Source organism: Bidens hawaiensis, unplaced genomic scaffold, assembly GCF_021521415.1.
Source record: "Bidens hawaiensis isolate Kalapana, Puna unplaced genomic scaffold, B.hawaiensis_p1.1 tig00012279_1, whole genome shotgun sequence".
In the NCBI taxonomy this organism is placed as follows: domain Eukaryota; kingdom Viridiplantae; phylum Streptophyta; class Magnoliopsida; order Asterales; family Asteraceae; genus Bidens; species Bidens hawaiensis.
The window spans coordinates 651,918-724,006 of NW_027491998.1; the positions used below are offsets into that span (position 1 = coordinate 651,918).

The 72,089-nt window shown below is 34.8% G+C and overlaps 2 protein-coding genes and 1 non-coding gene across 3 annotated transcripts in view; 1 reads left to right on the forward strand and 2 right to left on the reverse strand.

Moving 5' to 3' along the window:
- LOC143540566 (formin-like protein 18) overlaps window positions 1–2,582 on the forward strand; it is a 5,719-nt gene extending 3,137 nt beyond the window's left edge. The window contains exons 7-17 of the mRNA XM_077033591.1: window positions 68–166; window positions 321–362; window positions 443–523; window positions 612–662; window positions 761–842; window positions 1,413–1,507; window positions 1,590–1,661; window positions 1,753–1,869; window positions 1,974–2,042; window positions 2,108–2,174; window positions 2,270–2,582. Coding sequence (XP_076889706.1) covers window positions 68–166; window positions 321–362; window positions 443–523; window positions 612–662; window positions 761–842; window positions 1,413–1,507; window positions 1,590–1,661; window positions 1,753–1,869; window positions 1,974–2,042; window positions 2,108–2,174; window positions 2,270–2,460 — 966 coding nt within the window. The 3' untranslated portion in view covers window positions 2,461–2,582. The remainder of the gene's footprint in view (window positions 1–67; window positions 167–320; window positions 363–442; window positions 524–611; window positions 663–760; window positions 843–1,412; window positions 1,508–1,589; window positions 1,662–1,752; window positions 1,870–1,973; window positions 2,043–2,107; window positions 2,175–2,269) is intronic.
- A 23,914-nt stretch (window positions 2,583–26,496) lies between these two features.
- LOC143540573 (U6 spliceosomal RNA) lies at window positions 26,497–26,603 on the reverse strand. Its single transcript, XR_013136614.1, has one exon. It is a non-coding gene; the product is annotated as a U6 spliceosomal RNA (small nuclear RNA).
- A 3,235-nt stretch (window positions 26,604–29,838) lies between these two features.
- Window positions 29,839–33,844, reverse strand: LOC143540564 (bHLH transcription factor RHL1-like). The gene is made up of 6 exons (XM_077033589.1): window positions 33,481–33,844; window positions 32,742–32,975; window positions 32,564–32,629; window positions 32,087–32,152; window positions 31,945–32,007; window positions 29,839–30,198 (listed from the first exon to the last, which is right to left on the reverse strand). Exons 1-6 carry the CDS (start codon window positions 33,817–33,819, stop codon window positions 29,851–29,853), a joined length of 1,116 nt encoding a protein of 371 aa, XP_076889704.1. The 5' UTR covers window positions 33,820–33,844; the 3' UTR covers window positions 29,839–29,850.
- Window positions 33,845–72,089: the final 38,245 nt, after the last annotated feature.

Here is a 72,089-nt window from a genome sequence, read left to right on the forward strand (position 1 = left end):
TTTGCATCTTAATATATTCATTTGTCTAATAAATTGCTTTTAATGCTTTAGTTGCAAATTTTAACAGGATCATGTCCTTGCTTTGGATGATTCAATGATGGATCTTGAAATGGTGGATAACCTTACAAAGTTTTGTCCTACCAAGGAGGAGATGGAACAAATTAAGGTGTAATGTTACTTAAGCTATTCAATTAACTTGTTTAAAATGAGGTTATAATTATATGTGACTGATATTAAGCTAGTTTTTATCTCTATTATTCTGCATTTCTTTTGAAGTTTATGGCTTTTATTTGCAATAAGTAGAGTGTTTTTATGTTTAGGCATTTAAAGGAGATAAGGATAGCTTGGGAAAATGTGAATTGGTACGCTATTATCATTCTGCCCTTAAATCATCTAGAAATTGAATCCGTTCAAATGGATTTACTTTTTTTTCTTGTAACAGTTCTTCATGGAGTTAATGAAAGTTCCACGCGCAGAAGCTAAACTCAGAGTTTTCTCTTATAAGTTACAGTTTAGCGTACTGGTAAGAAGAGATTATCATTACACGCGCTTTCCTGCTTATTATAAGTACTAGATTTTAAGTTTAACTTGGTGTTATTTTTGCAATTTAGGTTTCTGACCTTAGTGAGAACCTAAACATTGTATATTTGTCGGTAGAACAGGCAAGTTTTATCTTTTACTTTAATATAATAGTTAGCCAGTCATACTTTAATTGAATAAAACATTACTTTTTCATGTATGTTGATGGTGTTTATATCAGATCAGAAGTTCTGTCAAGTTGAGAAGAATCATGCAGACAATTCTTTCTCTTGGAAATGCTTTAAATCAGGGGACTTCAAGAGGTGAGTTATTAGTTGACCTTTTTTGTTTGTTGACCTATTCACTGATAAATCGATAATAATATTAGGGTGCGAATGGGTCGGTTTTGGGCTCAAACTGGAAATCCGCTTTTTGGGTTTTTGAAAACCATTTGGTTTTCGATATTTACAATGGGTTTGGTTCGGTTTCGGTTTCATGTGGGCTTAAACTTAAAATTTTTAGCTGAAAAAAATAGCCCAAAGTAATGATATTGGGTCTCAAAGTTTTAGGCCTAAAGTTTTTTGCTGATTAATAGTTAACTGATTATTACACATTTTGACGTGAATTGTTTGGGGTACACCATTTTTTTAGTTTTTTTTTATAATTTATTTAAAATCATTTTTTTCGGTTTTGGTTTGTTACATTTTTTTGGTTGATAGGATAACTGAACTGAACCGAAAAATTGGTAATGTAGAAAAAATACAACCAGATCATTGGTTTTTTGTTCGGTTATGTAATTTCAATTTAGTTATTTTTGTTTTGTGCATACAAGTAAATAATATTATTTACGTATCTGTAAAAATTAAATATTTCAATAACTTGGTTTGTTTAAGGTGCTGCTGTCGGGTTCAGATTGGATAGCATCCTTAAACTTAACGAAACACGTGCGAGGACCAACAAGATGACTCTGCTGCATTATCTTTGTAAGGTGAAACTTCTTATTTGATTGTATCCTTTCAATATAAATATTTATTTTATAAATCAGATAAATCATTGTTTACATATACTAGGTGCTTGCGGATAACCTACCAGAACTCCTGGATTTCTCCAAGGAACTTGGCAGTTTAGAAGCCGCAACAAAGGTTATCTTAATACAATTCACATATTATTTAATGTGCTTTATTTCAGTTTCGTTTTTGTTGATTGTATTTATTATTTATTATTTCATTTCAGATACAACTAAAGGCATTAGCAGAAGAAATGCAATCCATTACCAAAGGACTAGAGAAAGTAATTCAAGAAAAGAGAATGTGTAAAAAAGATGGACATGTGTCTAAACGTTTTCGGAAGGTAGACACTAATATACAGAATCTTGTTATAATTATTATAGCAACTGATATATTTTCATTTATACTTTATACTTGCACATAATCAAATTATTCTTATTATAATAGCAACTAAAGAAATTTCTAACCTCTGCGGAAGGTGAAGTAAAGTCCCTAGCTGCACTGTACTCTGGGGTGGTATGTCCCAAAATTTTATTAGTTAATTTTTAGTATCTTTGAAGAGAATTAATGCATTAATACAGGGTAAAAGTGTGGATGCTTTGATTCATTACTTTGGAGAAGATCCCGCTCGTTGTCCATATGAACAAGGTAATATATAGTAAAAATATTGAAGTCTTGATTTTGTTGGTGTTCTCAATTCTGTAATAAGTTGGCATCTGATGATGTTATTATATGATTTTCAGTTGTTACAACGTTGCTTACGTTTGTGCAAATGTTTAATCAAGCGAATGATGAAAACTGCAAGCAAATAGAGGCAGAAAAGAAGGCGGCGCAGAAGGAAGCTGAACAAGAAAAGTTAAAACAACAAAATCATACCAAAAAGGAGTCAGAATCTACACAAAAATCCAATAATGAGTCGAAAACTGCTAAATAATAATAATATTAAAAATAAACATAGGGAAAAGTAATAATAGTTATTATTATTTTCCCTCTTCATTGAATTCGAATGGTGGTGATATTAACGAGCACTGCATATAAGCGGGTGCATATGTTGTAGCTAACAAATATGATTATCTGAAAGGTAAAGGTGTATAATAACGTTGCAACTGGCCCGTCATTCGATTGAAGGTATGTCTTGGTTAACTAAGTTTTTCGAACGAGTTGAAGGTTTCATATAGGTTTATTTGAATATTCCAATGTGTTTTTGCAGTGAAGACAAATTTGCCTCGGTTGGTAGCTTGTAAATATCTAGGAATCTTTCAGATAAAATGGTAAGATGGTTGAAACTGCAGGTAGATGTTTGGGTCCAGTTTTGTAGGTTTTAGTGAGATAGACCAAGAATTTATGTAGATAAATCTATCTGTATTAGATCTGTTGTTTTAACATGAGATGAGATTTTAGATGTTAAATGAAATGTGTTTGTGATATAGTCTTTTTTTTCTAGATGTGTTTGATCGTTACTTGAAAACAACGGCGCGGGATGGTTTGATGTAGAGTAGGCCACACATTATACGATTATTGCATCGTTAGAACTTAGATGTTAAAAGATACCTATTGTGCTAATGTGCGGAATTATAAACATGTATGTCCTCTTTATAACACTTAATAATCAAAATTCGAATTATGATTCCCACTTGTAGTATAGTATTAAGACTAGGACCTTGTCTAAAAAAATTACAAGAATGATCATCTATAAATCAAAATTCGAATTATGATTCTCAACTTGTAGTATATTATTAAGACTAGCACCTTGTCTAGAAAAATAACAAAAAAATGATCTAGCCAATCTTAACCTTTTTAAAATCAGAAAGTAAAAAACTACTTTTGTATGGACACGTATCTAAAAGATTTAAAGTATCTAAGCTGTAGCACTTGTACATTGTAAAAGCTTTATGATAAAGGCTATGGTGCTGTTTGTTTTTTCAGAGGTAAAACGTCTGCACTCTGCGAACTACATCTGCAGACATCTGTAGCAGAAGAGGTGGACCAAACCTCTGTAGTCCGCGACAAGAAGACTGTTTGTTTTTTAATATCTGCAGACTGCTAAAATAAACTGAAATTTAAATAAAAATGTCTTCAACATCCAAATTTATATAACAGTAAACAACACTGAAATAATTTTCATAATACCACAAACATTTTTTAAATCAATCCAACCAACTCAATTAGACAACACTACATACATATAATATACATATAGACCTGCAAATAAACCGAACATTCATTGACCCACTTGTTTACATCCCGGGCTCTAACTTAAACAATTACATAACATTAGGGGTCTAGATTCAACCCCTCTATAACATCTTCAGTCCACTCCAAATTATTTTCATTGTTGCAAATTTATAAACCTGCAGTGTTGGTTGTTTGTAGTCACACCTCCTAATGACAACCTACCATTTCTTGTAGACTCTTCTAAATATCACCATCACCATCACCCTCTACAATCATCAATAAACAATTCCAACCCATTATTACAAACATCTGTCTGTCTATGATACAAACAATGAGATTATAAGAACATATACCCAACAACAACAGATTACCGATTGTTCAGCGGAAATCGTTTAAGAGAGAGAGAGAGAGAGGTTTGGATCGTTGACGGCGGCGACGGAGATAGCCTGCGGCGGTGGAGGAGGCGGCGAGGGTGGAAGCTAGGGTTGGGGTGGAGAAGCTAGGAGGAGGGTGGAGCTGCAGGTTTTGATTATCTTTGTTGTTGATAATGAAAAAAAGAAAAGAAGGGAGGAAGAGGTGGGAAGTGATATGGGCAACACTTCTAGGAGAAGAGGACGCGCAGACGTTTTTAAATGAAACGTCTTCTAAAAAACAAACACACTGCAGAGCCCAACGTCTGGCGTGGTCTGCGCGGCGCAGACAAAAGAGGTGGAGAAGTGCTTTTAGTGAAAAACAAACAACACCTATGTGTTGGGAGTTGGGAGGGGTGAGAATATCAAGGTGAAAACGGAAAATCCGACATGTAATGACGAGTTGGCAAAGAGGATTTCACCTTTCACACTCACTAGAGAGTGTTATGAAGGTGTGAGTGAAATAGGCAAAATAATAATTGGGTGAAGTAAGTTGGAGATGTGTTATTGTTTGATAATTAAGACAAAGTTAAACATAAGAAAATAATAAATAAATAAATAAATAAAAGGAACCGCGAAAAGAGGGGTAGCGTTCGTAACTCCTTTTTAACACAAGCAAAACTTTCTAAAAAAACAAGTGAGCATAGTCCAAAAGGAAAATATCACAACATCTCACAAAAAGAAAATATCATTTATTGTTACCAGACCACAAAGCGAACGACCCAAGAGAAAATACCAGATTACAATATTTTGTGTTAAAGATAAAATGCAACACTTCTACATTTCATATTAACGGTTTGATAATAAAGTCTCATTCATGATTAATTTGGAACAAAGTATTTTAGATACATTTGCATATACCTAAGTTAAGCCTAATACTTAGAAATACTAATATTGTGATTAGTTGCCCTCGCAGGTTCATCCGGGTGGTCCATTTGTTTTGTCATAAGGCTTCAAAGCGGTTTTGTCATGTTTGAATCTAACAAATGCATGTCATTTCAAAGGGGAGAACACCACTCTTTTAGGATCGAACTTGGGTAAGGAGAGATTGGTAAATGTTATGACCTTTTGGAGAAACATTGTTGCCACCAAACTAATGTCGTTGAAAAACAATTATGATTATTTTGTTGAAAAACAATTATATATGGATGGTTAAGGTGAGAAGTCATTTTAGTGCGAGAAATGATTTTTAACCCTTGATTAAGATTGATCTATGACCTACATTGATTATGACAGTTTTGTAATTGTTGGAATGTATTTTTAACTGAGTTTTAATGAAAAAAGGGTAGACTTGTAATTTCATTATTATAACAAACATGAAAACCCACAAATGTCAAAGAAAATCCAATTTTTCACTCCTCCAGTCATACCAAAATTCTCTAAATTAAACACACGACAGCATAATCTTCACAAATTGGATAACGATTCCTTCAATATCCGTTTTGTTTTTGAAGAATAATCATTAATCATCAGTTTTATATAAAAGGGGTGCTCCTTGCTTGAACCCTAAGTTGTGTTCAGAATCGGAGGAGTAGGAGGCCAAGAATGAGAATTGTAGATCATTAGATGATTTAACTGAATACGTAACCCCAATTAGATATCTGGATGCCAATTTAAGTTGATTCTGGAATTAGAAATCATGATGCTAGTGAAAACCTAATTTGATGATTCTGAATGCATGTGTTTTTGTGGTTAAAAAGTATCGTTTTGGTGTTGTGTGTGGTGATTAAGCTGTTTATCTTAGTATAGTTGTTTGATTTAGTTCATGTGTAGTGGTTAGAATATTTAGTGGAGGATTCAATATGTATTGTGTAGGTGTTGACGTATTGCAATAGTTCATGTTCAGTTTTGTTGATGTATTGAATACCTCGTGGACTATTGAGTTGTCTATATTTTGTTTTGTTTTGTTGATGTATCTTCGTAACGAATACGTATTGTGTAGGCGTTGATGTTTGGTTTAGCTCATGTTTTTGCTTGAGCTTGTGTGTAGGTGTTGATGTATTACAATAAGTGAAGAAACATTGTGTTGAAGAGTTGGTTATGTAGTGCCATTAGCAGATGACAAACCTACAAAGTTGCAATTTGTGGCTACACTATCATGAGTATCCCTACACTGATATGAAAAATCCTACATAGGATACACATAATGCTAATGTTTTGTTATATGAAAACATGTAAACATGATGGAATAACCTACGTTAATTGTTGAATCTACATAGTTGTTGTGTGTTCCTACACTGTTATGATTACCCTACACTTCAATGTCCTACATAGAATACATATGTTGTTTGTTCCTACACTGATAAGATAAACATACACCGCATTGATAAACCTACATAGATGCATTAGTTGTTTATCCTTACATTGTTATAATAAACCTATACTATAATGATAAACCAAAGTATAATACATTAGTTTATTATTATTATTATTATTATTATTATTATTATTATTATTATTATGGCATGTTATGTTTGAAAATTTCATTATGTCTTAGTGTAGTATGCGTGGTTATAGTGTTTTTGGGCATGTTATACATTAGTAATTAAGTTTGTTTCTCATGTTGTTAATAAACAGTCGCAAGGAGATGCGGGATTTTCTACGAAGATGCAGGAATATTTCATATGTAGGAATATGGAGACCCACATATGCAACTAAAAGTGGGATTGCGGGCTTAGTGAGGACCCTAAAAACCATAATCATAAGCTTTAGGGTTAGATATGTTACGGATATTTTTCTTTCAGACATGAACCTGAAAGAAATCGTAGTTTGATTGTTTTAAGATGTGGAGTTTTCCTATGTTCGTGTAAATGTGTATGCCGTATGTTAGGTTGTGTAATCTATTTAGTTATTTTTTTTGTAGTTAATTTGTGTTGATTTTTTTATCATTGTTATTTTAATATCTTTGCATTTTTTTGAATGTAAAAGTGTAGCATATAATGGCTATATTTAGGAGGGCATGGATTTTGCTATGATTTGTGTATAATCGTATGTTGTGGAGGTTAGTGTAGGGTAATGTTACGCTACTTTTTTTTGTAGGTTGTGAAGGGTAAGATAATGTAGCTTTTTTTGTAGGTTGTGGAGGTTAGTGTAGGGTAATGTTATGCAACTTTTTTTTTGTAGATTGTGGAGGTTAGTGTAGAGTAATGTTATGCGTCTTTTTTTAAACGTAGGAATTACTAATAGCACTTATAACTAAATCATGGTTCATCATTATATGATTCATCTATATATAACTATAAAACTGAAAATAATGACAACACAAACTTGAAATTCAGATTTACTAACTGAACCTAATAAGTTTTGAATAATCCAAAAATATATTGAAATTGGTAAAACACACTTTTGATGAATATTGAATACACAAAGTGTGATATGTTCACCTGAATTATTTCTTTTATTTTGGTCAATCTTTTATTTGAATGGGTTGTGCGTTGATTTGTGATGGATGTTTTAAATAAAGATTTGAGTGGAGTTTTGTTATATATACTTGACGATGATATTTTATGATGAATATTGAATACACATAGTGTGATTGCTCAATCAATAGTTTTCATATAAACTATATAGGAAGTTTTACCATTTTACCCATGTATTTAACTAAAAGAGAAAAATAAAAGAAAAAATCTGATTGGCTGCATTGATTTCTCACAATTCTCGCAATAACTTGACTTTTCTCTTGAATTTAACCCAAACTAAAATATACATAAAGATATAGTAAATTCACATGTGTTTGCTGGGGAACAAAGAAGTTTCGCATTTGAGATCACTTCATGAAACGATGTCATAAGTGGACCTCGAAAACGATTACACATGACACCTTAAACCTAAAAAAATATTCAAACTTGGATGTGAAAAGTGTTGTGACTTAATGTGGTTTAACTATGTTCTTTAGCTAGAGTTATATGAGCCCATACCAAGTATCACATGAGTCATATCAGAAACATAAGTAATTGTTGTAATATACATATATATTTATGGGTTAACTATCAAGTATCAAAGTCGATTAACTAATCCACTTAAGGTTCTTTTGAGTTATAGTAATTAATCTCAATAAAACGTCTACTTTATCTTTGTATATGGTGTCGTTATTAATAACTTATGGATAGTTTACAAACACCCGATAATTCTTTTCTTTAAACATATTCATAGGGATTGGTGAACTTGATCTTTCGTCCTTAACTTTGTATCTTAAGAGAGAGTATCGACGTGCCTTTGTTGATACCACCTTATACATTAATAATATAAAAATGATATGAAAATAATTAAGACATACATGTAAATCGGTTGTTATTGGCTTGTCATATTTCTTTATTCAAACATTTAAGATGGTGATATTTGATGTATCATTGACTCATGATTCTTTTATGTATTTTTTTTAATCGTCTCATCTTGAATATACTATTTAAATTTTGTTTTCTAATTAAAGTTACGTAAAAGGAAAAGGAAGGTGTTGGTCTTTTGGTGGTTCAACTTCTCTTACCAAAACATCCACCACTAATACCCTTTGCTTCTTAGTTGCCACCCACTCTTCATTGTCTACTCTCAACACACTTTTATTTATTTTGTTATACTCATTACTGTTCATTGCTGTTCATTGCTGTTTAAAAGGGGGTTGCGGCGCAGCTTGTTGCCCGTTTGCCTGCCACTTTATTGTAATCGTTTTATAGTAAATTATATAATAATAATAATAAAATTATACTCATTACTATATTCTCTTCACCTAACAAAATTATATTCTAGGATCATCGTACGCGAATACATATCGTTACGTTACTATCCCTCCTCCACATCAATCTAACACGCGAATACATATCGTTACATTACTTTCCCTCCTCCATATCAATCTAACACGGGAATGCATATCGTTACGTTACTTTCCCTCCTCCACATCAATCATCCGTATGAATGAAAACGACGAACATACACCCTCTCTTTTCTTCTATTCTCTTCTTACAATTTTCATTTCAGACGTCCCCTCGTCCCCGTCCCCATCCTCTCTCTCACTCTCTCACTCACTCTCTCTCTCTCACACAACACACACGGGCCACATGTTTCTTACAAACATGGTGTTCGGCATGCTTTGAAAATATTATTAAACTTTCTTATCAACTAAACCAATATAAAAATAATGTAACTAGAGAGCAAATAATCACAACCTGTTAATTATGAGATGCTATAAATTCATTTAAAATTAACTTGTTAAAAATTAGAACTAAGTCGAACTTAGAAATTCAAGTCAAGATAAGTGCATTCAGAAAAGAACTTAAGCCCAAGTTTTATACATAAAGTTTAATAAGGCTCTGCAAAATTAACCAAGCTTAAATTATAAGAATTGAACTAATGGAACAAAATTCAAAGAAAACATGTCAAAATATATCATTTTCTACTAAGCTCTTTCTATGAATTTGTAATACAAAAATAAAATCACGACAAAACCTTATGCTCTTGTGGTGGCACAATGGTTGTCAAATGATAGTTGGCGGTATGGTTTCCCAGGAAAGCCACTCTAAAACTAATGTGGGTTAAGTTAAGACAACATAATCTAACCAGAGTGGGGCATCGGGACTCTTCAAATTTGAAGAGTGCGGTATCCTAAATACAAAAAATTCGTCTTTCTATAAAAATTGATGGAACATAAATGAAATATCAAATAAGTAGAATTTATTAGATGTTTACTAAAGTTGTATACTTTATAATATATATATATATATATATATCTTTTTTAACAATATTTGTTTATTTTTGTTTCTAAAACATGAATTTTTATATGTTACTTAGATTTTGTACTTCTCAAGAAAAAACCAAAAACCATGTATTTTTGTTCCCAACAAAAAGATGCTTTGCAATAAATTACACAAAACTTGTTTTTCAAGGAAATGAAGAAGACATGAACACAACGTTAAAAGTGGTTATCGTTTTCAAAACGTAACCACTATATCCTAATAAAATGGGATGGTGATATTTTATAGGACAAACGTTGGACATATATTAAATTAATAAAAATGGAGAATTCAGTAGTTATATATTTTACTTTTTTGGCTTGACAAAAGTGTGTGCATCCACGATTGGAACCGTTGGGTCAAACTTAATGAGCTAAATTAACAGAATTATTTGTCTTTTAAAGATGACGCCTAGTGGTCAACCCATCAATTTTCTTGATTTATTTTAGTCATTTTTGGCTAACCTAATACTAAAGATACAAATGAATACAAACGAGTTTGTTTGTGTTCTTTAGCAAAACAAATAAAATGGACACAAATAGTAAACGAACACATGGGTATGTTGATGGTTGGAGGTGAGTCGAACACAAAAAGCCAAGCCAAGCTGACTTAGACGAACTGTTAATTTAGATATGTAGTCGACCCATCACCCCTTGCACAACAACAAAAACAAACCCCTAAAAATTCAATGAGTTGTGACACCCTAAATACAAGAAGCATTTATAGTATATATCTAGCATTCAATCAAATGTTGGTATGCCTGCAAGTTAAATACTTCAATATCGATCATGTTTAATATATGGCCCAGCTCATTTGAGTTGAGTGTTCTAATATGTTTTAAGTTTGTGACATCATTATATTTGAGCTATGGTAATTCATTTAAAGTTTAACAAATTGAACATAAATGAACAACACTACTTTTTTTAGGGAAAATTCTCAAAATATCTAATTTTTAGAGAGATTTCAAATATGTCACTTCAAAATTCAAATTCTTCATTTGTCAATTTACTAACTCGTCTTCGACTCTACGTTAGAAAATCGAGACGGCATGTTTCTTCACTCGCCGCCTCCCCTCCATATTAACTCATAACCCGTCGCCTCCCCGCCATGTTAACTCAAAACTCATCGTCTCCCCTCCATTTTAGTTCGAAACCCGTCATCTCCACACAGTGTTAGCAAAAAAATTAAATCTAATAAATCTTGTTATTTAAAAAATTATATCTAAGCAATGTACACATAAAATAATTTGATGGTATGCATGAGTTTTCTAAATCATATTATTATCCAAAACCCAATATACAAGAACTTAAAAACAAAAAAATTAAAATTATTCAAATATTTTTTAATTAAGTTTTGAATCTGTGTTTTTGGTAAAGATAAGGTAGAATTTTTTTTTCCCGCTAGCATAGTGGGGAGACGACGAGTTTTGAGCTAACATGGGGGAGACGATGGGTTTTGAGCTAACATTACGGTGAGACGACGATTTATGAGGTAATATGGAGGGGAGGCGGCGAGTTAAGAAACATGTTGTCTCGATTTTCTAACGTAGAGCCGAAGACTAGTTAGTAAAGGAACAAAAAAGGAATATGAATTTTGAAGGGACATATTTATAATCTTTAAATAGAATATTTTGGTGGTTTTCCTTTTTCCTAACAGAAAAAATCTTATTTAAATTAACTAATTTTACTTTAACGAACTTCTTACCAAAACTATTTAGAAATTGTTTGTGGAAGGTTAGGTTATATTATAGCCCTACCCAATACACTAGCTAGATGACATAGGCTCATTACTGTCGTAGGATTGGTGACCCAGTTGTATAGACAAAGTATATTTAAACATCTAAAGGTCCTAATTTAAGTACCATAAATTATAAAGAAATTTTTGTGGAAAAAAAACTATACGTTAGTTTGGTCAAGTTATCATGATTCATATACTCATTTCTTTTTATTAGATTACAATTATGTTAAAAATGCCGTTGAATATTAATTCACTAGGTTATTAACATGTGCACGATACAGATAAAAATATAGAAATTATAAGCTAAATATATATTTAAGATGATAAAAGTTTGTTTCATATGTTTAATGGAAGAATCATTTGATATAATTGCAATTCATATTCCTATGTAAACAAAGTATTTAAAAACATAAACTCACTAAAAAAGAAAATTCATAATACATGGTTTAAAACTTTAAAAATCAAAAATTCATAACTGCTAAATATTTCTCTATAAACCATATTTGTTATCTTGTTTGTAACTTTACCTTGCTTATCCAATAAATGCATTTTAATACAATCTCTACTCTTCACTCTTGATAAAGCAACACATAGTTGACCATAAGTAAAACGGATCTTTCACATATATTCCAATTCTTGCTAGAGATCTGATTTGAAGTAAAAACGAGTCTCTCACCAATATCACTAACGATTAACGCTGCAACATTAGAAGTTTTTGGCAGGTTGAAAGTCCTTGCATCCTTTAGTCTTGTTCCGATAATGCACCACTTTAAATTCATACCGGGATCGTTTATAAAAGAATCACTTACCATCCGGTATCCTTGAACCAAAGGATTTTGAGAATCCAACGCTGTCTTCAAGTATTCATTATACACCCCGACCAAAGGCGGCGGAACATGCCGGGGTGCAACGTGATTGGACAAATACACAAGACACTATTTAAAGTGACAATATATAATAAACTCATTTTATTTCATAAATCAATAAACAGCACATCTCGTTCATACAAACAAATAGAATACAAGCAAACAATTATATTGTTCGTTTTACTAATATCCTAATAGTCTTGGTAACGTTTTTCGTCAAGTCCTCGAGTCAACAAAAGTCAAACCTGTAACATTTCATAAAATAAAGTTTGTCAACACAAAGGTTGGTGAGCAATTCATAAGTTTGAGCATATAAGTATATAGTAATAAAAAGTCACAAAACTTGTATACGAAACAATAAATAAAAGCAATAACTTGGATAAATAGATGTGACATTCGTCAAATTTAAGTCTTGAGTGGTACTCTTTTTGTAAACTTTTATTATGTAAGCCCTACTTAACATCCAAAAACCTTATTTAATTATTATATAATATCATTTTAGACCTCGACCTTAAATAAATCGATGTTGGTCATAATATAGTGTTGTTAAGAAAAACTTAAGGGGTTCAAACTGAGTTTTGTAAAGTTATTAGAAGCTTGGAAACATTTAAACTCATTTTAAACCATTACTAGAACTTGAGGGGCCAAAATGTAACATTTATACACTACATATAAATAGTTAAATACCCTAACCCTAACTTATCTCACCCAGCCGCCACCCTCTTTCTCTCTTGCGTTTTCCGGCGGCCGCGAATCTCCGGCGAGAGTCCGGCGATGCGAATTCCGGCCACCGAACCCCCTCCTTCCCCACCTCCGACACACCACCACCACTACCTACCTCCCTCTGGTCCGAAACCCCAGCCACCCGCTCCCTCTTTCTCCTTCGGTTTCGTTTTCAGGCGACCGGAAAACCGACTGCCGCCTACCCGGCATTGCAGCTCCGCCACTCTCTCTCTCCCTCCGTATCTCACTCTCGCGTCTCTCTCTCTCTCTACGGTTCTCTCTCTCTCTCTCTCTCTCTCTTCTCGTCATCTCCCTCCGACGACCCTGTTTCGGCTCGGTTCCTTTTCGATATAGAGCCACGACTCGTGAACATATAATAGGTAAATTTAATTTGGGTTTTGGTATTGTTAGTTTTATATATCGATTGTCAGTTTTAAATTGTTAATAACCGGTTCTATTTTTAGTTATATACTTGAATCGGGTGGAGTGGATATGAAGTTGTTTTGATTTGGGAAAAGATGAACACCCGGGTTACTAACAACTTTAAATCGGTCTTGGATTAATACATAAAAATTTAAATAAATATATATGAATGTTATATTATTATTTTAGATTTAAATTCATATTATTACTATTATATATTACTATCACTATTATTATTATTATCATTTGATATATATATATATATACAATATAAAAGACTTATTTTTAAAGCTATTAATACTATTTTATTATTATTATTACTATTATTATTATCATTATTATTAGTATTAGTATTAGTATTAGTGTTAATGTTACTATTATTATAAATATTAAAGTTGTTATTAATATTATAAAAAATCATATTATTATTATCTATCAAAATCATATTTTATCATTAATTACTAGCAATAGTATTAATATGGTTATTTTGTGAACTCGTTTAGAAATCGAACCAAATGATATCATTTTTACTATCAATATTACTTATTATTATTATTATTACTATTTTTATCAACATCACTTTAAATTTGTATCAAAGATTTTTATTCCTTAACTATTAATATTAGTGTTATTAACAATAATTATTGTTATAATTATTATACTATATTAGTATTGTTAGAAATAGTTGTTGTTATCATCATTATCTTACATATCTATATATATATATATATATATATATATATATATATATATATAAACACACATATATATATAACATATCTCTTTAGAATTATTATTATCATTTTCTATCATTATTATTAATAATATTATTATAAGCTTTAATATCAATTCATTCTTATAAAACCGAACTCTTGATTTAAAACCCGTCTTGTCTCTTTTAATATTGGTTTAGCTATTTAAAAGAACAATAAGATAATATTACTTTATTTTAATTATTAATTAAGTACGAGTCCCCAATCATTAACAAACTAACCGGTAACCCGATTAACAACCGAACCTTCTCGTCCAATGTTTCCAATATAGTTTCATTATGGCTTCAAGTTCATTAATATATATTACATTATTTATTTTAGCAAAGGTGTTTATCGTTTCAAGTCGGATCTGTTCGTTTAACGTTCGAGCTTCATTTATTTATCTATTTATTTCTCGGTTCATCAATCGAGGTGAGTACTTTCATACCCCTTTTTACCATCTTTCGTTTTGGGGTGACATTTCATACTTATCAAACTAAATGCTTTAATTACTTGAATCTTTAAACCCACAAACGTGACTGTATACTTTACTTGAATAATTGCTTGATTTTGTGTTCTATGCTTATATGCTATGTGCCTATGTGTTTATCGCTTTCAGTCATGGGGAAGTCTATAAATCCGTGATCTATCTGGTATTCTCTTATAGCACGGTGTCGTTAACGTAATGCAATTAACGATATTCTATTAAATCCTAGACTACTTGGCAACCCCTTGTAGCTAGGTGGCGCTAACGTAATTCTATTAGCGATTGTCAATTTATCCAAGTTTATAGCTATTATTTATGGTTTTGTATACTAGTTTTGTGGCTTTTCATACTAAATATCTATTGTTCAAACTTATGAATTGCTCACCAACCTTTGTGTTGACAAACTTTATTTTATGAAATGTTACAGGTTTGACTTTTGTTGACTCGAGGACTTGACGAATACGTTACGAAGACCTTTAGGATATTAGTAAAACGAACAATATAAATGTTACTTTTATTCAATTTGTTTGTGTGAACGAGATGTGTTGATTATTGGTTTATGAAATAAATAAGTTGATTAAATATTGTCACTTTAAATAGTGTCTTGTGTATTTGTCCAATCACGTTGCACCCCGGCATGTTCCGCCGCCTTTGGTCGGGGTGTGACAATAGATATCGCTAATAGATTTACGTTAGCGACACCTAGCTATAAGGGGATGCCAAATAGTCTAGGATTTTATAGTTATCGTTAATTGCATTACGTTAACGACACCTTGCTATAAGGGGATGCCAAATAGTCTAGGATTTATAGATCAACCAACCAAAAGCGATAAACACATAGGCATATAATCATAGAACACCAAATCGAGCATTTATTTAAGTAAAGTATACAATAACGTTTGTGGTTTAAGATTCAAGTATAAAGCATTTGGTTTGAATAAGTATGAAATGTCACCCCAAAACGAAAGATGGAAAACGAGATATGAAAGTACTCACGTTCAAGTAATAAACTTGAAAGATGATAATCTGGAAATTTGCCGGAACGACGAGTTCAACGAATAATGACTAAAAGGAAAGAAGTTTTGGATTTAGAAAGGTTGTCTTGAAGATCTTTAAATAAAATAATTGTTGCGAAAAGTAAACAATTAAAGTTCAATGTTTAAAATGTAACTATTTAAGAGTTTATAATAATAACCCTTTAAAAATGTAAGTTTGCTCGAAACCGAGTTAAAGTATCTAACCTTAATATTTACCTAACCTATGTTAAGTAATAAGGTGGGAGAAATACAAAAATGCAAATTCCTTAGGGATAAAGATACTAAAATGGGTCTTAACGAGTGTTTCGGATTGTTGGTTCGGGTCTTGATAATTGGTCAAAACCAAAGTCAACTTTCCAAAATAGTGAATGTTATGAGGTAACTCAATAAAACTTATTAAGACTTAACCAAGTATGTAGTTATATTGTTTTAGAACTAACAACGCATGTTAAGCGAGTGTTCGGTTTGTCGGTCCAAACTATGTTATGAGATCAAGTTGGATCCAACGTTTCCAAGTACTTAAGAAAATAATTAAAATTAGTTTGTAAACTATTTTTAGAGAAATATACAAGTCTTGATAGCTAAAAACACACTTGTGCGTCTTAAGCGAGTAAAAATCGGATTGGTTCGGTTTCCATCTCACAATACGTTCCTTGATGGTCTCCACATGCCCAAATAACCAAGAACTTGTACAAATGAATTTAGAAACTTAAATATAACATGAAGCATGTTTAAAACAATTATTTAACAAAACTAGTAATAAGTTCGGTTCACGGTTTGGACTATTTACGGTTAAACCGAGGTTAGTCTCTACAAACCCCTACCATGGAACTTCATAAATATGGCAAACAAACTAAAAAGAGCATAAGTTAAACAAGATTAATATGTGCGACAAGTTATGTGTGTGTATATATATCAAGAACACGAAGTACTCTATGAAGCCTTGCCTTACGAGGTCCGAAACTTAGCCAACCGGAGTCGGAGAACTAACTACCAAAGGTAACAAGGGGTGTGTATTATATATATGTTGTACCCCCATAAACAAGTATAAATAAGACTACATAAGTTAATTAGAATGAAAGATTAAACTTAGTTTGACATTTGGAAGTCAAACCTTCAAGAACACATAAATAAACAACCTTAGATCTATGGAGAATTTGGAGATGTAGCAAGTGTAAAAATTAAGGAGATGGGTGTGTATATATAGCGTAAGGGTCAAAGTTTCTTTGCAAGGTTCTCTTTTATGTTTACATACAAATAGGTTGGTTAAACAAACAAGCAAAGCACAAACAACAAGAAAAATGAATATATGCAGACCTGAGGTCGCCACCGTAACCCCCTGCCCCTTGGTAGCCGCGCGGCGTGGCGCCCTCTTGGGGCGGGGCTGGTCAGCTCGTCTTGCGTTGCTCGTTACGCGTCCGGAAGTTCGTTTTTAATGTATTTTAGTCGTTTTAAAGCCGTTTTCGAATCCGTAAAAAGGGTTTTTCAAATTGAACAAGTGAGAATGATTTAGTAACATAAAATCCAATATTTTATATATTTGGAATGTTCGGGATATAAATCGGGTCGGTTTACGTGATAAATGAATATAAATAGAACTCGAAATTGACGAATGTAACAATTATTTCTTTATCTAACATTTCCAAACTTGATTATGAGTCGTTGCATAAGAAAATTGATATGTGATAAAAATAATTTAATTAAATTACTCATAATTTAGAATGTTCATAAAAAATATTAAAAATAATAAATGATGTTTAAAGATCCAGCTTGGGTCATGACAATTATGATATAATTTATAAATTAAGTTATTTCATATAATAATCTTTATTGATGATTTTTTAATAAATTTTTGATATATTTATGTACTATAAATTTAAAGTGGCAAACCAAAATTTAGTGTGATTTATTTTAAAAATAAAACATTCATAACGATATTATTATATTACATTTTGTGTGTATAAAAATGATGCTTAAAAAAATGTTGTTACGGATTTACAATATAAATTTAGAAAGACTAAGTTTTGGTTGTAAAAAAGTAAATTATTTTAAAATAAAAAGAGAAATATTCAACACGAGTTAGTACATCAAATAATCGTTTACCATACATGTGTAAAATATATAATGTGTCATATATATGTATATGTTATACACTATAATGAATTGTAAAATGTTGTATTTCTAAAAGAAATATAATTCTATATGAATTAGTATGTATTTATAAGAGTAAAATTACAAGTTCAATCATCTTTATAACTTAAAACATGAACAAAAAAATACATTAAGAAAAACATGCAAAATATATTTAATTCATATGTTACATGCCCAAAAACTTTGTAACATTAAGAAAAACGTTCGAAAATATATGCTTTAATAGGTAATAGGTTAGTTACCAGTGTATTACACTGGATAAAATTATATAAAAAAACGTCAGTTATAAATATATATTTAATATATTGTAAATTTTGTATTTATATGAACGAATAATTTTATATAAATATTATAATTTTGAAATGTATCCAAAATGTAATGCGTAGAAAGTCATTCCTAATGATAATAATATTATAAAACTATTTCATTTACTGAACTACTCACCAATTAGTTATTTTTGAAATGTATCCAAAATGGAATGCGTAGAAAGTCACTAATTAGCCTTTTTCCAGTAAATACTCCTTCCAGGTAATTAGTTATTTTACAAGTTGGACCGTTATAAGCTGAAATGATTAAAATTAAATTAGTGTTACATAATATATTATCCCGGCTATCTTAAAAATAAAAACATATATTTTGGTTTAGTAAGAATTACCAATGGCGGATAGATGCAATTAGAGAAATTTTAATCACAACCTAAATAAACCATTCATTGTATGGAAGATAAAGCAGTTAGAGAAACTTCAATATGTCCATTGAATCTTGGAGTTTGATGTAAAACCTAAATAGATTATAGGAAAATCATATTTCAATTAAAAACAATACAAACAACAAAGTGCAAAGAAACTGAAATGACAATGACAATAACGAAAAATACATGAGAATACCATTAGCGTAGAATAAATACTTTATCAGAAATAGGGAAAAGAAAGTCAGCAGAAATGGCTAAACAACAAGAGAGAAATATAAAAAAATTTTACGGTATGTAATGTTAAGCTTTATATAGTATGATTGAGGTGATTTGGCATTAATAAAAAAGGAAATATGTGACATGACATCTAGTTGGCATCTAGGTGGATACCCTAAAATGATGTCATGTATTATTATATTGCTTTAATATAGTAGTAAATAAGAAAAACAATGAGTGACAACATAAATATAAAAAATATCAATATACACAACTGTATTAAAATGAGCGACAACATAAATATAAAAATTATCAATATACATAACCAGATTTAATAATAGTAGAAGAAAAACAATGCACTCTTGTAATTTTGGTTTTGTTAATTGAATGAAGGATAATAATCCACAATATATAGAATGTGTCGAAAATCTTCTGTTGAGAGTAATAACTTTAGTTATAGGTCTATGGTATATTGTTTTAGCGTTCCATAAATATTTTAAATAGATAAACATTACAAATATTTAAGGGAAAACATAAACAACATATCTTGGAGTATCAAATAAGAAAAATATCAATCAACTTAAGAGGTCATAAAATTATAGAAGATGAGCATTGAAACAATGTATACAAAAACTTCAATATTGTGTATGATTGAATAATAATCCTTTATTTTATAAGAAATACAATTCCATAATGATTAATTTAATAAACCATAATTTTTTTAATCGGTATATGTAAAGAAGTGCAATAAATAATGATATTATGATATATCATAATTTGTTTTCGTATATGGTAAGAATGAAAATTTGTTTAAAACAGTACTATTAATTTAGCTGGACAAGAAAATTAATTGATTGACTTCTCATGTTTGGAATATATAATTTTGTAATTTAAAATATTGTATGAGTTAAACAAAAAAAAAGCATGTTAAAAAAAGTCATAACAAACATATTAAAATTGATACTCTAATTTAAATGTATTTAGAGATAAAAATTGATGCTTTAATTTAAATGTATTTAGAGATAGTTAATGCATTGACCGTGATTTAAAGATAGTTAATGTATTGACTATGATTTAAAATTAATGGTCATCTAATATAAGTTTGCATGTAAATGTAAAAAAAATTAGGAAGACTTGATATTTTATTTTCTTTTTGAATTATTTAATTGTGAAGAAAATCAAATAAGTGTTTGTTATATATGGAAGCAATAAGGTTAGACCAATGAGAAAATGCATGTGTCTAGAAACTCTATTGTTTTAAGAGTATATATATATTGCCACTTAGATAAGACAGTCTGGTACTCTAAAATTTCGAATTAATTACTATCATGTAACTTATCAAACACTTCATTCATTTAGTGATTTATATTCAAATGTTCCCAAAACACCGAAAACTATTTGTCCCGTTTTGAAAACAAAATTTATTTAAACTTCAACACATAAGAAAATTGGGCAATAACCCAAAATACTATACATTGACTAATAATAACTCATATATATATATATATCGAGGAATGTTAACGTACAAATGAAGTTATGTGCTAAACGTGAGAATCAAGTAGAGTAATTATGAGTAATTACATAATTACTCTACTTAAATATATAATTACTCTATTTAATTCTCATGTTTAGCATGTAAATTTCATTTGTATTTGATCCAAACCCTATATTTATATCTATATCCATACTATATATACTCCCTCCGTCCCATTTTAAATGTTCATTTTTTCATTTTTGGTTGTCCCAATTTAAATGTTATTTCTATACATATAAATTCAATTTCTAATTGTGCCCTTACTATTACATATACTAGATGTTTCAATTTCCAATTTTTGGCTGTCCCAATTTAAATGCCATAATAACTTAAAGGACATTATTGTCATTTTACAACTCATAAAATAAAATGATCAAATATTTCTTAATTTGTGTGTTTCGAGTACCATGACATTTAAAATGGGACGGAGGGAGTAATACATAAGACATGAGCAAATTAAGACACGTACTTTTTAAGTAATTTACAACTTGTAAAACATAAGGTACACCTTCTATAGTATATAAGTGATGTGCTAAAAGTAGTCAAATAATAAATAACTAAGATTATACTAATCTAGACACTAAGTAATACTCTACACCCTTAAACTTAACTTAAACTACTAACCGGCAAGTGAACCGATCGACTCTAGTACAGTTAAGTAAGTCCGGATATCGAACCCACGAGACTCTTTAAATTACGAAATTAGCAAACAAGACTCAACTACAAGACACGACTATTTATTAATAATATTTGAGGGGGAATTTAATACTAATAATTAAAACTTAATAATAATTAACTAACAATTACTTTAATTAACTAATTATTAAACTAAATAAAACAAACCCTAATTAATAAAATAATAATAAAACATAATCATTACTTTAAACTAATTTATTAATTAATTAAACTTAAACTCAATTACTTTAAGTAATTAAACAATTAAAAACTTAGATTAACTCAGATGATGAAGATAACTACCCAGGCCAGAAACCCCAAAGTTACGGTTATTAAGCAAATGGAAAACTCAAGTTATGGAATCGGGATCATAAAATAGACCATTGACAGAAAACCCGAACACGACCCTTGAACTTCAAGAAGACGCCTATGAATTTTTAACAAGTTTTAAGACTCACCAGTTTTATGAATTAAACTTCCTTACGATTATTTAATAATTTATGTCTAAGTATCTTTATGATGAAATCCTACCTTACAGCGCAGAAATCAAAGATAGCAAACCAGACTCAATTAATTTAATAGACTAAGATGACAATCAAATCTAGACGGACTCCTTACGAAGAACTAAATCTAGCAATCCTGACCAACAAAGATCTATTAATAGCCTATCACCTTACAGCTTTCTAGGCTGGCAGTTCACTTTTATCTATTTACTTGATTTTATCGTTTCTATGATTTTAATGCATATTAATCACAAACTAGTCAAGAACACACAGTAAATGACCTAACAAAACCCTATCCTATGAAACAATCAAACAAGGGCAATGTGAAATAATAAATTCAAGTAAACAAAACCAAGCAATCATACGCATCAATTAAATCAAACTCAACCGTTTACTTAGAACATAAAATCCATAACGAAACGAAATCCAAATAAAATCAAACCAAACTAAGGTTCATCACGACCTAGGTAGTCTAAGGGTTTAGCCAACAACCATACTCAAGAACAAAAGAAAATAAATTGGTTCAAATAATGAATTCATAAAAATAATAATAAATTCAAACCAATAATAATGATGTTTGGTTGAGTTGGTGTTAAACCCAAACGCTCTTTGCTCGAACCAAGGTGCTTCCTTCTCTCTTTCTCTCTGTTCACGGCTTCAAAGAATATCAATAATGATGATGATGACTTGCAAAAGTAGGGTCCCCCCCTTCTAATTCAGTCTTTTTTTCTTTTTATAATCTGCCTAAGATGGCGTGCTCTCCAATTAATTGCCGAAGTCCCGTCCTCAACTTTAATCAAAGCCCAATCAGATCATTTAGTGGGCTTACATGCCTTTGTTTACCAAAAAATGTTGTTCCTGTAACTATGGGAGTTTAAAACAATTAATATCCATGTAGCACTTTAATTCACCTCATAAAATTAAACGAGCAATTAATTTTACGTGATGTAAGCATGAAATTTTGAAATCAATTCTTTTTCTTTATTTGCTTTATAAAATTTAAATTTGAATTCTTATTACTAGCTTTAAAATATCACTTACGATCACAATTATTTATATAATCAATTTTAGCCCGTCGTCTCAAGTTTAGTAAAAGTATCTAGTTTTAGCTCATTATCTCTTAGAAACTTAAAAACTCATATATGAACCAACTAAGAATAACTTTCAATAAAAAACCTAGCTCAAAGCACCTTAAAAGTGTAAAAAATATTTATAATATTTATATATAATTTGGCCCATATCAATAAGATAGAGACAAACTTGTCAATTAGAAATTATGCATAGAAATAATTATAACATTGCCCCCTCAACTTTACTCAACTTTTGTAAATTTAAAAGATTGTTACAACTTTGAACCTCCATCTTTACTCATGTATTTCTTTTGATTTTAACTGTAACCAACTTCCCACCAACGGCTGCATTTTCATACGTTAATATACATTTTTAAAAACTGCACCATAAAAATGAGCATTTTACTGTCTTTAATTTGGGTATGTTTTTGCTATAGTTTTTTTCAATTAAAAACATTTAACATGTTACGTACGGGGGTCCACAATTCGGTTTTAATGGTTTCTAAGTTAAACCGTTAGCCAAACCGTTGGTTTGATTTTTTGTCATTGAAAACCAAAACTGAACCGTCAAAATTTAACTGAATCGTTACTAATGGTTTGGTTTCACGCATTGAGCTTCAATAATAATTTTACAGTCCGGTCCGGTTTTATATGACCTATTTTTTGTATAAATCATAAATCGAACTGTTTGCTATGGTTTGAACATTCAGAACCCAACTAATCAAAAGTGGTGATTGGTTTATACGTTTTCAAGGTTTCAAACAAACTTTAAACATTCGTAATTGTTACATGATTACTATATTTTTGGTTTCCCGCCGCATTGCGCGGGCACAGTGTGTGTGTGTGATCAAGAGAAAACTCCTTAGAGAGAGAACTAGAGAACTAATAATAAATTATTTTTAACCTAATTAAAAAAATATTTTTAAAATTTTTCTTTTATCTTTCTTATATGTTATTAGTCTTAATCACAAAAAATATAAAAATTAAAAAAACTCGCTGTAATGCATACATGCAATACATCGACTTTTTTATAATGCATATGTGTAATAGTGTGCATTTAGATATTTGAAATAGTGTTGAATAACATATATGCAGTTGTTTGTATTGTATATTTGCAATAGTGTTATATTATATACAAAAAATTTTAAAAATCAATATAGTGCATATATGCATTAGTAGTGTATTAAATATATGCGATAATGTGTTTTGCATATACTTATTAGTGTTGTATTTGCATATATTCAATAGTGTGTATTATATAATGCATTTATGCTATATTATATGCAATAACACACTATTTTATATATGCAATACACTTTAATGCACATATACATTACATCGATAATTTTTTTTATTATTTTTGAAACAATATATATCATCTTATTACAAGGAGGTATGAAAATAAATCGCAAAATATTATTTTTGAAAAAAGTTAAAAATATTTTTTTAGTAGTTCTTTAGTTCTCGCTGTAAAAGGAGTTCTCTTTAAATCTCACCATTATATATATATATATAGAACAAGAAATTAAGAGAAAGCAAGATTGATTATTCTTATTGAAAAGTGAAGTGAAAAGTGAATACAAGAACACAAGACCAAATTCAGTTCTTATACTCTAACCTAACAACTAGAACTGAATAACAGAAAAAATATTACACTCTAGTCCCTGAATGTTTAACACTGTAACAAACTAACTGAACTAGTACGTTTATCTTTGGAATTATGTCAAAATTAGTCCCTTGACTTCTAACAATCTCCCCTCTAATTCCAAAGTTCCTGCAAGTCCATAACTCCCAGTAGCTGCCTCATTTCAAGAAACTTCAACCTTGGTAAAGCTTTTGTTAGCACATCTGCTCTTTGCATGTTCCCACTTACAAAGTCAACAACAATTTGACCATTCTCTATACACTCTTTTATAAAGTGATATCTTGTGTTTATATGCTTAGATCTTCCATGAAAAACAGGATTTTTCATAAGTGCTATGGCAGATTTATTATCCACCATTAAAGTGACAACCTTATATATAGGTAGAAAAGGGTTAAAATAAAAAGACATAGTTTTGTAGGAAGAGTAGAAATAACATAAAATTTAGAGTTAGGAAGCTATTTAGCCTAAATCATTGATCTTAGGCAACTATTTGGTATTTTAAAAACTACCAATCTCAGCCACTAGATCATAGATCTAAGGGCTTAGATTTATTTTTACTCTTCCTAGAAAACTATTTCTTTTTATTATAACCCACCCCTATATATATATATATATATATATATATATATATATATAGAAAAGGGTTCAAATAAAATAAAGAGTTTCCTAAGAATGATAAGAACCAATAGATTTTTGACATGTGGCACTACAACCTATGATGAAAGAACAATTCTAGGAAACTATGTCGGTTATAGAGGTGAAAGAGTAATTCTAGGAAACTACGACGGTTTTTGGTAATTTTAAATTTCAGCAATTGATTAACATGATCTAATGGCTAAGATTTATTCCTAGTCTTTCTAGGAAACTTCTTCTTTTTAGAATAACCATTCCCTATATATATATATATATATATACTAGTTTTTATCCCCCGTATTACGGGGGTTGTTTTATATTGTTTGTTCTAATATTTATTTATTTTATGAATTTATATTTTTTTATTGTATGAAAGTTAATAATATATTTATGGTTTGATGATAAATTGTTTTACAAATAAATGAGATGTTATAACCCGGTTTAAAAGCTATATGGTTTTGATGAAACTCAAGACCCGTTTATTTTTTTTACTATAAAATTGGTTTTAATATTTATAAAAGTTAATAATATACTTATGGTTTAATGAGACCCAAAACCCGTTTATTTTTTTTACTATAAAATTGGTTTTTTAAATTAAATAATATGTATCTTTTTTAAAATAGGTAAGATATTAATTTTTAGTATATCCTATTTTATAGGATTTTTACATCAATAATTTGGTGAGAATAATTTTTATTTAATGAGATGTTATAACTCGTTTAAGAAATATCTGGGTTTGGTAAAACCCATACCCATGAATTCGGGTCAAATGCATGAGAAGCCTCCATTTAAAAATCAAGCAAATCTGGTGACTCCATAAAAAAGGGGAGCGACCACATCGCGACACGTAGATTTTTATGTTTTCGTTTATATATATATATATTATATATATATATATATATGACAATCCCACTCACATATGAATGCATGTTTTCTTAGGTCACTTACAAAAATCTATGTGACCGAAATAAAAATGAATCAAGTGTTAATGTGTGATAATTATGTTATAAGAATTGTTTATGTCCCCAAAAGTATAATGCGGAAGTCATTTTAAAAGAAGCTATTTAGAAACATAGAAAACGTTTTATATTTCAGAAACAAATAGCCAAAACAAATTGATAAATACATTTTTGAAAGGAAATAAAATTTATTTTACCTTCTAAAAGCACATTGGAAGTGTTGATATCGCTAGTTATATATTATATTCTTTGTATAGTAAGTCAAATATATGGAATTTTTTAATGTGATCCTTTAATAAAAAAACAATTAATTAAGAATATGGCAAAGGCTTACAAAGCTCCAAGATAACAATAATAATTAGTTTTCATTTATTTAATGATTTTTGGCCTACATATTTTACGGATCAAACCCATCTTCTATGATTTTGTCCGTATGCAAAATCAAGAGTTAATTATTTTTTGGTATGGTAATATTGAGAATCGATCCTACAATTAGTTATTTTAGTTTGGTTTTCATATTTTGAAACTTACATTTAAAACAGTTTTTTTTTCAAACGGCTTAAAATATATATTTTCTGATTGGTGCATGTCATTCTTATGCAGGGTCTATTCTAATCTTCTTTGTATCGTTTCAATTTTATCAGAGTCCCTAAAAAAACTTGTAGAATTTACAGTTTTAACAAATTTAAACACTTCTTTGATGCAATCTTCATTTCTAAACCAGGAAGAAAGACCACTATCGTGAAATAGAAATATAGAAAGTGCATGAAGTTTTTGTTACTTGTACCCCTCTCAACCTCCATTGTTGGGATAATTTTAAGTGCTCTCTATCTTAAACAAATTGACCTTAATTACCCAAATGATCCAACTGTAACAATTTAAAAGGTTTTATTTTTTATTTTTTTCATTATAGACCAAACTGAACTCACCACAAACCACCTGATGTATCCTGGATCAAATCCATTTGTCCTTACTGTCATTTAGAACCACTTGGTTGAGCAGCCTATAACATTGGTTGAGTTTCTCAATTTCGATCATCTTATGGTTCTCTCTTCAAACTCCATGTCCAAGTTACGTTATTTCCCTGTTTCATCGATCTATCTATTACTTTGCAATCCATGGATGATACAAGAGTGAAATTGATGGAAAAATGCCCCGTAAAACTTTTCTGAGCGTCGCACCTGTCAAGTAAAAAAAAGACAATGTAGATTCATTACCCACTTATGCATTAAAGTCCCTCACTAGATTGATAAAATAACTTCTTCATGTTCGCTTCGCAAAAAAAGAATATTCAAAACTATTATGTTTCTCGTAATCTGTTGGTTCTCTAGAAATTTGTTGAAAATCTCAAACAGATAAGCAACACTTACGCCTTGTTCTTGAGTTTTTTAACCAATGGAAGAAAAGGAAACGAGAGGTAAGGATAAGAAAGGGAAGGGAAGAGAAGGAAATTTTTTTTAATCAGGTGTGTTCTTGAGTTGGAAGGAAATTAGAGGAAAGGAAAGGATAACTATGTTATCCTTAGTAATCAGCCCATTTTTGAGAGGATGATTTATTGGGAAAAAAACATCAATTTAATCTTATAACTCCTCCTACTCCTTTCATTTCCATCCTAAAAAAAACTCAAGAACACCCATTTTTTAACTATCATTATTTTTCCTTTGCTTTCTCTCCTTTAAAAAAACTCAAGAACATGGCATTAGTGTCATAAAAATCGCTAAGCTTCCATCTGGGAGATATTTGCCCCTTTGATAATCATTTGCCACTTATAAACAACTATTATCGATGATTAGTTGCCCTTGATCTTGGTTTTCTTGCAACTTTTAACCGCCGGGTGCGGCCCTTGGACCCAATCGGTGGCAATTGAAACCCTCTATGGAGGTTCAATGGTGCACAAGAATAAAAATATTCTAGATCGAATGTGTATTTCGCACCTCCAAACTCAAGTTAATATGTGCCCAAATTTCTCATTTGGTTAATTAAACGAATCCAATTATAACAAAATAACACTAAAACCACCAATGACACCAACCTCATATGAGTTGGTGTTTCTCATTTATTATAAAAAAAATATTGCTAATGTGATATATATATATATATATATATATATATATAAAACTTCGATTTGGGATGAATGTGACTAGTATCCTATCTCTCTCTTGCTTATTTTAACAATCTATAGTTTAATATAAAATATATGTTCTTTCTTGGTTACTGTCGGACATTGGTTTAAAACAATAACACTTTCAATGTTTTTTTTCTATTTAATGTATATAATATATATAGATTACATGCTTAAAGATTACTCATTCTCTTGTATCATGCAAAGTTATTCACAATAAATGGAGAAAGAGTTACTCATTTCTTTTTCTTTTTGAAGCAGCTAACAATGAATTATTGTCTTGCTCGGTGCTGGTGCTGGTGCTGGTGCTGGTGCATGATAAACACCCAAACATTAGCATTGCTGTTTATATGATTTGTTGGATACGTTTGTGTGTTCTTTTTGTGAGCATGATTCAAATGTGGTTTCTCACTCACCACTATATTTATTTATTCTTAAACTCCACACATTTAGGGGGTGTTTGGGATTGCTTATTTTTACCAACTTATAACTTATTAACTTTTATTTTTTTATATTTTTTTTAATATAATTTAATTTCATAGAAACTTCTATAGGGTGGCAGTTAGACCTGCAATGCTATATGGAACAGATTGTTGGGCCATCAAGAAGGCACAAGTGCGGAAGATGGAGGTAGCAGAAATGAGAATGCTACGTTGGATGTGTGGGCACACAAGGCTAGACCGAATAAGAAACGTTGTGTTTCGTGAGAGATTAAGGGTGGCGAACATAGCAGACAAGATAAGAGAGTGGAGATTGAGATGGTTTGGACATGTAAAGAGAAGACAGACGACGAATCCTGTTAGATCCGTAGAAAACATTACTATAGAAGGGAGGAGGGGTAGAGGACGACCGAAATTGACTTGGGATGAGAGGATTAGGCATGATTTGATAGACCTAAACCTCTCCGAGGACATGGTTGAGAATAAGAATTTGTGGAGAAGTAGAATTAAAGTTAAGGATTTTTAGAGAGAATTGAATACCTTAGGGCTTAGACTTAACTTATTTAGGTCACATACCATAATGGTATTTCCCTTACATATATTATTATTATAATTATTATTAGCTTTTATATAGCTGTTAAACTGTGATCTTATTATTAATATTATTATAATTAGTAGTAGTTTTTATATAACTGTTAAACTTTGATTTCCTTTATTTTGCTTCATACACATGTACTTAGAGCCGAGGGTCTCTCTGGAAGCCACCTCTTTATTCCTTTGGATAGAGGTACGGTGTGCCTACATCCCACCCTTCCCAGACCCTACTTATAGCTTTGCTGTCGGTGGGATTTTACTGGGCATGATTGATTGATATATATATATATATAATTTCATATAAACATCTAAACGGTTTACAATGAAGTGGCAGGTAAGCGGACAAAAAGCTGCGCCGCAACCTAATAAGGTGTTTGAGATTGCTTTTGATGTGAGAGGAAAAATTTCATAAATTATAATATTATAACTTATTAAATTAATGAAAAATTATAAGAAGGTAAAATAAAGAATCCCAAACACTTCCTTGATCTTTGACGGAAGAAATTAAAGTGCTTAAAATTATAATTTATTTGTACTTCCAAATTCCAATGCTAGACAATTCAAAATAGATTCAATAAAAGATCAAAGGCATATACGGAAACGACATAATACATAATAAAGTATTAACGCAATTAGACAATGTTAAAAACAATTTCAACACACCCCCTCATGTTTGTTAGACTTGACATATTCGTCATATAAAAAGTTGACAAAGCTCCCATCTTTTTCCAGGAAAAAAGCCATTAAAAGTCAACGTCTTAAGGTGAATCTTTCACAGACACACCATTGGCCGACTGAACCGTTAACACTGACATATTGGGGGAAGATGGACCACCACCCTCTCCGCCTAACGGTAGGTTGTTCCGGGAGCCAGAGGGGTGGCAAGTAGCGGTAGAGATTGCGGTGGCGAGTGAAATGGGCATTAGGCAAAGACCTTTTCCTTGTAAATATTGCATGGCTGAACCCATATCTTCCTCCATCAGCTTCACCACCTGGTTCTCGGTCACTGTCATCGTGTCGTTGTTGGAAGATGGCGATGTCCCGTTACTGCTACGCCCTACTCGACCACCACCGCCACCGTTTCCTTGCCCACAGTCACCACCTCCCTGCACACAAGACATGATTAAAGTACTGAAAATTTTACATAAATGGTGTTTTTACAGAAATTGTTTCAAAAATGGTATTGGTTTTTAAACCTTTTCACAAATAGTGTAATCGTTGTTTGAAACCACAGTTTGTGTTCTTTTATTTTAACATGACAGATAGAATTTCATAAAACAATACATTTTGATTAAAATAATACAAACCGTGGTTTGAAACCACGGATTGTAGCCAAATTTGTGGTCTCAATATGTGGTATTAGGTAAATATTTTATGCAATCCGTGGTTTAAAACCACGGCTTGCCTTATTTTATTCAAAATATTGTTTTGTATAATTCACATATGACACACTCTAAAAAGTAAATACCCAAACCGTGGTTTCAAACCACGGTTACACCATTTTTGAAATACCTCTCAAAATCATACCATTTGTGAAACAATTTTAATAAACACACCATTTTTGAAAATTTTTCTTAAAGTACTATTATGGTAAACATGCAAAAAAGTAAGTATTTAATAAAATTCTCTTTCTTTTTCAAACATAAAAAAACGTGACAAATTTGTTATTAACCAAAAAAGTAGGGGAAAAAAGAAGCAAAAATGCAACTTTTTTTACTTTTGATCTACTTTTTTTAACTACTTTTATATATCTCATTAATTTACTCATATTATTGTTTTATATAAATTATATTATAAAATTGATTACTTTTTTTATCTTTATATAGTATTTGCTATACTTTAAATAAAGTGATTTTTTATTGAAAAACCTTGCTGTTAATTTTATACATAAGCATGATTATGCATTTAAAGTCGCGTGATTATACAAATATGATTGTGTGATCATTTGTATAATATTGCTTGATTATTCAAAAAAAAATATGTAATTATTCTTTATCTACTAGGCCTGTAAACGAACCGAACGTTCGGTGAACTGTTCGTGAATTGTTCGGCGGAAAGTTCGTTTATGTTTGTTTATTTAATAAACGAACGAAGATGAACAAAAATTTTGCGTTCGTTTAATTAGACGAACGAACATGAACACATGTTTCGTTCGTTCATTTATGTTCATGAACGTTCATTTATGTTCGTTTATTTATGTTCGTTCTTGTCTGTTTATTTATGTTTGTTTATTTATTAATAAAAAATAATTAAATATTGTTTGGATGAGTTATCTACTAAAAGTTTTATATTTGCTAATTTTTCTTTATTTAAGTGTTTTCATTTATGTTTGTTATGTTTTTTTTATGTTCATATATGTTCATTTATCTTTGTTCAATTATATTTGTTTAGATTTTAAACAAACGAGCACAACTGTCAATTTTTAAATAAACGAACATAAACATAAATATTTGTTCGATTAAGTATTTTTGTTCGTTTAATGTTAAATGAACAAACATGAACATGCCCTTGTTTGTGTTCGTTCAATTCGTTTACATGTTTTAATTATTTACATTGATGAATACATTGGGTTTAATCTCTAGGATGTGCCGATTTTATTTGTGTTCGTTTATATTCGTGAGCACATTAATTTTCCTAATGAACGAACACGAACATAAAATCTTGTTCGGTAAGTGTTTGTGAACCGTTCGTAAACACATTATTTCCTTAACGAACGAACACGAACAAGACCTTGTTCGTGTTCATTCGGTTCATTTACAACCCTATTATCTACTAAAAGTTGTAAACAAAAAAATATACTTAGACAAATTCATAGTGAGAGGAATGTATGATGAAGAAGTAGAGGTTTGTACCTCAGCACCAATTGGAGGAACCGCTCCGGCTGTGGCACCTCCCAATCTACTCATGCTCAACACCTGTAAAAACATCATATATATATTTTACCATATATATATATATGTATATATGATTGTTTGTGAGAGGGAGACAAAGTACCTTGACTTGAAGCTGGAGGAATTTGACATAATCTATGATCTCATCAAGCATTGAAGCCTTGTCTGTCTGTCATTCCACTTCGTTCATTAACAATCATAAAATAATAATAATAATTCTAGCTTCCGATCAAGATTCATTTTTATTATAACATTATAATATTGTACTCTAATAGATTAGTATGCATATGTATACGTGTGTATCAAAAGTATTAAGTGTTGATGGTAAAAAATAAAAAAAATAACAAAATTCGTATCAATTATTTGGAATTTAAAATAATATTATAATAATAAGATAACCTCCCCGTAAAATCTGCTTTCCAGCTTCTATTTCAGCTACACACGGAATGTTATAAAAACTAACAATCTTATCTCACGCGCCACCACACCACCCGCCGGAAACCTCTAAGTAAACGCCTTAATTATTCTTATTCTTATTATTATTAATGAGTTTTATATAATTTACACATGAAACGCTTACTTTGTTGGCATTTGGAACTAATTCCTGTAAAGCTTTCATCCTCTCAGCAATCCTCTCACGCCGTAACTGCCAAGTTAAAAAAAATATATATATATAAAAAACATAAGAAACGTAAGATCAAGTGTACGAGGAAACAAAAACATGAAACATAGGACGTCATATGATGCTTATGTTTTACTCTTTCGGCGATACTATGTGGGTCAGTTGCTTGTCCTCTTCTGGCCCTCACTCTTTGTCTTGGCTGCGACGGTGGTCCACCACCGCCCGCCGTCACACTAGCGGTCTGAACCTGGTTCATCACCGCCGCCGGAGATCCAAAGCTTTGAGGAGGCACGTGACGAAATTGTGGGGTTTGATTCGATGTAAACCCATTAAACATATTTTGAATCGAATTATTATTATTTTCTCCGATCTGCATCATTCCAATATCATTTTAAATAGTAGTTGGATCATTTTGTTCAATACAATTGAAGCATAGTTAAAGTTAAAAATAACGTAAAATTGTCATTATTATTATTATTATCATTATTATTATTATCATAATAAAGTTTTTAAGACTAATTTCAGACTATTACACCATTTGTCTGGTGCTCAAAATCTTTGAATTGTCAAACTAATAATAGGCGGTTAAAATTCTTCTTAGGACTCGGATAATAGTGGTTAAAATAAATTTGTTCATACTCTAAAACAGAGTTTTAACCGTGTATTATTAGTTTGATGTTCTAGATATTCAAATCCAAAATCTGGCGAGAGCACCAAACCAGCCAAATGGCATAACCGTTTGACATTAATCTATGAAACTTAATAATAAAACGTAATAATGATAATAATAATAATAATATCAGAAAACGGCATGGTATAATAATAATAATAATAATAATAATAATAATAATAATAATAATAATAATAATAATTACCGGCGACTTGAAAGAAGAATCGTCCATATTATTATTATCAGTTGGAAAGAGTCCGGATTCTCCGGTGGATAAACCTCTGGGCAGTTGCAACGATTTTAGCGCAGAAAACGGAGTGATCTGGTGTTGACGGAGCTTGGATGACAAACTCATGGCTGACTGGTCGTCAAAATTTTCCACGTCCCATGGGAGCACTGTGGATTTGTTCTGACCACAGTCGCCGGACACCTCCGACCAGTTTACGGTGCCTTGGAGCCCCGAGAGCATTTGGTCCAGGAAGTCATCATGAGTAACCGTCGGATCGAAGCTGTCGGTGTTGCTTTGAAGATCTTGAAGAGACATCTGTGATGATGATTCCTGCGTTGTATTGTTTTCTTCAAGCAATTAAACACACACACACACTTTAATATGTCTGACTGATTAATTAATATTAAATAATACAAACACCTATGTGTGTATACATGTATATGTGTATGTATACCTGGGAAAATGTGAGTTCTTCACTTGCCCTTCTCGGCTCTATGTTTTTCCGGGGTACTATAAATAGGCAACCATATGATATGATCCTTGCTGTTTTATATTACTACAATATTATAATAAGATGTTTGATGGACATATACAATACTTTTTTTAATTAAAAATGGTTTTAGCATCTATATATCTATACTATATATAATGAAAGGGACAGACTTGTTCATTAGAAAATATATATGAAAAAAGTTACAACATTACCCCCTCATTTTTACTCAACTTTTGTAAATTTAAAAAATTATTACAACTTTAAACCTTCATCTTTACCTATGTATTCTTTTTTATTTTAATTGTAACCAACTTCCTATCAACGATTTTCCAACGGCCGTAACTTTTTCATACGTTAATACATTTTTTTAAAAATTACACCATAAAAACAAGCATTTTATTGTCTTTAATTTGGGTATGGTATTGCTATAGTTTTTTTCAATTAAGAAAGTTAACATGTTACATATAGGCGTTGACAATTCAGTTTTAACGGTTTCTAAGTTAAATAGTGAGCTAAACCGTTGGTTTAATTTTTTTTCATTGAAAACGAAAACTAAAGCGTCGAAAATTTAAACTGAATTGTTACTAATGGTTTGGTTTCACGCATTAAGTTTTAATAATAAGTTTACAGTCCGGTCCGGTTTTATATGACCTATTTTTGGGATAAACCGTAAACCGAACTACTTTCTATGGTTTGAACATTCAGAAACCAGCTAATCAAAACTGGCGATTGGTTTAAACGCTTTCAAGATTTCAAACGAACTTTTAACATCCGTAATTATTACATGATTACTAAGATTTTGGTTTCCCGCAGCATCGCACGGGCACCCGTCTAGTTTATATAATAAGTATAGTAATTAAAACTAGCTACACTTTTATAGTTGTTAACCATAAAGTTATGCTTATCATTTGTTCATAACATAAAGTAATCATGTTTTAAGATTTGTTTAACATAGTTTTTTTTTGCCTATAAGCGAATTATAACTTATTTTCTGTATTGAAAATCTAAATAAACTTTTCTAGATTAGTTTTTGGAATTGTACCAATTTTCAAATTGTGTAAGATAACATGTAATGATGTAACTAAAAGGTAAAAAAAGTGATTGCCATGTCACTATTATAGAAGCATAATGACATTCAAAAACTTTTCTCTTAAAAACAAAAACAATAATTATTTAACTAAAAACAAAATTATTATTTGTTTGTCTTTATAAAAAATGTAATGTAATTGGTTAAATTAAATCGTGGTCTACCTTTTTAGCCTCTCGCCTGCTATCAGAGTAGTGCCCAAAGGGGCTCCATGCCCTTGATGCCTCGCCCATTTTGGTTTGACGAAGGCTTGGTGAGTAAAAGATGGCGAGGTGTCTTGGGGCGCCATCTCACTACAACCAACATAATGATTCACAAGTTCCATTGTTTTTGTCTGACTTAACAATTTGGGGGCTGTTCTTTATGTTGTTAAATTTTATAGAAAGTTGTTGTGTTGTGTGTGTTTTATTTTTGGATATGTTAAGTGTATTTCTATACAATTTAACAAATAAGAGTTTCTTTTGCCACGTGTCCTCTCATTAGCCTATTCTTTCTCTCAAAATCCCGCCTCTTTCACAATCATGATTCCGGTATTATAACCCCAAAATTTAGATTAATCAATTGTGCCCCATTTAGACCTCATTCCCAAACTACAGATTCATCTCCATCGCCGTCGGTGACTATTCAATCGGAGTCTTTTATTTCGGCCGGTAGGTTACTAATACCGATATTCGATTACTATCATATTTCTGATTGCTGTTTGTTTATAATTGTGTAATTTCAATATATTTCTCTCCGCATATAGCATTCTGACAGTACGATTCAATTAGTTATCAGTTGATGGATTATGCAAATTATTGATTGGGTTACCATTATATACAATAGTGCTTCAATCAAAGTTTTGGAATTTTCCTCACCTTTATGTTCTTCATTAATATATTTTTGTTTTTTGAAGTTGAGCCAATCAACTTAATAAAGCAATTGCTAATCAAAACAACCGGTATCCTCAAACCGTTCACTAATACATCTATCAACAATTATGATAATCGATTTCAAATTTCAAATCAATTCGAATCAATACCATGTATAAAATGATATTATCATTATACACATTATATACCTTAATTATAGAATGAGGACAAGAAAAATGCCTATTTTTTCACTTCTATTCCTGTTATACTTCTCACTAATCAATTTTGTATTCTGATTATACCCATGTCATCTAAACATTACAACATCAGACGGTGTTTGCTAAGTTTGTCCATCCCTTTGACAATTTTGGTCAAATATAATATGTTTTCAACATTCGGTTTGACCAATTGACCATACTCTTGGAACCTTTTATTCTTAATGTTAAACATAGGTTTAGATGTGTATAAAATTGTCATAAATACGTTTGATTGATTTACTTTATTTAAATATGTCAATTCTCATTATGTTAATAAACTAAAAAAAATTGCAATAAAGTGGCAGGTAAGCGGGCAACCCCCTTTTGAATAACAAATCCGGTCCTACTAAAAACGAAGCTTCGGGTTTTAGGAGCCGAAAATTTACTACGCACGACTCGGTGAACCTTTTTCAAAAAAGCCACAGCCTCAAAATCAAGTCTGGATGAATGAGATTTTTTGAAATATATCTATGAGTGTAACAGATAGAATCCTTCAAAATGTCTTTTATTGCTTGCGGGAACCATTTATGAGTCGATCTAAAGGAATGTAAGAGAGTGAATATCTCAAAAAGCAAGGTGAATAACTGAATAAGTAAAAAAAAAAAAAAAACCCTTTCTTCCTACTCATCTTTGTATGCCATTTTCTTTGTTCAAGAATATTACAACGGGCATTAACTTTCCAATACTTCTGTTTCTATAGGATTATATAATTGATGTTTATCATGTATTATAATTCTCAAAATTAAGACTCTTTTTGCAGGAAAACTCAACCCGAATGGAAGATGGATGGACTCTGCTAAGTGGTGGCAGAGATAAGGTATTTTTGATTTATTGATTACTAGCTACTCAACTAATTGTGTATGTGTTCTTGCTTTACTTGTAAGTGTTGTTCAATTAACCCCTTAGCTAATGCGTTGATAACTTTAGGTTGTAAACATGTGGAATCTTTATGACTACAGTTGCACAATGAGTATACCTACCAATGAACAATTGATGTCGTATATGATATTCGTACCACAACTTCTTTTGCTTTATCTCTGCAAAGCAATAAAACTGATGACAAGTCCGCATATCAAGTTCGAACGGTGGGTGAACATTGTATGGATAGGGAATTCTCATGGGTAAGAAGTAAACCTCATATTGAAGTTATAACATGGCCAACATTTTTTTTCATTTTGTATTCACAGATTTTGATTTAACAAGCAGTATGGTTGGCCTATTTCAGCAAACATATCTACCCATTCATAATTGTTTTGCAAAGACGATTAATAAAGGCAATGACAATCACTATCAAAAGTTGGTATGTGTTTAAAACATCCGGTAGTTTTCAGGCATAAACTATTGTAGCAGAGTCAAGGTAAATTATTAATATTAGATACGCATGGTAAAGTTACAAATATGATGTCCAATGTTGTGTAAAAAAATATTTAGATATTTATGATTTGTTTGTAAAATATAATTGTAACTTTATTTTGTCCTTATTTAATATAGTACGTCATCCTTTTATTCTTTTTTGTATAAACTTATGACATGTATATTTGTAAAATTTGTACCGTCTTCATATTATTGTACAACAAAGCATCAATTATTCTTTTGTTATAGTATGATTATTTATGATACAATTACATCTCTTATAAACCAACAAAAGTCATTATAAAGTAAATATTTCATTAAATATCTATTGTTACATGGCAGGAAATGCTATGTTTTGACGTTTATGTTTGATTAAACATAGTTTTCTTTTAAACTGAAGTCAATTTCAAACCTTACTATTGTACAGACACGTACTGAAATACCGATGTATACCATGCCCCTGAATTTACATATGATAATATTCATCTCTTACAAAAAACAAGTCATTTATGGATCACTGTACATTGCTAACATCAAGAAATGGAATAATCGAGAATCTCGAGTAATAGATCAGGCCGCTAAAGTAGCTAAAGTAGTGATAAATCCTGTTAATAAAACGGGTCCTATCTATCATATAATATAATATTTTCCATTTATGATCAATGTATTAGTCAAAAATTATGTATTTAGTTGAAATGTACTTTTAATAAGCAAAGCTATTTATCATGTTTTTTCTTTATTTATATTTCGAATGTTTTAGGCTTAAAAATTAAATTTGTTAATCTCGTGTTGTACACGGATACCTAACCTAGTTTCTATATACATACATATTAAATATATAGGTACTATCAACATTCGTTTGTGAACTTTGTATATCTTCTTGCGTTTAAGAAGGTGGGTGAAGACGTACAAGATCCAAATTTTGTAAAGGCTATGCAAAAGGAGGTTCCTAAACTTCATGCATGGACATACTCTATTTGATACAATATTAATGTGTTGGAACAAGTTGATGATCAAGTAGACACTAACTATTAATGGTATGAGAATATAAGTGAGTGGAATGAACGGAGTATGTTGAGACATGTGGACAAGTTGTGAGTTTGAAAGCTATCATGCACATAAATTTAGGACTTCAAAGTCTTATAGACGGGCATTAAAATGTCTTTCTAAATATTGGGGTGCTTCACAAGGAAATTTATATGAAAAGCCTTCATGAAAGACTCAAAACATTGAGGTCGTGTCTATAAGTTGTACACGACTATGTAAGACTTGAAACAATCACCGACAACATGGTATTACACTTTCTTGTATACATGATAATGGCTTGTGCAAGAGGTGGTAAAATAATGGCTTTACAAGACTAACACCATCTTCACTAGCAAATTAAACTTTAATGTGATATAAGTAGGTCGATACATTAAAAACAAACTCTAATCATTAATCAATGTGTTACTCTTCTGGATCAGCATTCGACTCTAGTTAACGAGTCCAAAGCCGAAAACGTCTATTAACGCATTAGTCATACTCCATTGATTGCATGTCCGACACTAATAACACGTCCAGTGCCGGTTAGGTGACTGACATCGGTAATGCGTTAAGTTTCGGTTAACGTGCCAAGTGATAACGCGTCTGACGCCTGTTACGTGTCCAACGCGTTTAACACATCTGACGCGGATTATGCAACTAGTAATCTCGATTGCAGTTAATTTACATTTCCTTTTTTGAAAATTTAAAAATTGTTTCTCAATGTTCCATCAGAAAATTGAAATGTATCAAATTGATACATCGCAGCCCAAGCCAGTCCGAAGCCCAAGCCCACAAGGAGAAAAATGGAAATTGGTAGCAGTATAATAGAAACACACAGACAGCTACCAAACACCATTGGGGGTGTTCGGAAGGAAAGAGGCTCCGGCGAGAGAGACGGGGTTGTTGCCTCTCTCATGCCACTTCATCATCCGATGATGTTGAGCCCATGATTTCATTTCATCCCCAATTTTGCTGAAAATAATCAACAACCCTTGAAAGAAAAATAAGAAGCATAATAATATTATCATCATCGTAGAGTATATACTCTGACTGTTGGTATTTGAGATGTTTTAAAAACCGGTTTTGTTTTGTTTTTGTTTGGTTACTTGTTTGCCCATGATGAAAATGAGATGGCGATGATGATATTATCAATTATCCGAGCATCTTGATCAGTGGGAGGGTTCATTTCGACCCGTATCTTGGCGGGGCAACCCGGATGGCATTTTAGAGGAACAAGGGCTTTTTGCTCTTTCTTGTTTGCTCTTACAGTGCAACCGGTGTTGCAGCCATGGCGGTGTTCGTCTCCCTCTTGTCTGATCTTCATATTACAGATCTGAGCCACATTCTCTTTTTTTTTCAATCATCGAAATACTTTATTATTATTATTATTATTATTATTATTATTATTATTATTATTAATTTTGATTATCTAAATTATGGGTGTTGTGTAGTCTTTGAATGATTCTAAGTGTGTTTGGTAGCTTATGGTGCCTTTTACTGATTAAGTTTCAAAGAGTTGAAATGTTGAATGATTCAAAGGTTACGCCTTAATTAGTCAGAACCTTTTAATGAGCCTTTTACTGATTAAGTTTCAAAGAGTTGAAATGTTGAATGACTCAAAGGTTACGCCTTAATTAGTCAGAACCTTTTAATGAGCCTTTTACTGATTAAGTTTCAAAGAGTTGAAATGTTGAATGACTCAAAGGTTACGCCTTAATTAGTCAGAAAACAACCGCTCATTTTTCCTTACTGTTTCATTAGAACCTGCATTACTAGCAATCTGAGAACAACTTAGATCAAAGGATGAAGATGAAATTACACAAATTTTATAAATAACATTTTTGAGAAAGAAGTTATTATTTTAAGACTAAAATGCCATTTTCATATATGAGTTGAGTTCAAATTAAATGTATGACTCTTTTACACACATATTCATATTTTTAAATCTTTTCAATACCTTACATCAAAAAAGTAGCTTTACAATTGATATATGTTTCTCAATTCAAATCTGCCTTTTTTGTTTGGGAACATGTCATAAAAAACCAACATACTTTCTTTTTTTACTCATAAAAGTCCCTTAACAAATTTTTGCATGTTAAAGTCCCTCTACATGCTAATTTTGACCATAAATGTGATATAACTTATAATAACATGTTTTTTTGCTTATGTGACATACACATAAAATTAAATACGTTAACATGAACTACTTATGTGCCAAAAATTGACATGTAAGCAAATTATGTTGATAATTTTTTTATACCGTTCTCTTTTAGTTTTTTTTTGTAATGTGGTTATTGTTATTTTTATATTTTAATTTTTATTCTTTTATAAATATAATTGTATGTTTATATTATAAGATAGTTGGTTATTATTATTGTTGGATGATAATGTGTGCACAACTCGTTCTAATGCTCTTGTCAATACTGTGTGCACAGCTCGTGCTATTCCACGGCCATCACCATAATCACCGGTATAACTATTCTACCCTAGCTCATACATCTTCTTATTTGATCATCCAACAATAATAATAATAATAATAACCAACTATCTTCTAATATAAACATATAATAAACATATAATTATATTTATAAAAGTATAACAATTAAAATATAAAAATAACAATAACCACATTACAAAAGACTCAAAAGGAACAATATAAAAAAAATTATCAACATAATTTTCTCACATGTGAATTTTTGATACATAGGCAGTTATTTAATTTTATGTGTATGCCACATAAGCAAAAAAAACATGTTATTATAAGTTATATCACATTTATGTTCAAAATTAGCATGTGAAGGGACTTTAACATGCAAAAATTTGTTAAGGGACTTTTATAAGCGAAAAGAGAAAGTATGTTGGTTTTTTATGATATTTCCCCCTTTTGTTTTGTAACACTCAATATATAATCAATAAATATTTTTTTAAATTATTGTTTTGTTTAGACGTCTTATTTATATTCTCTCTATCTAAACCGAACCGGAAAATTCGGTTGTTTGAAAAACCATAAACTATCTGTTGTTCAATAAAAAAATAGATATATATTTTTAAATATTTGATTTAAGGTATTCTAGCTTTGATCTCGATATGTTTCGAGTTGACCTATAACACAATGTTTTGTCTTTTCATGCTCATATGGCTTTATCTCTTGCTTGGCATGTTGATCGTTGGTTTCCTTGCTCAAGTAATTATATTTATATGTTTATACAAAGTTTGGTTTTTGGGTTACTAAAATCGTTCGGTTTTCAATTTTCACCAGTTTGGTTCGGTTTCAAATTTTTTTCAGTCTTTTATTAAATTTAAAAAACATAAACTCAATAACAAAAACGGGTTTTTTTCGGTTTTAAAAGGTTTGGTTCAGTTTTCCAATTTTCGGTATATGAAAAATCGAAATCAAAACGGAAACTCGGTTGTTTGAAAAATTATATGTTATTCAATACAAAAAGGATTTCTAGATTTATAAAAGAAGGTAATTTTTTAAATAATTATATCAATTTTGCATTCTTTCTTAAAGTTACTTTTAAACACATATTTGAAATTAATCTCATTTGTCTTTACAAAAATTTGAATTTGATTTGACCATACATATAAAACCTCAAATAAAGATAACTATTTGAGTTTTCTAACTTCTATAAATTTTACTTTTTGGTCAACTATTTATGTTGACATGCACATATCTACTATTCAAGCCTTTTCTAGACTTTACACCAAATAAGTAAAATAGTGGCTACCCTAAAAAGTTTACACATTCTTCATATATGCATTCATCCTTCAAATAACTTCAATTCATTCTTTCAAAAGCTGTTTTTCTCTTTTGTTACAATGAATGAGGTTTTAACTTTTATAGGAGGATTTGACCTTACATTTTTTAATTGAGACTTATCACTTTTTCTAACATTTTCACGTTTACCAATAGAGATTCAACTTCATGCTTTTTTGATGCATACTTAAAATGCATTTTTTCTTTACTTTTCAACATTATAAATACTACTCATTCTCCATCACATTTCTACAAACCCTCTTCTCACTTCTTTGTGTTCATGGAGTTCTTACTCTACCAAATACCACTCTAACTCATGGAACCCAAGTTGTATTATTCTCTCTTCATATTTTGTTTTCTTTATCATGTTTCAACATAGTTAATACATTTTTCAACATTTATTGATAAACATCTATATTTCTATACAGCTAGCATGCACTCGGTAACATCACCTACCTAAAGGATTTGGATTTGTCTCGCCGTGATTATACGGTCAAGGCCCGTGTCATCCGGTTATGGAAATAAACCATGCACAACAATCCTGAACAATGGTACTCCATTGAAATGATCGTTGTTGACGAGCATGTATATGTTTCTTCATTAATCATATTATCATTTAGTTTATTTAATCAAAAAACATCACACCTTTTCATTTTGTCCTCGTAGGGTACTACTATGCAAGCAAATCTTCTTCGTCGATGGTGTTTTGGACAAAAATCAGCTAAGGATCAAGTATCCAAATCTGTTATATTAGGTAAGGTGCTAACTCGATGATGACAATTATGTAAGCGCAATATTGGTGAAAACAAAGATGTGATTACGAGGGAAAAAGCCCTTAACCAAGATAATCTTACTTCGGTCAAAACTTATCAAGGCAATCGTTGGTAAAATAGCCCCGGTCAATGATTAATAAGATAATCTTTGGTCGAAGTACTTTAGTCAATGATCAACAAGGTAACCTTTGGTCGATGAGTATATGGTTATCTCGGTCCCTGGCACAAAAAACCCCCGGACGGTGAAAACTATCACCGTCAAGTTTATTAATTAACAAAAGGTGATTACAAGTGTTTGTGGAGTATATGTTCGAGATTACAAAGAAAGCTAGTGTGTAGAGAGAGTATTTGCTTCTGTCCTAGTGTGTGTGTAAGTACATGTGTTCTCCTACTCGATCATACTCAAATATATAAGGAAAAAATAATTAACAAACTTAACAACTTCATCCTATAAATCCGCTAGTCTTCCATTATTCACCAACGTGCTCTTTGTCCACGTGCTGATAGCCACTCACTAGCGAATAAAGAGGTAGACCAGGTCTAGATACCGTTGTTGCTATTTAAACGTCAATATTCTAGAGAGTTCGTCCATAATCAACTATGTTGAATTAGGATCCTAGATCCATGTTCCAGCTATAGGATGTCCCACGAGGATAATTGATGCAAGTTCGTCTTAAAGTTGATATACCTGTCTAACACATCACCATACTAGACGCAATCATTAGTAAACAAACAATACCGAGGATCGTCGATCCTTTATATCCTGATGTATATTTCAAGGATAAACTATCCATAAGACAGTCAAGGATAAAGGATCCTCAGTATAAAAATCGTGGCCTAACAATTGCCCCCAAAATGGCGTGTGACAGTGGAGCACAACTGTCATTTTGAAATTCAAAATCACTGTGAAAACTGAATGATGGGACGGTTTTGCCAGAAAATTTACCATTTAGCCCGCAAGGTTTTTTATAACTGTCTATATATGCCGCCCTATATCTTGGATTATATACACCTTCATCCGACGCATCAAGTATTCTTCTAACCTTTGTATTTTATTTTCTTTAATCATGTCCGCCGCTTCTTCTTCTTCTCCGGCCCCTTCTAAACCTTCTGAACAGTTATCCGGTGGTTCCGAACTAGTCGAAATGGAACCCCAAGGTCTGCTTTCCAACCCATCTTCTGAAATTTGTAAGCTCACGGATCATGAGGTCGACAGTTTTCATACATTATTTCCTCCAGAAACCCTGTTCTGACCCTACGAATCCAACATTAGATGCGATACTTACTCCAAGGTTTGGGTCTGCTTTCCGGCAACTCCCTTTCTTATCGGCTATAAATACCCCTTTCCGCCTTTTGCCCAAAGTTTTTTTCGATTCTACCGGCATATCTTACATACAAGCCATGCCGATTGTAGGTTCCCAACCGGATCTACACGAGATATCTCGTTCTACGTAGGTGCGGAATCCCTACGTAAGACGTTACGAGCGTAGAAGACGATACGATTAAACACACGTTACAATAAACACAAACACGTTATATTGCAACCGGAAAACACGTGATATCTATCACTAATACTGGACTCGTTACACGTAAACTGAATACACTGATTGAATCCCCTCTAATGTTGTTGATTAAGCCGTAACCTAATCAATATATAACACGACAACTTCGCCTGGCATGTTCAGGCAAAGTTGTCACTAACTTCGCTTGTCTAACAAGTTCGCCTATATCAGCGAATTTGTTAGCAACTTCGCTTACATACATACTCAAATCCAAACGACTCGATTACAGACACTAGACACTGAACTACTGACATCATGTACCAACAGACTCCCCCTTGGCAGTAGCTTCATATCTTTATCTTCAAGCATGTGTCTCGTAATCTTCAACAATCTTGAATCTTCATCTTTAAGCATTCACTCCTTCTCGTACACAAACCGACACAACTCTTTGATATTTCCTCGCTTCGTCTTTCCAAGCAGGAATATAAAAGATTTTCTTCTCATTCAGTACCTGCAGATCAGCTCGAGACAGGTTCACTAGATGCATCGGATCATAGACTCTCAGCAGCTCTTGTTCATCTTCGTCTTCCATCACTGCTTCAGCTGTCTCACAATCTACATACCACCACTTTAGCTCTTTCAGCACATCCTTGGGCATCTGTTTCATCGGCACTTCTTTCAAACACCGGATCGGTTTATACTTCATAATCATCCAAGGCTTGCCATCTGCTCTCAACACTCTATCTTTATCTTTGATAAGTTTACCCTTCTGTGGTTTCAGCAGCTCGAACTTCTTTTCCTTTATACTCTCCTTCTATACTATCTTCCCGATGACTCTAGCCATATTATCATCACTTCGATTTATCAATCCCAATCTGGCTAAGTCTTTCACTTCACATTCTGGCAGTGTGTTCAACGATCTCAACATTCTTTTGAAGTACTGAATACCATCATATCTCTTAATCACGAAGAGCCTCAACTGCTCATCGTATATCCAGCAAATAATCCCTTTTCTCGCTTCAGCATAGCCTCTAATGTTGTAAGTCTTCTTAAACATAGTAGGGACCGCTAGTTTCTTCGTTTTGACGAACCACTGAGCATAGCCTTCTTTCCATCTAGGCTGCTCTTCCCATTCAGTCTCATCATTTCCCATCTATTTACTCATATCTGCGTTATCGACTTCTGGAATCTCATGCTCTACATTCTCTTCTACTATCTCTCCCTCTTCTATCTCATCATCAATCACAATCTGTTCACCAATCTTCTCTATCTCATCACTCGGTAATACATCATCATCACACATAAAGTCATCATCCATCTCCTCAAACTCCACTACCACCACATCATCACCACCAGCTGCAGTTGTCGACTCCCCCTGAGTTGTGGAAGTCCCAATAGCTTGTACAGTTCTTGGCAACTCACCACCTGCACCTTTCGATGCATTGGGATCATCGTCTCGATCATTTCTCCTCTTGGTCCTCAACTCATCGCCTTTACAGCTCGTCTCCCCCTGAGATGCCAAGAACTCCTTCAGAGCATCTATGATTTTTCCATGTTCTACCAGCAGGGACGACTGCATCTGATTCTCTGCAACTAGGCGTTGAATAGCCTGGGTCCGAATAAGATTAATCCTTGACTGCTCTGCTACGACCCGTTCAAGTGCTGCTATTCGTTCAGAGTCTGATAGGGTTGCATCAAAATCAAACCTCATATGAGATATATCGTGAGTGTACTGAGGAGGGATTGCCGATGTAACCGGGACCTCAGAAGTAGACGTAACCGCAGGTGGTATCGTCACCGATAACCCTGCAGTGGCCACAACCATCGACTCAATAAAATGTGCCACGACCTTCGTTGGAGTAAGAGTTGGAGGTGGCAACGAGACAATCTCCGGAGCCGATAGTTGAAATGAAGTGAGTGGGAGGCCAAATGAGGATGAGGTAGCCACCACGGGAATGTTCGTGGTGCTTGGCCTTGTAACCTGTAATGATGAGGGAACCATTGTCATACCGGACAGTGCTGGTGGAGTGAGACGTACCACCCTCGAGCTCTCACCGGCTCCCGATCCTGCACCTGCCCGTTCCCTTCTTGATCTCCGAATCAACTGTTGTACCTCTTCCTCGTAATCTGACTCGCTATCATCATCAGCTCTCTTTCTTTTCCCATAAGTCCGTTCATGTGTTACCAAAATCCGTCTCGCTTCGGCCAATTCATCATCAGAATCTGAGTCAGCCACCGTGGTAGCTGCCCTAGTAACATTCACACCCGAAGCTCGTTCAACCGAGACCTGTACATTCTCCTATGGATCAACCATCTCCATGTCAAAAAATCCCTGACCGCCAAACTCTGCGTCAAGATCTATGTTCTCCTCCGGTGACACAACAGGAGCAGCAGGTATAGCTTGAGGTGCTCCTGCCTGTTGTGGTGCCGGGTCCCGAAACTCGTTCCCACGAGCAGGCACATACCCCGGGTTGATCAAGTACCCGAATAGTGGAGTATGCCGAGGACGGAGCTCAGGTTTGCTCCTCGCACTGGAGGATCTGCATTGGGCAAAGATCCTTTTGCTCACACTTTCTACGTATCGGATCGGGCGGCGCTGAGGTAGCGTTGGAGCAACATGATTCAAGATCATTTGGAGAAATCTTGGATACATGATAAATCTCTCACGCGCCACCGCTCTTCGTTGTCGATCGATCTCGTAGAAGACCATCTGACTAAAGCTGTAACGCTTGTTATAAGTCAGAGCAGTCATAGCCGACTGCATGGTCGCGCCCATGCCATCAGTGCCCACCTTTCTCCCTGACATGCAAACAATCATGACATGCATGAGAAAGCGCCACTGGTCAAGCAGAAATCCCTTCCTTCTCTGGGTATCTCCCAAGGGACCTGAGTATCCCATCCTCAAAAACGCTCCATCACGGAAAGGAGCTACAAAATCTGTCGGGTCATATCTTGTCTCATCTCCAAAACGTAAAGCCGCCCGGATTTGTTCAGATGAGAACTGAACAATGTGATTGTTGACTGTTGCTCGCATCACCGGGGGCTCGACCCTACAATCATATTCCACGGTCTGCCAAAAATCCTCAATGTTTGGCAAGGATATTGGCAGTGTTGTCGTAATCGCGTGGAATATACGCGAGCGTAGTAGGAATGTGATGATTTCGCGGAAATCATCAACTCCGCTCGCCTCCGGGTCTAATGTTATATACATGTTGTGACCCGGGAAGAACTGTCTTTGGTTGTCTCCACCGTCATCACCGCCTGCACCACCTATAGCAGCCATATCTGCACCAAACAGACTAAGTTAGATAAGCGACAAAGCAAATCACAAGTTCGCCTGTTACCATGAGCGAAGTTGTGATCTTTTCTGTATAGGCGAAGTTAGAGGTGGGGCGAAGTTGGGAACAACTTCGCCTCAACTTGAACTTCGTCTGTTAACTGTTAAGTAAAAAGGTCCAGGCGAAGTTAATGATAACTTCGCCTAACCACAACATCGCCTCAAAATCTGTTTCAAAATTAATTATCAAGCGAAGTTAAACCTCAGGCGAAGTTACGGATAACTTCGCCTAAACTGTAACTTCGCCGAATACGAAACGGCATCAGTTAGGTTTTTCGAACGAGGTGAATTAGGTCAATTTGGAGATTGCGGACTCCGTAAAACTTGATTGTATGAAGTTTTAGACGTTCAAGTAGATTATGACCACGTAATAACAAGTTTGAAATCGGGTATTTAAGGTTTCGAAACACGAGGTCGAGAATCAAGTCGAAACGACCGATGATTAACCTCAATAACATTGATTATACGATACAATAAACCTACACACCTTTAATCGAATTAGAACAGAGAAAGATTAACACAGATGATGAAGATCGATAAGTTCGCTTAGGGTTAATAGGGGACAAGTTCGCTGGGTTTTATAAATAATGAACAGTTTGACTTATTAATTTCCTTTATATAGGGTCACAGATATACCGGCGAAGTTATGGATAACTTCGCCTAGCAGGCGAAGTTATGAACAACTTCGCTAATATTCAAATTTTCAAAACAAACCCCATAATTTGAACAATTTGCAATTAAGTTTGAAAACATCCTTTAAAGCGTTAAATGATACGATCAAGACCAAGTAACCAGGTATAAAATCATACAACTACATAAGTAGAAAAAATTTTAAAATTAAAGTACACGGGATCAAATTTCAGTCTCGATAGGGACTACCATGTTTTAGAAAAGATCTGAACAGGAATCATACTAACTACGTGACTGTCACACAGATCCGTGTTCAGCTTTATTATGACATAAAGAAACAGGTTGTAAGCAGGTAAATGACTTAGAATGGTTTTCATCGTTTCTGTGATACGGGTTAGGTTCAATTAAGCTCAAAATTTAAATGGGCAACAACTCAGAGATTATGATGCCTCCTATCTATTCTCAAAGCGTATTTGGCTTTCCCCAAGTCACCCCGAGTTGACCTCGACCCGTAGTGTCTGATTAAATAGTAGGAACTCTTCGATCTTTGGACTCTGCTTCCCGTTCTCTATCTTGCATCTTGATTGAGAAGTCTTATCATTATGAACTCTATAATGTCTCAATAACTCAATTTTTTTTTTTAAGTATTTACACAGACTTCAGAGTAGTAAACTACTGCAAGTCCCGAATCTGGATCACTGCAGTATCTTGACACGCTATCTTCACGGGAATCAGAACACTCACGGGCTCGTGTATGACTGGGTAATCGCTTTTCTGTCTATCATTCGGAAAGATATATATGGAGACATGCACAACTGTTAAGAAGTTTCCACGTAAAATCGAGTAGATTTAGTTAGTATCACTTCTACTTTTACGCACCATAAAAAGCTACCATGACATACAATGACTGTTCTAAAGTCTTTTAGGCCTAATAACTTCACTAGTTAAGCACACAGAATCAGTATATCTATCACTTTCCAAGGTTGGATCAATTTTCTGTTAAACATAGTAAAGGAACTTCTTACGAAGTAGTAGACTTGAAAAATAATTTCATCTCCCGGAAAAATTTTTAACTTCAATCGCCCCGATCAAATTGAAGTTTTCAGGTAAACGGCTATCCCGAAGATCCAATGGATCAGCTGGACCGACCACATACAAGTATGTGTCCTTCTAACTAAGTATGATCGACTAATTTTCAGCGAAGGAATAAAAACACATCATAAACCGCCCCGGTCACTTTCAGTCATCTGGTTAATGGCTATCCTTATATTCAACAAGTAGAAATGAGGACCAAACATATCCGAAGATATGTCCTTCAAACTGAGGCAACCGACATAATTCTAAGCGATAGTGACGTTTTTTTTTTTTAATAAAGATAAAAACACGGTTACTCGGGATTGATCATCCCATTTAGCTCAACAAGGTTTTGAAATCTAGTTTTGTCAAACGCTTTCGTAAACATGTCAGCGAAATTATCTAGCGTATCAACCTTTTCGAGCACAATCAGTTTCTTCTCAGCACAATCCCGTATAAAATGATGACGGATGTCAATATGTTTAGTTTTGCTATGCTTTACGAGATTGTTAGTTACTGAGATAGCAGCAGTATTATCAATGCAAATAGGAGTATGAGTGAAATTCAGACCATAATCGCGCAACTGTTGTTGAATCCAAAGAACCTGGGAGCAGCAGTTAGATGCTGCCATGTATTATGCTTCACAGGTTGAAATGGAGACTGAGGTCTGCTTCTTGCATTGCCATGACACTAATCTGCCACCAAGAAACTGACATCCACCTGTAGTTGACTTCCGACTCTGATTGCACCCTCCATAATCTGAATCTGTGTAGGCGACCAACTCCAAGTCTCCTCCTCTCGTGTACCACAACCCCAGCTTAGGCTTGCCTTTGAGATACCGTAGAATCCTCTTCGCACCCTTCAAGTGAGATTCCTTTGGGTTTGCCTGAAAGCGAGCACAAAGACAAACAGCAAACATTATATCAGGCCTAGAAGCAGTTAAGTACATTAAAGAACCTATTATTTCCCGATATTGAGTTGGGTCCACGTCTGCATCGTTGTCTGAATCAGCACCCAATTTGTGGTTGACGCAGACTGGAGTATCGTATGGAGTGCTGTCCTCCATCTTGAAGCGTTTGAGAACATCATGGACATACTTAGTCTGATGAATGAACATCCCATCTTTCTTCTGATCAACCTGCAGTCCTAAAAAGAAAGTTAGTTCACCCATAGCACTCATTTCAAATCTCTTCTTCATGACGGCCTCAAACTCCTGACACATGGCGACTTTTGATGCAGCAAAGATGATGTCGTCCACGTAGACTTGCACCAGTAGAAAGTCGCTCCCTTTTCTCTTGAAGAACAATGTGCTATCAATCTTTCCCTTTTCAAAACCATTCTCAAGCAAGTAGTCGGATAGTGTTGAGTACCAGGCACGAGGGGCCTGATGTAGCCCATACAGTGCTTTACTTAGCTTGTATACGTGATCAGGAAAGTCTGGGTCAGGAAAACCCGGAGGTTGCTCAACGTACACAACCTCATCGACTTTACCGTTAAGAAAAGCACTCTTCACATCCAACTGAAAAACCTTCATCTCCTTATGTGCAGCAAATGCCAAAAACAATCGAATGGCTTCCAATCTTGCCACAGGAGCAAACACCTCATTGTAATCAATCCCCTCTTGTTGATTAAAACCTTTTACAACTAGCCTCGCCTTGTTCCTGATAATAATCCCTTTTTCATCTCTCTTGCATTTGAAGACCCATTTTGTGCCAATCGCATGCACATTCTTTGGTTTTGCAACCAAGTTCCATACCTCCATCTTCTTAAACTGGGCTAATTCTTCTTGCATGGCTTCGACCCACGAGCTGTCCTTGAGAGCCATTTGATAGTTCTTTGGTTCAATCTGGCTGATGAAGCAGGTGTACAAGCATTCGTTGATTATGCCTGAATCTTTAATGCTTGTATAAACACAGGTGTGCTCATTCAAGCTTTGTCTTGTTTGTACACCATCGGACAGATCACCTATCACATTCTCTAATGGGTGATTTTTGTGAACTCTCGTAGTCGGAACCGCACTAACTTGCAGATTGTCTTCCAGATTCGAAGATAGCTCATCAATGGGTGATTGTTGTTGGGAGTGAAACGGATTGTAGAATTCCTCTTCAGTTGAGGCAGCAGGGGTATTGACAGCATTTGACGAGGAAGGCTGACATTCATCATACTTCGGTCTTTGCACATAATTGTCTTCCTCATCATAAATCATCTTCGAAGCAATTCTTTCATCTACTTCTGAACAATCCAAGTAAGGTATGTTAAAAGATTTGAAAAGTCTATCATAGTCGAAAACCCCAGCGGGTCCCGTGCTTGGTTTTGGTGATTTGTAACTTGTGATATCAGTGTTACAGACCACCTCAACCTTGCTGGTCGATGTATTAAAGACTCGTCTGTTGGGAGTCCCAACAACGTATCCGACTAAAATTCCTTCGTCGGCTACTTCACCAAATTTAGAATTTGTCTTTAATATCGAACACGGGGACCCGAATGGTTCAAGACCACTCAAGTTGGGCTTTCTCCCATGCATAAGCTCATAACATGTTTTATTTAATCTTTTAACGGTTAACACTCGATTAAGGATATAACAGGCTGTTGCAACAGCTTCAGCCCAGAACACCACAGGAAGTTTCTAATCAGCCAGCATGGTTCTGGCTCCTTCAATTTACGTTCTGTTCTTCCTCTCAGCCACTCCATTTTGTTGCAGAGTATACGGAGCGCTGTACTGGTGTTCGATTCCTTTCTGTAAGCAGAAGAGCTCCATCTGATAGTTCTTGAACTCAGTCCCATTGTCACTCCTGATGTATTTAACTCTTTTTCCCATAATGTTCTCAACTTTGGTAATCAAATTTATCACCATCTGAACCGTTTCATCCTTTGACTTCAGGAAATATACCCAAGAGTATCGAGAGAAATCATCAGTGATCACCAAGCAGTACGATGTTCCCCCTAGACTTTTTGCATTCACGAGACCAAAGAGATCCATGTGAAGTAAGTCTAGGGTACTGACAATTGAGTTAACCTTCTTGGTGCGATGGGATTTCTTGTGTTGCTTTCCCTTTTTGCACGATAAGCATTGATCTTCAAAGTTGAAATTCTTCAAGGGAACACCCAGCACAAGCCCATTCTTGACAAGGTAGTTCATTTTCCGAAGATGAATATGCCCCATTCTCCTATGCCATAATTCGGACTCCGATTCAGTTGCTTTCGACAGAAGACACGATTCTTCTGTGGTCATCTCAGTCGACCTCATGCCCATTATATACGTATTCTTTTCTCTTGGAGCCTTCATAACAATCCAATCCTCTGGTATCTTGAAACCAGGATATAGCACGATCGCTTCATTCTTGGTGAAATGCACGGTGTAATCTTTGTCACAGATCTGCGAAACACTCAGCAGATTGTGCTTCAGTTCTTCAACAAAATTTACTTTCTCTAACGTCATCTTTCCGTTAGTCACCGTCCCAATTCCTGTAATCCTTCCACCGCTCTCTCCAGCGAAACTCACTCTTTCTCCCTGAACAGGTTTCCAATCGTGTAACAAATTCTTGTTACCCGTCATGTGCCGGGAACAGCCGCTATCCACAACCCATTGATTGTTTGCAGCCCTGTTCAACTGTTCCAGCACGATTAAAGCAGATGATTAAAATCTGGGGACCCAAGACCTATTGGTCTTGGGTCGATACATCCCGAACCTTGGCTGTCCAAAGTTAGTTTCAGAATAATTCCTGTAAGTCCTAAAAGGATACCTTCTTGGAGTTTGATTATGAGGCCATCCAAACCTTCGAGAATTAAATGAATTATTACTTATGGTTTGGTTGTTAGCAGTGAAAAACTGAGATCTTTTTCTTTGAAAACCTGATTTAGTTTTACCACTATTGTAGTTACTGGTAGTTCTGTTTTCAGTTTTTGAAGGCCTCACACCTCTGAATCTCCGCTTCAGAGGGCAATCAGCAATTAGGTGTCCTAATTGATTACATCTGAAACAACTCCTGTGTTCAACTTTCTTTTCAATAGTTGTTTTAGATGTTGAGGCTGCATTACTGCCCGTTTGTCTCACATATGGTGGTACATACGGGTTTAGTGGAGATTTCTTTTCAGTTGTTTTATGTTTCTCTCAACTTTTTGGTAACACTGCCTTTTCTTTTGTCTCACTCGACTCGGATGACTTGTCCGAATTTGATGAGACGGGACTAGGAGCAGAAATTTTCACATTAGACACAGGCTTACTCGTTTCGCCTTTACTAACTTCTGGATCTGTAATAGTTACCTTAACAGGAACTGTCTGACCAAAATCAACATCAACAGATTTCTGATTACTAGGATCATAAGTGTAATTATGATTGTACGGTGGCGGAACTTCGTGATATCCAATTCCTCCCCTTTTAACTGGGGAACCTTGATCACTAACGAGGTGATCAAGTATAGCGGTGGAATTTCTAAATTTCTCAAGTTTCCTGTTAAGTTCCACCACTTTCACCTGGTGATCAGCTATCTGTTTATCCCTTTCAGCTATTAGTTTGGTTTTCTCTTCTAACACTTCATAGCTCAGATCAATTACTTTAATTTTTTCAGCTAGATTTTCTTTAAGACTTCTAATATCTTTTTCACTAGCTTTTATTTTTACTTTATAACTATTTTCTCTAGCTTTAGTGAAATGATGTTCTTCTTTTAAGGTTTTAAATTGAGCATCCAAACTAACATACTGATCAGTTATAGTTGTCAATTGTTCAGACAGATTTTCACATTTAGTGCAAGGGGGTTTAGTACTTACCTCGGTGAGTTGGTCTTTCACATCTGCCATGGAAGCTTCATTTTGAGTTTCTGCCATGTAAGCTTCACTTTCGCCAGTCACTTTCTCACTATCTTCAGTTTCGATGTTCGCCAAATTGGCCTGTTCAAACACATCTTCAACATGCAGATTCCAGTTATACTCCCCATTCTGTCTGGAAATCATGGCTCTATTATCATTACCACCCCCATTCTGGTGTGTCGACCTGTTCTGACTACGTTCAACTCTCTCATTCGTGCACTCCTTCGCAAAGTGGCCATTCTGTTGACAGTTGTAACAGCGCACCTTTGACTTGTAAAAACCAGGTCTCTCACCAACAAACTTCCTTCCTGTCTTCTTCATAAACCTCTTAACCCTTCTCACAATCATTGCCATCTACCACTGCAGATCCATCTCTTCCAGATCATCAGCATCGATCTGATCATAGTCTTCCTCCAATATTGCTGGATCAACAATCTTACCCTGAATGTAATTTTCATACGAGGCAATGAAAGATGCATAGAGAGCAAACTGCTGTTCAGCAGATTTAACACTCATGGGCATCCTTGAGTAGTTGTTGTTCGAAACACTTGGGGTAAAACTACTCTTGGTTGCTTGAGGGTTAGAAGCATTCGATCCTCCAGCTACAAAGCACACATCACCATTCATGTTGAGAGATACATGACCTTCATGTGTTGAGTTAGCGCCCGACTCTCCCTTTGAGTAGTAAGCAGATGAATCAGACTTCGAACTTGAACTTGTATTAACCTTTGCACCATACATTCCTGGATCTTGAACCTGATCAGTAGGTGTCTCTTTTCGAACCATGTTTAGTTCAAAAGTTCGTAGCTTGTTAACTGCTGTTTCCAGGTCATAGTCGGCAAAGTCTTTGTCTTCTCTCATCAACACAGTGTACATCTCCCATTTCGGTGGGAGAGCATCAAGAAGCTTTTCAACAATTTCATATTCTTTGTAAGCAATTGAATAATTGTTGAGTTCGGTCATCAGATGATAATATCTAGTGATGATATCATCAAGTGATTCATTCTTCAAGTACTTGAAGACCGAGAATTGTGTTTTAAGTAGTTTAATCTTTGAAGCACGAATTCCCACATTACCCTCAAAACGGTTTTCAAGAGCTTCCCAAAGCTCTCTAGCAGTCTTATACTTTCTGAAGGTGTGTAGAATCTCTTGTGGAAGAGCCATAGTAATCGCAGCATGAGCTTTGCTTTCAGCCTCATACATTTTCTTCTCTTCTTCTTCCATCTCTTTGTATTTCTTTATCTGATCACGACCCTCATACTCAGCAGTAGGTGGAATGTAACCATCTTGTATGCATACCCACATTTTAGCATCTTGGTACTTAACATATTGTTCAAAACGATCTTTCCACGCTACATAATCGGTTTTCTTAAGCATCTTTGGTGCCTTTGTAGCCGAACCTGCTTCCACTTCCATCTTCACCAGTCCCGTAATGTTTATTGAAGACATCTTTCACGAAACCCAAAGAAACTCGAAAAATAAAAATTTTATTTTAAACAGTAATGTAGGCGAAGTTGTGGATAACTTCGCTTAAGTCTGAACTTCGCTTCCTTTATAAATTCGCCTGATTCGGCGAAGTCGTGTATAACTTCGCTTAAGGTAAGCGAACTTGAGAGGTAGGCGAAGTTATGAGTAACTTCGCTTGAGATAAGCGAACTTGAGAAGGTAGACGAAGTTGTGGATAACTTCGCTTAACCTTATATCTTTGCTGAAACCCTACAAACAGTGACGGCAACTTCGCCTGATGAACACGATGAATATGCAGGTTTGATTTCTGTATTTTACGAGGTTTGTGAAGGTGTTATGGGTTGTTTATGATTGTAGGAGGTGAGTAGGACACAAAAACTCAGAAAACTCGTCCCGCGAATAGTCGAACGGAACGATTTCTACACCCGCGTGATAATCCCGAACCACACAATCGAGCAAAAGCTCTGATACCAATTGTAGGTTCCCAACCGGATCTACACGAGATATCTCGTTCTACGTAGGTGCGGAATCCTTACGTAAGACGTTACGAGCGTAGAAGACGATACGATTAAACACACGTTACAATAAACACAAACACGTTATATTGCAACCGGAAAACACGTGATATCTATCACTAATACTGGACTCGTTACACGTAAACTGAATACACTGATTGAATCCCCTCTAATGTTGTTGATTAAGCCGTAACCTAATCAATATATAACACGACAACTTCGCCTGGCATGTTCAGGCGAAGTTGTCACTAACTTCGCTTGTCTAACAAGTTCGCCTATATCAGCGAACTTGTTAGCAACTTCGCTTACATACAAACTCAAATCCAAACGACTCGATTACAGACACTAGACACTGAACTACTGACATCATGTACCAACACCGATGATCTGGAGGGTTCTTAGCACTATCGAAAGAATCATCAGAGAGGAAAAATCGATTTTGGCCTTCCGGAGTTGTCATATCTGTATACCCTCACTACCTTCGGTTCTGCCCGTTTGATCTTCAAATCCAAGCCCCGACAGCCCCATCCGATCTCCAAAGCCACTCTAAACGATTCCGTGTGGAGGAATCAATTTTTCTTCGTTAAACGTGACTCGATACCAGGGGGGACTGATCTTCCTTCAACGTGGGTCACGAAGGGTAGGATCCTGGATCCTTAAGGAATAACAGGATCCTTTATTCTTCAGTTTTAAGACTTATTCTTTTCTGTTGTCTGCAGCTGACAACTTCGCTTCATTGAGCAAGCTACTTGGAACAGAAGAAAAGGCAAAACGGTTCCTAGCACTGGATACCAAAGTTAGGACCTTTCAAGCTCGGTTTGTTGAAGGTTTTTGTGATATCTCAAGTTCAAACATGTCAAGTAAGTTAATCATTTTAAAGTAAATAAAATAAAATAGAATACTTATATGTTGATTTCTCTTCTACAGGCACCAAGAAATCTGGAAAGTCCGCTCTCAAGTTCTCCCTCGACGACATCGACTGTATGGTTACTTCTCCTGCTGTCAAGAAGGAGGCTTCAAAGGCTGGCACTAGCTCCGAGCCCAAGACCGCCACTACCAGGGCCAAATCCGCAGCTTCCAAGAGGAAAAGATCCTCTGATCCCGAGACTCACTGTGACATTGTCTGCTCCGTAAGTATACCGTATTTTCTCCTTTAGTGATTTAGGATCCAGTATTGTCCCAATTTTGACATGAAATTTATTGGTAGACTGTGATTGCTATGAGGGACCATTATGAAAAGACTATCCTCCAGATGAGCGAGAAAATGTCCGGGTTAGGGAAAGCTGCGGTTGCTAAGGATAAAGCTATGATCCAGCTCAAAAAACAATTGGAGGATCAGATATCCTCAGCCGAAGCCCAACGTCAAGAGGCAGTGGAGCAGGCGACTGATGAAGCCAAGGTGTGGGCTGCCAGGTCGGTATTCCAGGCGCAGATCAAGATGGCGAAGGAGGCCGGTGATCCTGCTTTCGACAAGTCGGCCTGGGATGTGGAGAAATGGAAGGATGCTCTTGACGACCTTGGTGGTGAGGATGAAGAAGAGATGGTTGAGAACACCGATGCAGGGACCAGTGGCGTTAAATCATAAATCTTAGGATAAGACATATTCATTAATTACCAGAAGTATTGAACTCGTAATGTTCCTTACAAGAGTAGCTTTAGGATCCGGGATCCTTAGTTTCTTGATCTTCAGTAAGAACTTAGAAAATTCGCTGCAAATAATTCATATTATTAACTGGGATCAAACCTGTTAAAATGGGGACAAGCCCAACAAATATTCTGGGGACAAGCCCGTGTAATCTGGGGACAAGCCCGGGTAACTGGGGACAAGCCCGTGTAATATGGGGACAAGCCCAATAAACTGGGGACAAGCCCAAACTGGGGACTGGCCCAAGGATACAGATGTTAACTGGGGTCTCGCCCGAACCGGGATTTAGCCCAAACGTGAGATAACGTGAAAACGTTATAAACGGAGGTATGGTACGTCTACCATAATTCGAAGGATCCTCCATATAGCCGGAGACAACGAAATTGTCAGCCACTAAGTGTGTATTGGTCCCGCTGCCCCGAACTATATGTTGGATAGTGTGCGCAACTGGCGATCGTGAGAAAGGTGAAAACCTTTAAACCTTAGGGGATATGACCATCGGGGGTCATATCCAAACGTGGGCAAGGCCAAGGGAAATAGTAAAATACCTTAAATGCAACGGAGAGGTGGCCAACCTCTTGAACATCAAATGAATCACTACAATCCTGCATGGTTACTCAAAACTTGGAAAAGATAAAGTGTTAAGAATATATTATCCTTTAATTAATAATAATAATTCAAAAAGAATAATAGATCAGAAAGATGTTACCGCTTTAAGGATCCTAGATCCTTGTTCTGGATAATATATCCTCTCAGGATAGTGGATCCTGATCAGAAAAAATATTTCTTGAGGTGAATGGCATTCCAAGCTCTTGGTAACCTGTTGCCTTCCATTGTGAGCAAATGATATGCCCCCTTTCCTGCTTCAGACTCAATTTGATAAGGTCCTTCCCATTTGGGTGCTAATTTCCCATCAGCCGGGTTTGTTGTGTTTTGGAAGGCCTTCCTCAATACCAGATCTCCTTCTTGAAATCTTCTGATTCTGATACTTTTGTTATATGCCCCAGCTATCCTTTGTTGATAAGCTGCCGTTCTGATTTTTGCTAGATCTCTGAGTTCTTCTATAGTATCCAAGTCTTCAAGAAGGACTTCTTCATTAGCTTCAGGATCACGGATGCTGGTTCTTGCAGTAGGAACCATCATTTCTGTGGGGATTACAGCTTCTGATCTAAACACCAAGGAGAAGGGTGTCTGTCCTGTTGCATTTTTGGGTGTAGTTCTGTCTGCCTAGTATAAGTAAGTTCTTCAGCTCATTTTTCTTTCTTGGATCCTAGCTTCTTCTTTAGATTGTTGATGATGATCTTGTTGCTAGACTCTGCTTGACCATTGGCTTGAGGATGAACCGGAGTCGAAGTAATCATTTTGATGCCCCAACTGTCACAAAAATTAGTGGTTCTCTTCCCGATAAACTGGGAACCATTGTCACAAACAATTTCAGCGGGAATACCAAATCTAGTTATAATATTTCGTTTAATAAAAGATATTACTTCCTTTTCTCGGACTTGTACAAATGCTTCTGCCTCAATCCATTTGGAGAAGTAGTCAGTCATAGCAAGCATAAAGACTTTTCCACCTGGTGCTTTTGGCAGTTTGCCTACAATATCTATACCCCATTTCAGGAAAGGCCATGAGGAGGATATAGGATACATAGGCTCCGCGGGTTGATGAAGGATGTTGGCGTGTCTTTGGCAAGCATCACACTTTTTTGAATACTCCACTGCATCCTTCTTCATTGTTGGCCAGAAGTATCCAGTTCTGAGTATCCTGGAAAATAACGCTCTTCCACCTGTGTGATTGCTGCAATCTCCTTCGTGAAAATCCTTAAGTACTTCTTGGATCTCAGGATCTTCGATGCATCTCAGATATGGACCTGCAAGAGATTTTCTATATACCATATTATCTAATAAAATATATTGGGATACGTTGAGCTTGAAGGACTTGGGATTTTCTATGGCTGGAATTTCTCCAGTCTGAATATAGTTCTTGATAGGATGGATCCATGATCCTTTGTTATTTGAGGATAAAGGATCCCAGAGCACGATTTCTTTATCTTTTGTTATCTCCCAACTTCCTGTTCTCCTATTGCTGGTGCGAGAATATGGATTATTGGGATTTTCAAATCCTCAGGAATCTTCAGAGATGAGGCCAAGTTTGCTAAGGCTTCTGCCCCAACGTTTTCTTCCCTCGGTACCTGTGTAATACTAAATATTTTGAAGGATTTTGACAATTCCTTCACAACATCTAAATATTTCATTAGTTTCTCACCTTTAACAACATACGAGCCGTTAAAGTGGTTAGTTATCAATAAAGAATCTACATAAACTTGAAGATACCTGATCCTCATGCTTGTGGCTAATTACAAGCCTGCGATTAAAGCTTCGTACTCTACTTCATTGTTTGTTGCCTGGAACTCACAAGCTATGGATTGGGGTAATATGTCCCCCTGTGGCGATTTCAGTAGGGTCCCTAATCCTGTTCCTCTTACGTTGGATGCTCCATCTGTGAAGAGTATCCAAGGATCCTTGGTCTTTTCCAGTTGTTGGACTTCCAAGCCAACTTATTTTTGTAGATCACTAGTGAAATCAGCCACAAAGTCCGCTAGTGCTTGAGACTTGATTGCTGTTCTTGGCTCGTATTGGATATCATATGCACTTAACTTTACAACCCACTTAGCCATTCTACCTGATAACTCTGGTTTTCTAAGAACATTCTTTACAGGATAGTCAGTTCTCAAAATAATAGGGTGAGTTTCAAAATAATGTCTCAGTTTAGTAGAAGCCATAATAAGTGCAAGAATTAGCTTTTCTAAGTGAGAATACCTGGACTCCGCATTTAAAAGACTTTTACTTACATAGTATACAGGATGATGTTCACTTTCATGATCTTTTACCAAGACTGCACTCACTGCATTTCCTGAGACAACAAGATATAGATACAAGGATTCTCCAACCACAGGCTTCATCAGAGCTGGAGCCGAGGATAAGTAATCCTTCAGGGCTGTAAGCGCAACTTCATGTTTTTTAGTTCACTCAAACTTCTTGTTTTTTCTAAGGATATCATAGAAGTCTTTGCACTTCTCGGAGGATCTTGAGATGAACCTATTCAAGGCTGTTATTCTTCCGGTAAGTCTCTGGACGTCTTTGGCATTTGCAGGAGATTTGAGATTGACAATAGCTTCGATCTGCTCCGGGCTTTCTTCAATTCCTCTCTCTGTGACCATATATCCCAGAAACTTTCCAGCCTTAACACCGAAGTGGCATTTCAATGGATTTAGTTTCATGTTATAATGGTCAAGGATATTGAATGCTTCCTCAAGGTCTTTGAGGTGTTCCTCTGCCTTCTTCGACTTTACCACCATATCATCTATGTGTACCTCCATGGTCTTACCCAATTGGTCCTTGAACATCATGTTAACCAGTCTTTGGTACGTTGCTCCTGCATTTCTTAGTCCGCACGGCATAGCAGTATAACAATATATGCCGGTTGGAGTCATGAACGATGTGTCCTCTTGATCAGATGGTTCCATCTGAATTTGTTGGAATCCAGAGGAAGCATCCATAAAGGTGAGCATTTAATGTCCAGCCGTTGCATCCACCATGGCATCTATATGTGGTAATGGGAAAGGATCCTTGGGGCATGCCTTCTTTAAATCCGTAAAATCGACACACACCCTCCACTTTCCATTCTTTTTTGAAACAACGACCACATTAGCTAGCCATCGAGGATATTGAACCTCTCTGATCATACGGTCCTTAAGAAGTTTTTCAACTTCTTCCTGTATGATCTTGTTCCTCTCAGGAGCGAATTTTCTTCGCTTCTGATGGACGGGTTTAACAGATAAACCAAGGCCGAGTTTATGAGTGATTACCTCTTTCGAAATACCTGTCATGTCGGAGTGCTTGAAGGCAAAAGTAGATCTTCTTCGCCCTAAGAAGGATATTATATCCTCCTCGATTTTGCTGGGGATACTGGATCCTAGGAACACTTTTATCTCTAGATCTTCGGGATCCAATGATACTTCTTTGAGGTCTTTCTCCCGAGCTTGCAGCACGTTCCTAGGATGTTGCTGTAGTTGCTATGCTATAGTTTGCTTGGCTGCTGGCTTCATAGATGATGAATAGTAGTTCTTGGCCTCCGCTTGATCACCTACTATATTTACAACTCCCCAAGGAGTTGGTAACTTGATGCATTGGTGATAGGTTGAGGCTACAGCCTTCATTCCATGGAGCCATGGCCTACCTAAAATAACATTGCAACAGGATAGGTTATCGATGACACAAAATTTTTGGTATGAATTTAACCCTTCGATATAGATTGGGAGATTGATATCCCCAATGTCTTTTTGGTTTCGCCACCGAAGCCGACTAGCGCTGATGTTCTAGGGATGATTTCTGAATCCGGGATGTTCATCTTTTTGAGGACATCATGCTGTATAATGTTGACCGAGCTACCTCCGTCCACCAGTATCCTGCGTACATAATGGTTAGAGATAAATAAAGTAATAATCAAACCGTCGTGATGAGGATCCTGAATGTTCAGCTTGTCTTCCTCATCGAAGAAGATTCTCTTGTCTGTTGTTAATTTGATTGACACTATTGGATGATCTCCATTATCCATCTTGATCTCTTTGGCGAATCTTTTTGTTGCGGAGAAAGAAGTTCCACATATGTCCGAACCTCCAGAAATAAAATTAACTGCCGGCATACCTGACTTATTTTGTTGAGGATCCTGATCCTTGAATTGAAAAAGATTCTTCGATCAGTCACCCGAGTAGTGGGGATGAGTGGTCTTCTCTCATTATCCAACTCTAATTCTTCTACGGGACTTTCTTCTATGATACAAGAATCTCTAAACAATTCCTAGTCCCTGGAGACAAAGTTGATCACATGGGCATCCGGCGGTGGTGGTGTTGCTTTCTGTGGAAGTTCTTCAGGATCCTGGGTTTTGGATTTCTTCCTTCCCAAGAGTTCTTGAAAGTGACCCTTGCTCAGGATGTACCCAATCTCCTTCCTTAAGCCGATGCACTCGTCTGTCGCGTGGCCAAAATCTTCGTGGAAGGCGCACCACTTAGACTTGTCCTTGAAGCCGACAACCTTCTCATTCTTTAGGGGCCACCTTGCTTTTTCTCCCAGATCCTTCATGGCACAGATCAAACCATGAGTATCTACAGAGAAACAATAGTCGGAGATGCAAGGATAGTCTTCATCGTCTTCTCCTTCTTCAACTGCCCGCACGTTTTGACTGTTGAACTTGGCGTACGGCTTGGAGTTGTTGTTCCTATTCCAGGATCCTTTATTCTTTTCGGGAGTTTCTTGTTTCGTTTGTCCCCCGAGACGATCCTGGATCTTCTTATCTTCCTCTAACCGGATGTATCTTAATGCCCTGTTTCTGACTTCATCTAATGTCCTGCATGGAGTCATCACTAAATCATCATAAAAGGGGGAGCTCTTTTGAATTCCCATCTTGAACGCTTCAACAGCAGTAGCCATATCAAGGTTTGGGATTTCTAGAGCTTCCTTGCCGAACCTGGTAACGAAATCCCTAAGGGATTCATCACTAGGTTGAACAACACGATATAAATCACTGGTTAACATTTCAAATTTCCAACTATAGGAAAATTGAGGGTTAAACTGTCACACCCCGACTAGGTAGTTGCGGAAGCGTAATACGGGAATGTAACAGATAACACTGGTATCAACCACATTGTTTATAAAGAAATTCAACAAACTAATTTACATCATATTACATTGGTAGGTACTAAGTTTACAAACTAGATGAAAATCAAATAACCAGTTCACGGGCTTCTTATTCATTACTACGTATTTGCATCTATTCACAGCTATTCAACTTTCCTTCTAACACCAAGCACGTAAGCAAATCATTCCAACTTCGGCTTACCTGAAAAGCATGTTAAAACGGGTCAACTACGTCTAGTTGGTGAGTTTCAAGTTTCACGAGTATCAACGAAATCAGTATACGAGTTCGTAAAGATTACAATGTGTATGTATACATGTATGTGTATGATGTATTATACTAAGCCACAAGTGAAACCGAAACGAGCTAAAACACATGGCCACCCCTGCCCATGCACTCCCGTTGGCATTTAACAGCCACTTTGCCCCAAGTATGTATTATGTCTAACACCACATAGCAGTATGTAATAAGTTTAAATGACAATGTGCAACTGGGTTAACATGTTCCTGCATACTCCACCGGCCATGTCAGTTGGGTTTGTCAAACTGATAGTACTATCCACACGTCACCGGCACGAAGTTAATCACTTGTGTTTGTGGGGACTTTCAAGTGTTAGTACTTAGATAATTCACATCATCACACGTTTTCAAGTATATAAGTATATGCAAACATGATTTCCACCCCAAAAGTTCGTAAAACAGTTTAGAAAGTGGGGTCGTGAAACTCACCTTATCGTAGTTTGAGCAGGTAATATACGTCAATAAGTGTTATGCCTCGATTATAACTCGTATCCTATAATCGGTATCGTACTGTTAATACTAGTACAATGTTTAAACCAAATTGGGCTGTATAACTAGTCTGGTTATAGCTGTTAGGCCCAGAACATGACCATAGTCTTAGATTGTAACGTTGTATACTATGAAATGTTTAAAACCATATTTGGCTCAGTTTCACTGTTTCCCAGGCCTAGCCAAGTTTATCGTTTATGCGTTTCGGGATTAGGTATGATCACATAAACTTAAGTAAACATAATGATTGATAAAATGATTTAATTTATGAAAGAATTTTGAAGTTTCGATATATGGTTTTATCGCAGGGTTCGTTTCCGTTTTCACACGGATTTGATTATACAAAAGGCGTACAATCCATCCGAATTGTTCGGAATTCTCGTAAAAAGTTTGTTTTTATCAAATTCATATAAAACTATGATATTTGACCACTTTTGATATTTTGACATACCAGTCAGTCCGTTAAACATCAAACTGCCGGTTTCGTTAAAACAATAATAATTTAAATCTTTGATTAATCATAACTAAATATGTACTTATATATAAATTATGTGAATTTTTGTAAAAATACATTAAAATATGGAGAATTTTATAAAAATATTTTCAGAAATTTTATGATTAATTATTTATTTATAAAAATTCATTTAATAGGTTATAATCGTGTAATAAATGGCCCGTTTATATCAAATGACCTCCGAAAAATCCGATAATTTTAACAAATGGCCTAAATGTTATTAAATAGCCCCTGCAAAATCTCCAGAACCAAACTGTTTTGACAAAATGCCTTTTTGTGCGTTTTTTCGGCTGTTAAAATTCGGTTAAATCATAATTGCACAAACCATACTTAGGAATTTCCAATGATCCCCAAACTTTACCAGTGATCTTACCATCACATATTAATTTCCAAAAACAAAATTCATAATTTTTCAATATGTTTAGCTATTTGTCCCAAATAAACGCTCATAAACGGAAATAAATTCACCAAATATTCTCCGTTTATTGAAAAATTACCAAATTTGAACAGAGACTCATTAATATGATCCCAAATGTCCCTGAAAATTTTCACAAGATAAAAACAAGCACTTCACAACCTAATACTAAACAGCCCTTAAACGAGTGTTACGGGTTTACCTTGTCGGTTTTCGATGAGTTTTGCTAGCTTAAACGACTTTCCGGGTCTCTGGTTGCAAACTCAGTGTATCTACATATCATATAACATCAAACCAAGCATAAATCATCTATTGAACAGCCTTGTTGACTAGGTTTTCGGTTTTGGTATCAAACTGAACTTTCAAACCGTAAAAACGTTGTATTCATGTTCTAATCCTTTTTTTTTGACCAAAAATCAATATGTTTCTGCTTTGTAGCCATGTTTAACATAAAAACATGATTTAACTTGATTTTTATGGTTTTTGGATGGTTAAACATGTTTAATACTAATCAAGAACTAATTTTCTATGTTTAAATCTTACTAAACAAGCTTGAAATCTTCATGAATTTAATGTTTAACTTTAGGGTTTTGGAAGGGATGATGCAGAACTCAGCTGATCTTGATATTAGTTTGGTTAATGTGCAAAATATCAAGTAACAAGCTTGTATAACAAGCCTTATACAAGGGGTCCCACCCCATTTTTTTGTGGTCGGCCCATAAAGGGGCCCATTGGGCCTCCTTTTGGCCCATTAATGCCTCGGTTTCCATGCCATGCGTAAATATCGGTCCAAAATTTAATTCGGATTCGGTTTTTCGCAAGAAAACTAGTTCGAGTGCGAAAAATAGCGCGAAAACGAGTGTTTTTCAGCATATTTTTGTAAAATAAGAAAAACGTACTGACTCGTTGTAAAAATCCAAAATATTTTCACGGATTGCCTAGAACATGTCATATAAGTGTTTTATAAGTCTTTTTCGGCTTAAAGGATGCTACAATGCTCGTTTTGATGTTAATGTTTGCGTTTAAACTTATAGCGTATCAATAAACGAAACCTTTTTCGTTTAAAGAGTTTTAAACGTACTGGGGCCTAAATATCAATATGTTAGCCACTATAATATATATATATCTCGTATATGACCCCTCAGTATATATACGGGTCATAATTAGTGTCGGTCGGTTACTCGTTTAAGCACTACGAATTAACCGATTTATCGTTTACTTGTTACGTAGTGAATATAGTATACCTCGTTTTGTCACGAATGTCACATTCTCCCCCCGTTAAGGAATTTCGTCCTAGAAATTTAATGTGTCAACGGTTTTCTTTTTAGGGAACAGGTGTGGGTATTTCTTTCGGAATTCGTCCTTTCGTTCCCAAGTATATTCGGGTCCTTGTTTTGAATTCCACCGAACTTTTACCAGAAATATTTTATTGTGTCGTAACTGTTTGGTTTTCCCGTCCACAATTTCTGCCGGTTCCTCTACGAAGTTGAGCTTTTCATTGATCTGAACATCTTCCAGTGGTACTATTGCTGTTTCCTCAGTCAAACACTTTTTTAGATTCGATACGTGAAACACATCGTTAATAGTGCTCAGTTCTAAGGGTAGTTTTAATCAGTAAACTACGGGACCAATTTTTGAAATAATCTCAAAAGGACCAATGTATCTCGGGGCTAAATTACCGGTCTTTCCAAACCTTATAACTCCTTTCCACGGCGATACTTTTAAAAACACCTTGTCGCCTATTTCAAACGATAACGGTTTTCTACGAATATCGGCATAACTCTTCTGTCAGTCCCGGGCGGATTTCAACTTTCGTTTAATCTTATAAATTTTATCGATTGTTTCTTGAATCAAATCGGATCTTGATATTTGAGTATCACCCACCTCTGTCCAACAAAGTGGTGATCTACATTTTCGCCTGTATAAGGCTTCATAAGGTGCTGCTCGTATACTGCTATGGTAACTACTATTGTAAGAGAATTCAATGAGCGGGAGGTGTTGATCCCAATTCCCTTTGAAGTCCAGTACAGAAGCACGAAGTAAATCTTCTAAGGTTTGGATGGTTCATTCGGATTGACCATCGGTTTAGGGATGGTAAGCCGTACTTAGGTCGATTCGGGTTCCCAAAGCTTCTTGTACTGCTTGCCAGAAATGTGAAGTAAAGTGACTATCTCGATCGGAAATAATCGAAAGAGGTACTCCGTGTCGAGATACAATTTCATCGATGTAAATTTGGGCGAGTTTTTCGGTAGAGTAATTGTTACGGATTGGGATAAAGTGTGCGGATTTGGTTAATCGATCCACAATTACCCAAATTGCATTATGTCCTCGGGAGGTTTTGGGTAGATGTGTTACAAAATCCATGGTTATTTGTTCCCATTTCCACTGTGGGATTTCGGGTTGTTGTGTCACTCCCGAAGGTTTTTGATATTCCGCTTTCACCCTTGCACATGTTACACACTTACTTACATACAAGGCTACATCATTTTTCATACCAGGCCACCAGTAAAATTCCTTAACATCTTTATACATCTTATCGGTACCTGGATGAATAGAATATTTGGATTTGTGTGCTTCATCAAGAATAAGCTCGCGGAGTTTATGAAGTGTAGGAATCCACACCCGGTTTTTATGATAGAATATTTCATCAATTTTCTTCTCAAAATTCTTTTCGTTCCCATGTAGTTCTTCCTTCTCTAACTGATCTGCTTTTAAGGCTTCGTCTTGTGCAACACGAACTTGTTTGATTAGGCTACTTTGGACAATCATTCCAAGTGCTCGTACCCTCAACGGTTTAACTCTATCTTTTTGGCTTAAAGCATCAGCTACTATATTGGCCTTACCCGGATGGTATTTAGTTTCACAATCATAATCATTTAACAGTTCTACCCATCTTCTTTGTCTCATATTCAGCTCCTTCTGATCGAATATGTGTTGTAAGCTTTTGTGATCAGTATAGATGGTAGATTTGGTGCCATACAAGTAATGTCTCCAAATCTTCAATGCAAAGATAACTGCTCCCAATTCCAAATCGTGGGTCGTATAATTCATTTCATGTACTTTTAATTGTCGGGAAGCATATGCTATTACTTTCTTTCTTTGCATCACTACGCATCCTAAACCTTTACGAGATGCGTCACAATAGACCACCAATTCATCAGTTCCATCTGGAAGACTTAATATTGGAGCTTCACACAACTTTTGTTTTAATGTTTGAAAGGCCATTTCTTGTTATTCTCCCCATTCATACGTTCGATCTTTCTGAGTTAGGAGGGTTAAAGGTTGAGCAATACTTGAAAAGTTTTCAATAAATCGTCGGTAGTACCCGGCTAATCCCAAAAATTGGCGAATTTCTTTCGTCGATTTAGGTACTTGCCAATTCTTAATGGCCTTAATTTTACCGGGGTCGACTTGGATTCCTTGTTGATTCACAATATGTCCTAAAAATTGAATTTCTTGTAGCCAGAATTCACATTTGGACAGTTTGGCGTATAACTTTTCTTGCCTCAATAATTCTAAGATTTCCCGCAAATGTTGTTCGTGTTCCTCCTTACTTCTCGAATATATCAAAATGTCATCGATAAACACTATCACGAACTTGTCAAGGTAGGGTTTGCAAACTCGGTTCATAAGATCATAAACACTGCAGGTGCATTTGTCAATCCAAACGGCATAACCAAATATTCATAGTGACCATACCGAGTTCAGAAGGCTATTTTTGGGATATCTTCTTCTTGAATTCTTACTTGATGGTAACCCGATCTGAGATATTTTCGAAAAATACTTCGCACCCTGAAGCTGATCAAACAAGTCATCAATTCGGGGTAAGGGGTATCTATTCTTTATAGTCACCTTATTCAATTCCTGAGAATCAATACACATCCGAAAACTTCTGTCTTTCTTTTTCACAAATAACACCGGTTCTCCCCATGGTGAATAACTTGGTCGGATAAAGCCCCTGTCTAATAATTCTTGCAATTGGTTAGATAGTTCTTGCATTTCAGAAGGTGAAAGTCGGTAAGGTTCCTTAGCAATGGGAGCTGCTCCCGGTATCAGATCAATACGGAATTCAACTTGTCGGATCGGTGGTAAACCAGGCAACTCGTCGGGAAATACATCTGAATACTCGTGTACCACTGGGATGTCTTCTGTTCGCTTTTCATCGGGGTCTTTGACTGCTACGCTAGCCAAGTATAATGTGCAACCTTGGCGCAAATACTTTAAAGCCTTAAGAGTTGGGATACGAGAGGCAACATAGTACTAGATTTCTCACCTTGAACAGTCATAGCCTCATCATTCGGAAGAGGTATCCTAACAGTCTTATCCTTACAGACAATTTCCATTTTATACTTAGATAGCCAGTCCATACCGACTATAACATCGAAACTTCCCAATTCCACTGGAAGTAAATCAATAAGGAACGGGTGGTCGTTTAGGATAAGGGAACAGTTTCGGACTATTCGGTTAACAAGTATAGACTTACCGTTAGCGAGTTCTATAGTATATGGTTTTGTTAGTTCACTAACCGGCATATTTTCTAAAGGTAAGAAGTTAACAGATACGAAACTTCTATCGGCGCCCGTATCAAACAAAACTGAAGCATACTGACCGGAAACTAAGAATGTACCTGTCACCACATTCGGATCATGACGCGCTTCACCCGATCCTAATACAAACGCGCGTCCCCTAGCTGCGTTGGAGGTTGATGCTTGTGCTTGGTTCTGCCTTCTCACTGCACCTTGGTTCAGCTTGGGGCAGTATCTCCGAAAATGATCCGTACTACCTTATTCGTAGCAAGTACGGAGGTTCATGGTGGGTGGGGTTTGTTGATTGAGTCATGGTCGGGTTGGGTGAGGTCGTAGTTGGGTTGGTTGTTGTGGTCGGTTTACATTGTTGGTGGGGGTTCTGCAATTTGGGGCATAATGTCCCGTTCTTCCACACTTGTGACAAACTACTGATTTACAATCACCCGTATGATGAAGATTACATTTCCCACACTTTGGTAAAGTTCCCTTATAAGTCTCTTGTTTCACATTCGAACTGGTCATGACATAATTTCGGGTATTCGGACGGGATCGTTTATTTTGAGGGTTCTCTTGCATCCTTGTCCCATAGTTAGATCGTTTCAAACTCGATGTTTCCCCCGGCATTCTTATCACACCATTTCTCATAAGATCAAAAGTAACAACACCCGCTTGAGATACAGCACTTTCCAATGTTGGGTGGGCTACTGAATTAACTATACTCCTCACGGCAGGAGTCAATCCCCAGATGTAGCGTTCAATACGTTTAGCTTCTGGAGTAACCAACCACGGTACTAAGCGAGAGAGTTCATTAAAATGGTTTGTGTAACCCACGTGGTCAGCACCTTTCATTTCCAAATTCCACAATTCATGTTCCAGTCTTTGAATCTCACTTTTCGGGCAAAAATGTTCTAGCATAAGGGTTTTAAGTTCGGTCCATAACATACGGTTTATAGCATCTTGTCCCCTTATTTGGACCACTGTGTTCCACCACATCAAAGCATGATCCAGAAACATACACGTAGCGAATTTGAATATACGGTCTGGTGGACAGTCACTAATATTTATCACGAACTCGGTCTTTTCAATCCATTTGACCAATCCGTTCCGTCTCTCAATACCTTTGAATTCAGTCGGTTTACACGATGTGAACTGTTTATACGCGTAATCCTGACGTTGGGGTTCGGGATTATTAAGATCATTACCAGTATTTGGTTGGGTGTTATTATTAGCAGTTGTGTTGATAACCGATACGGGGTTTGGATTCGTGACGTTATCGGTGTTCAAAACGGTCTCAGGGTTCCCAATGACATTAACAGTCGGGTGAGTATTATTATTAGTATTAATAACATTATCAGTAGTCAGCGGGGTAGTAACACCCGGGGCTAAATTAGTGTCCGGCGGAGGTATATTAGCAGTGGCCGTAGTGGTGCTCGTAGGTTCGTTAACAATATTGTTGGCACGTATGCCTGCAGTGACTTGTTCTACAATAGTCAGTATCACTGCTTGTAGGTGGCGAGAAATCATTTCGCCCACCTCCGCCTCAAATATAGTATTAGTTTTCTCCGGGACCATTCTATAACATAATCATAAACACACAACTATGCCAAAGAACACATTTGTATTACACATAACTGTTACCGTACGTATGTAATCCAAACCCATCACATAGACTTAACCTGGTGTAGTCCAGCTCTTAAATAGATATACTAAAATTTGTCACTATATAGAGGCTTAACCCAGTAAGGGTTAGTGCTTGTAACAATAGTAGATTAAAAACATCCTCCATGTCAGTGCAATATGCTACTACTAGTGCTGCATGGGGGTATCAAAAGATTATGTATAACAAACCATACTACATTTATTTATATTTATCCATATGTATATAATACAATAACCAACACAAACAACCATTTAAGCTGCAATAATTGCTTGACAACCGCATGTCTTGGTTGTCACTCTGTATAAGAGCCGTCAATAATGAGTATCGGATCAATGTGTGTTCATCACTACCTGTTGTATATCCAGCATGTAATCATATAGCTCACGTCTTCTATATATGTTGGTGATTATA

Bases quoted from the DNA above. Each gene is read 5' to 3' on its own strand.
- LOC143540564 (XM_077033589.1), bottom strand. From the start codon at position 33,819: ATGTCTCTTCAAGATCTTCAAAGCAACACCGACAGCTTCGATCCGACG. The intron at 32,153-32,563 runs GTAAGCGTTTCA...GTGGAATGACAG, and splicing joins TAGTTCCAAATGCCAACAAA to ACAGACAAGGCTTCAATGCT. The intron at 30,199-31,944 runs GTACAAACCTCT...TCTTGTGTGCAG, and splicing joins TTCCTCCAATTGGTGCTGAG to GGAGGTGGTGACTGTGGGCA.